This window comes from Aegilops tauschii, chromosome 4, assembly GCF_002575655.3.
Source record: "Aegilops tauschii subsp. strangulata cultivar AL8/78 chromosome 4, Aet v6.0, whole genome shotgun sequence".
Classification (NCBI taxonomy): domain Eukaryota; kingdom Viridiplantae; phylum Streptophyta; class Magnoliopsida; order Poales; family Poaceae; genus Aegilops; species Aegilops tauschii.
Window position 1 is genome coordinate 92,853,895 of NC_053038.3, and position 60,948 is coordinate 92,914,842.

Below are 60,948 nucleotides of genomic sequence, written 5' to 3' on the forward strand. Positions count from 1 at the left end.
GACTTGGAAGGTTCTGGTCGGATTCGATGCAGTCGGATCCGAGTCGAGATAAGGTCTGAGTCGGACAGACCCAACTATGAGACGCATCGATATGTCATCTGTGAGTCTCTAGTACAACATACGTACCTGAGCTGGCACATGTACTCGGTTTGGTGACAGACCTGCTTTGGGCTGACCGAACGCTACTCCATGACTAGGTAGTTACAAAGGTAGGTTTCAGGCTTGTCCAGACCCATGCCGCGAGACATGGCCGAGCAAGATGGGATTTGCCCCTCCGATCAGGAGAGATATACTCTGGGCCCCTCGTGTGATCCGACCAGGATAAGCATGGCCATGCGACAAGGATTATGAGATAATCCGGTTTATGGTCGGCATCACGGGAACGAGAAAGATGTCGAGCTAGCACAAGGATGACAATCTCGCCTTGAGCCCGACAACATATACATGTGGCAAAGGGAACAGAGGTGTGACATGTTGTATAGGTTCGCCTAACCAACTTCCTAGTCTTCTTGGTGTTCGGCATGCCTTGTTAGAGGCCGCTGCCAACCGTGCAGTTCGGAGGTGATTCGGACTACGACCAAGCCGGCTTGAACCTAAGGGGTCGCGCGCTTAAGGGAAGGAACCTACAAGGTCAGATTCGAGGACAGTGGTCGGATTTGATCCGAGTTGTATTCGGATTGTGGCCGAGTAGACTTGTGGGCTTTAGGGTCCGTGCATGGCCCAAGAGTTGAGCCCGCGACGGACGCCTATATAAAGTGGAGTGAGGAACACTCATGTGGTTGATCGCTTCGGCGCTGTCACTAGGGTTTGCATGTGTTGCGAATAGCCACCTCCACTCGCCGCCGACTATGTGATCGGACCTAGCAGTCCGCCACACAGTGTTCCTCCTGCACGCGCGGATACCGTTAGAGGCGGTGCACCTGCGCCGCTCCGGCAAACTTGTACGTGGGATCCGACGACCGGCTGTTCGAGGGAGATCGGACGAGGATGAGACGATCCACGCAGATGCGCTGCCCCAACTCTTCTTCCGCTGCACGACACTATGCGTCTAGTGGTAACGATCTGTGATCCATTCCCGTAGCATGTTCCTGGTTGTTCTACGCGTAGGAAAATTTTAATTTTCAGTCGACGCACCCTACCGTAGAACCCAACAATTAGGACCATATATATATCAAGCCATGGAAGCTTTGTAGATCTACGGATCTTAGTTTTAATGCATAATGCAAACAGTGTGGTTAGGTGTTAGACTGCAATCATATGGGTTATGTCCCTGGTTCACACTAGTTGTGATGAATTCTATGTTATGTTATGATGAAATTATCCTTCGTATGATCATGTGGTGTTGTCTAGCTAATGATTATCCTGTTACGATCCTTATCCTTGTTATGATGCCAAATGATTTTTAGTGGGCTTTTTTCACCGTTAATAAAACCCACCTACCTACCACCCACCCTGGAGTGTAAATAAAAAGCACCCCACCCCACACCAATCCAGTTAGAACCCCTCCCCACATACCCTACCCGCCACACCACCCCACTCGACCCCTAGCCGCCATGGATCCAATTCAAGAAGAAATCGCCGATTAAGAGGAGGAGGCACCAACGCTGACGGTGCCCAGGCTGCCGCCCCGAGGGCAACCAGCGTAGAGGGCATGGGCTAGGAGGGCTCTGACGGCCATAGGCTACACTGTGGAGTACAGGCACCAGCTCGCCAACATGATCTTAGGGTTCTGCAATGAAGGAGAGTATGAGCAGTGCTTCCCCAATCACCATAGTCGCACCTATTACCAGATCATCTAGTGGGCGAGAAGGAACGCAGTATTGCTCCACATGTAGCTAAAAGGTAGCGCTGGATGAATTTTCCTTACTCCTGAAGCTTTGTGTCTGAAATTTTTGACCAAGTGTCTCTGCATTCAGTTATCTCTGAAGCTAATCAATTATGTGTCATGTAGCAGACTATGTTCATCAGTCTAATTTTGTTTGTCAATTATCTAGTGTTAGTCAATTATATTTGATGTAGTAAAACTGATGAAGGGATTTAGTTGAATTTGTCTAGTCAAGTCTTGTGTTGTTAGTCGATTATGTCTGATATACCAGAAATGATGATTGCGTTGTGTACTTGCAATCCAATCTTCTGTTGCACTAGTCGAATCTGTGCATCTTGGTCCAACAACATGATAGAAACTGGAAATTAGCTTGCCGAGTTCCAGTTTCATTTGTTCAAAAACTAAAGAGTGACATCTTGGTCCAATAACATGAATCAAGCATAGAATAACCATAACTGCATAATACAATACAAGTAGGTAACATAGTGCATAACACAACACAAATATAGGTAGCTTGTTACATACCACAAACATAGGTAGCATAGTGCATAAGATTAGTTCACATCAAACAAATAAGCATCGGTCTTAGCAGCCTCACCAGTACTTACACACACACACACAGAGAGAGATAATGTAAAGTAAATATCAACCACTAAGCTCAATGACATCATCCTCTTCACAAATCCCCTTGATCTTCTTCAGCATACCCTTGTGAATTTCACCCACTTTAAGCAGACCAGCAATGGCATACTCCAGCTTCTTATGCTTCTTGATCTCATACCTCTCCTACATCATAGTCTTGAGCTCATCCATAGCAAAAGCTAGCTCTTTTCTTATCCTTTTTCAGGTCATGGATCTCCCTCTTGACCAGATTCAACTCATTCTTGAGCACATCCCTATCCTCTTTCAGCTCATGATTCTCCTTTGTGGTGTTCTTGATCACTTCTCCTTGAACAACATGTCGTGGAATTGTCACGCCAGATGTCCTAGTGTGAGGACTTAGTCGTGGAGCCATCGCAACTAGGTTAGCTTAAAGGGGTTAAACGGGACAAAGGACACAGAGAGTTTATACTGGTTCGGCCCCTTGCGGTGAAGGTAAAGGCCTAATCCAGTTTGAGGTGGTATTGCTTATGTCTCGATTACCAGGGAGCGAATACGCTTGACCTAGCTTTCGACCTATTGTCTCTTGCCCTAAGCCGCCGCCGGGTCGTCCCCTTATATACACTGGTTGATGCCCAGCGGCTTACAGAGTCCTGGCCAGATCATAAACAACGTGTCCGGCCCGGTGACTAATTACACTTGCCTTACAATACAAGTCATACATGTATGGTGGTTTACACCTATGGGCTTTAATAGATCCTTATCTTTGGTCTCCTTGATTTTTGCGCCCATCTATTACCCCTTTCCTTATAAATAGGGTCAGGCATCCTTTTCATTTTCTCCTCTTTCCCTTCTCGTCTTCAACCTCTCTCTTCATGACGCATCTGCATGCCTGAGCACTGCCGCCGCCGAGCTCGTCAGCTTCCTAGACCCTGGCCGCTGCATCGACCTGAACATGACCAGAGAAAACCGCGGCACCTCTCCATTGCTCAGCGGATCCAGTAAGTACCTCTCCTTTCTCTGATGTAGATCTCCACTAGGGTTTCCGAAGTTCTTCGGAGTTCGTCATCGTTCTTGATCACACCTCGGTTTGCTCCTTTTCTTCAATCCAAAAATAACTTTTGAAATATGCGGAAACTGTTTCTGTACCTTCTCTTAATCCCTGAATACACTTCCCAGATACAAAAATCTTGCCAGTATGCTAGTTCCTCCGCTGTTGCGATATTTAAGCTTCGATTTACTTTCTTTTTCCACACAGCGTTAGATCCAAATTAGCTGCTCCAGTCTGCAAAACCTGTTTGTCCAACACTTAGCAGATTTCACTCTTGAGAGATCTTAAATACCCTTATGGTCATGGCGGCTTACATCACCGTTTATAACTATCCATATGTCATTAGGCCCCGTTTAAGCCGCCAATCTGATTATATATATACTGTAGCGTTTACCTCTGGCTTAAAGAATCAACTTAAACCGGCAACTTTTCTTTCTTTTAGGCTTCTTCCCTCACAATGCCGAAGACAGTCACTTCATGTAATTGGGTTCCTTCTATTGTCACCGAAAACACGCTCAAGGACTTTGTTAAAATCGGCTTTTTACCAGCCAAAGACATCTTGCATTGGCGCGTTCCCAAACCAAACAAAGAAAGACCTCACCCAAAGGATGGTAGGTCATTGTTTTTACTGATCACATGAATCGGGACTTCTCACCGCCCGGATCAAAAAATTTCCGAGACGTTCTGCACTTCTTTCAACTCCTTCGTCAAGACATCGGACCCAATTCCGTGTCAAACATCTGCAATTTTCAAGTCTTCTGTGAAGTGTACCTTCAAGAATAACCCAGTGTTGAACTCTTCAGAGAATATTTTTATCTGAACCGGCAAAACGAGTTTACCAACGGACCCAGCTTAGAACTTGGCGGGGTCTCAATTCAACGAAGAAGAGATGTTGTCTTCCCCTATGCTTGCCTACCGAGTCACCCTAAAGATTGCAACCAAACATGGTTCTATTGTAAAGATACTTCTCCGGCTGATGAAAACCCGCTGCCGGGTTATCGTGTCCAACGGCTCGGCCCAAAGCATCATCTTCCTGAAAAGCTCACCACTATTGAATGTGCAAAGCTTGCCCCCACTATTGCAAAGGTCAAGGCCCTGCTGGGAAATGGGTTAACCGGTATTGACTTGGTTCGGTGCTGGGTTTCTTGGTGAATCATACCGTTGAGCCGCCGGTCCGGCTTAATGTGCACTTATACGGGCGGTGCAAAAGATCCACTGCGCCACAGCTCCGTGTGCCTCACTGATGATGCAATCAATGAAATGACAAAGACCCTTCTGAACGAGAGCCTGGAAAGCTGCAGCAAAGTGGGGCTGAACCGTTTTTGCAAACTTAACCCGCCACCAGATGTGAGTCTGTAAATCACTTACTTCACCTTTTCATTCAAATGTCCTATTAACTCAATGTTGACGATTTTCACTGGCTGAATCCGAGTTTTGGAACAAGGAGTATGACCATGAAGCTGCCAAGAAAGCCAGGGCCAAAACGAAAGCCGTCAAGAAAGCCGCCAAGAAGAATAAGAAGAAATTAACTGCTTCCGAGATGCTTGAAATGGACGACAGTTCTGAGTCGGAGGTAGCCCTTGATTCCCTTGGCTCCTTTTTCAACTATCTTATTGACATTGATTATCATCAGGATGACACATGGGACAGTCAAGCGGTCGAAGAAGAGGTAATGATTATTTCCTCCCACTCAGAGCCTTTGCCAAGACAGAAAATTCAACGGGTAACCCGGAAAGTAAGCTTTTCACACCCCTTAGCTCATTTGGATCCTCACTTTCTTTTGAAGCAACAGCTGCACGAGAACCGGCGACAAACTCGGACCAGCGGAGGTGAAGAGTTATCCTCCGGCTTACCAAATACTCCAGCTCCGCGAAAACGTCGAAACGAGATCCTTCCAAATTTAAACTCTTTTTATCCACTGGCGGGTCTCATTCATCAGCCACTTAATTATTCGGATTCAAATTATCAGGAGGCTTCTCACTCTTTTTTCGGCGACTCATCACAGACCCAGCCGCCGGCTTTCAAAACTGCCCCTGGGTAACAACAATTACTTTTTATTCTCTACCTCCTTATGCTCTTATACTTGTACTGACTTATCATAACCTGTGCAGTGGACAAGCAAAACCTAGCAAAAAGTCAAAGGTGATCAAGCCGGCTGAAGACCCCAAAGTCCATGAACCGGAACAGCAAATTCCAGCATCTGACACCTTTGTGCCGCAACCCCAAGAGCCTGTTCATGATGTTCCACCAGAAATTGCTGACCTATCAAGTGACCATACAAATCCCAATCCTCTGAACACTGAGTCATCAAGCCCAGTTAAACCGTCAGAAACACATGCCGATGATATTGTGATCACTGGCACTGGCTGTAAAGAACCGGGACAACCTACTGTCTTGGCCAAGCACTCCGCAAAAGAGGAGTTCGTTGAAAGGCGGAAAGTGAGATTTGATATTGCTAATTATTCTCAGCTAAATATCAGTGAAGTACTCTCAATCAAGTGCATACCAGCCGCGACCTTGAAATTGACATGGTGAAGCAGATGCATCAGAATATGAGGTATGAACTCCGGCTTGATACATTATGCATACCCTGTCAGCCCCGAAGTCTACTGCGTATGATAAGATTGAATATGTTGTAGACTTAGAATAGCCATGATTTATAAGAAACATCTTTGGTAGAATCCTTGAAAGGCCGGCTTTCACCTTCAAAGTCAAACCAGATCTTTAATGATTAACATTGCATCAGTAGCCCCCAAGGGCCGGTTTAATCAGCATGAATGAACCGATACTTATTCATCATTGTTTATAAATCAAAGCCTACTTGTATAGCCCCCATGAGCCGGCTATGGTCGTTTGCAGTACAACCGGGTCATCATAAAGTAGTAATGAAACACGAGCAATATGCATTAGCCCCCAAGTGCCAAGTGCTCTTGCTTGCAAAGCGCTTGGAACTTATTCATATGAGCCGTTGCATGAAGAATTTTTCAGTACACATTAGCCACCAAGTGCCAAGTGTTGTTGCTTGCAAAAGGCTTGGGACTTTTATGACTATCACCCAAATATGAATATGGTTGCAAATCTGTGCATGTATAGGATGCCACTGCTGAACTTCAATCACAATTGGCTGACACAAAAACCCGGCTGGAGCATCAAGAAGCTGAGACCCGGAAGGCCGACTCAAAATTCCAATTTAGTTTGACTGAAACAGAAAAACTGAAGACCAGCTTTGATACTGAAAGAACTGCCTGGGCTGAAGAGAGGACTGCTCTGATACAGCGTGCTGAAAAAGCGGAATCTGATCTTCAAGAGGTGACCACTGAGCTTACCGGTTTAAAACACCATATATCCCAGATGATTTCTGCTATCTTTGGTGAGTAGCTTTTCCAGTGTCAAAATTGAGTCTTTTCTTTCATGTCATAAATCGCCGCTGATCAATCCGCAATTATTACACAGGTCCTAGGAGCAGCAATCTTGGTCAAGACATGCTGGTGAAGCTTAAAGCCGTATACACACTTGTTGAACAGCTATATACCGGAACTCAGCGCACGCTAGCCACGATTTCTCCAACTAACCAGGCCCCCACTCTATTGAATGATGTCTTGAAGAAACTTTCTGTTTTGCCTGCCAGGATTGAAGAGATAAAGCGGTCATCTGCAAGAGCCGGTACCGTGACGTCCTTGAGCCGGGATAAGGCATGGTTACCAGAGCTAGACCCGGCCAAGGTAGCTACTGGATATCCAATCTTGAAAGAAGGTGGCACTCCTTTTGACCAAAAAGACTTTGCTGCCTGTGTGAAGGAAATACGTCCTCTGGCAACTCCGATTGCCGATGAGACAAATCTATCAAAATATCAGCCGGCTTATGATACTGAAAACCAGAAGATGCCTACGCCGGCTTATAAAGTGATGGATCTGATTCCCCCAATCCGTAAGCATACTTTCACCCCTGAAGTTGATCCGTCCGACCTTATAGATGATGAAGCTGAATTCCAAGCCTTGTGTGGCATTGATTGGTCATCACCAAACTTCCAGACAATAGAGGAGGACGAAGAACAAGAGAAGGATGATCCAGAAGCTTCAAGTCGTCAAGGCCAAGAAGATTGATCCGCTGGGCGGTTCAAGTATTTGATCTTCTGAAAAACACTTGATCTTTTTGGCTCACTGAGTCATGTAATAGGCTAGTGAAACTTTGATCTGCCGTGCCATCGTGCACGTTTTGTTTCGCGCAAACTGCTGATCCACTAGTTGAAAAAATGACCACTTTAGGCTTATGATAGCCTTGATTTATGCAGATCAGATTTAGCAATACCCTGCACACAAACAGATCACAAGTGCCCTGGCGGTTTACCGCAGTGCGGGTCATAATACCCTACATAACCACTGGTGACTAAAACAGTTCATAACCAGGGCCGGCTTAATTATAACCATATATAATCAAAAGAAAATATCATACCTGTGATTATACTGCCGGTTTATCATACCGGTGCAGTACGGGTGACAACCCAAAGATTGAACACATAATGCCATGCTTAATTGTCATATACTGCCAGCTTAGCAACACCTTGTACAATAAGGGGTAATATCCCTAGACTTAGAATACAATGTTTCCAAGTAGTTAATATCATCATATACTGGCGACTTATAGCCTGCCATCATGGCGGATTAATAAACTCCGGATATGCTCAAATATGAGCCATAGAGATGAAGGTACATGGGCTGAATTGTCTCAAGCCATATGTTAATACGACGTAAATATATGAATTTGAAAAAATGCTCAGAAAAAGATAACGAATCAAAATCGAGAAAACAAGGCTTTCATAGGCCGCCAAGCCTAAAGCTCCAAGGCTTTCATGGGCCGCCAAGCCACTGAGTTAACCTTTTACACTTTGTGAATCCGACCTCACATGACCGCCGGTTTAACGTTGACAAGTTCAGGGTCTACGTAAGATTGACTGTCAAGAGTTCAGCTTGTCATTCCGGGATTACCCGGGCGGAGTGGCAGATTCTACAAAGCAGGATAACCCGGAAGGTTTTGGTGAATACACCTGGTGTTCCAAGCCAGTTCACGAGGGTAGTAACGCTATGTTCTCTTTGGTGAATACACCTATGTTTGAACAGGAAGCCCCCAAGTGCTTTGTAACCATGGTGTATAAGCCGGACCAAGAGGGATATTCACAGCTATGCTCAATGAGAAGGAAGCCCCCAAGTGGTTTGTGGCATTTTAGCCGAATCAAGAGGGATATTCACAGCTATGCTCAATGAGCAGGAAGACCCCAAGTGATTTGTAAGTGTGGCGTATTAGCCGAATCAAGAGGGATATTCACAGCTATGCTCAATGAGCAGGAAGCCCCCAAGTGACCATCTGTAAGGGTGGCGTATAAGCCGGATCAAGAGGGATATTCACAGCTATGCTCAATCAGCAGGAAGCCCCCAAGTGACCATCTACAATGGTAAAGACTCATTATTATTGGAAACGAAACGACAGAGGCCCTGATTTATCAGGGATGCTGGCTTTATTATGCTTCTTATAATATATACATTGTCAAAATATGTACATCACCAGAACCAATGGCTTCAGGTGTAGTAAGGCCGAAGATGAGCAATATTCCATGGCCGGCGGGTCTCCTCTTCCGACTTGCATGAGTCCTTGTGGTCTCGAATGTCGATAAGGTAGTATGATCCGTTGTTCAGATTTTTGTTGACTGCTACCTCTTGAGCACTGCGTTGGTTTTCCCTTGAAGAGGAAAGGGTGATGCAGCAAAGTAGCGTAAGTATTTCCCTTAGTTTTTGAGAACCAAGGTATCAATCCAGTAGGAGACCACGCACGAGTCCCTCGCACCTACACAAACAAATAAATCCTCGCAACCAACGCAATAAAGGGGTTGTCAATGCCTTCACGGTCACTTACGAGAGTGAGATCTGATAGATATGATAAGATAATATTTTTGGTATTTTTATGATAAAGATGCAAAGTAAAATAAAAGGTAATAAAAATAGCTAAGTGTTGGAAGATTAATATGATGGAAAATAGACCCGGGGGCCATAGGTTTCACTAGAGGCTTCTCTCGAGAGCATAGGTATTACGGTGGGTGAACAAATTACTGTTGACAAATTGACAGAATTGAGCATAGTTATGAGAATATCTAGGTATGATCATGTATATAGGCATCACGTCCGAGACAAGTAGACCGACTCCTGCCTGCATCTACTACTATTACTCCACACATCGACCGCTATCCAGCATGCATCTAGAGTATTAAGTTCATAAGAATAGAGTAACGCTTTAAGTAAGATGACATGATGTAGAGGGATAAACTCATGCAATATGATATAAACCCCATCTTGTTATCCTCGATGGCAACAATACAATACGTGCCTTGCTGCCCCTACTGTCACTGGGAAAGGACACCGCAAGATTGAACCCAAAGCTAAGCACTTCTCCCATTGCAAGAAAGATCAATCTAGTAAGACAAACCAAACTGATAATTCAAAGAGACTTGCAAAGATAACCAATCATACATAAAAGAATTCAGAGAAGATTCAAATATTGTTTATAGATAAACTTGATCATAAACCCACAATTCATCGGTCTCAACAAACACACCGCAAAAGAAGATTACATCGAATAGGTCTCCACAAGAGAGGGGGAGAACATTGTATTGAGATCCAAAAAGAGAGAAGAAGCCATCTAGCTAATAACTATGGACCCGAAGGTCTCAGGTAAACTACTCACACATCATCGAAGAGGCTATGGTGTTGATGTAGAAGCCCTCCGTGATCGATGCCCCCTCCGGCGGAGGTCTAGAAAAGGCCCCAAGATGGGATCTCACGGGTACAGAAGGTTGCGGCGGTGGAATTAGGTTTTTGGCTCCGTATCTGGTAGTTTGGGGGTACGTAGGTATATATAGGAGGAAGAAGTACGTCGGTGGAGCAACATGGGGCCCACGAGGGTGGAGGGTGCGCCTAGGGGGGGGGGGTAGGCGCGCCCCCTACCTCGTGCCCTCCTGGTTGATGTCTTGACGTAGGGTCCAAGTCCTCTGGATCACGTTTGTTCCGAAAATCACGTTCCCGAAGGTTTCATTCCATTTGGACTCCATTTGATATTCCTTTTCCACGAAACTCTGAAATAGGCAAAAAACAACAATTCTGGGCTGGGCCTCCGGTTAATAGGTTAGTCCCAAAAATAATATAAAAGTGTATAATAAAGCCCATTAATGTCCAAAACAGAATATAATATAGCATGGAACAATAAAAAATTATAGATACGTTGGAGACGTATCAAGCATCCCCAAGCTTAATTCCTGCTCGTCCTCGAGTAGGTAAATGATAAAAACAGAATTTTTTATGTGGAATGCTACTTGGCATAATTTCAATGTAATTCTCTTAATTGTGGTATGAATATTCAGATCCGAAAGATTCAAGACAAAAGTTTAATATTGACATAAAAATAATAATACTTCAAGCATACTAACTAAGCAATTATGTCTTCTCAAAATAACATGGCCAAAGAAAGTTATCCCTACAAAATCATATAGTCTGGCTATGCTCTATCTTCACCACACAAAAAATTTAAATCATGCACAACCCCGATGATAAGCCAAGCAATTGTTTCATACTTTTAGTGTTCTCAAACTTTTTCAATCTTCAGGCAATACATGAGCGTGAGCCATGGACATAGCACTATATGTGGAATAGAATGGTGGTTGTGGAGAAGACAAAAAAAGGGAGAAGATAGTCTCACATCAACTAGGCGTATCAATGGGCTATGGAGATGCCCATTAATAGATATCAATGTGAGTGAGTAGGGATTACCATGCAACGGATGCACTTAGAGCTATAAGTATATGCAAGCTCAACAAAAGGAACTAAGTGGGTGTGCATCCAACTTGCTTGCTCAGGAAAACCTAGGGCATTTTGAGGAAGACCATCATTGGAATATACAAGCCAAGTTCTATAATGAAAAATTTCCCACTAGTATATGAAAGTGATATCATAGGAGACTTTCTATCATGAAAATCATGGTGCTACTTTGAAGCACAAGTGTGGTAAAAGGATAGTAACATTGTCCCTTCTCTCTTTTTCTCTCATCATTTTTTTTCTCTTTTTTTGGGCCTTTTTTTATGGCCTCCTTTTTTTTAGTCCGGAGTCTCATCCCGACTTGTGGGGGAATCATAGTCTCCATCATGCTTTCCTCACTTGGGACAATGCTCTAAAAAATGATGATCATCACACTTTTATTTACTTGCAACTCAACAATTACAACTCAATACTTAGAACAAAATATGACTCTATGTGAATGCCTCCGGCGGTGTACCGGGATATGCAATGAATCAAGAGTGACATGTATGAAAGAATTATGAACGGTGTCTTTGCCACAAATACGATGTCAACTACATGATCATGCGAAGCAATATGACAATGATGGAGCGTGTCATAATAAACGAAACGGTGGTAAGTTGCATGGCAATATATCTCGGAATGGCTATGGAAATGCCATGATAGGTAGGTATGGTGGCTGTTTTGAGGAAAGTATATGGTGGGTGTATGATACCGGCGAAAAGTGCACGGTACTAGAGAGGCTAGCAATGGTGGAAGGAAGAAAAGTGCGTATAATCCATGGACTCAACATTAGTCATAAAGAACTCATATACTTATTGCAAAAATCTACAAGTTATCAAAGCAAAGTATTACGCGCATGCTCCTAGGGGGATAGATTGGTAGGAAAAGACCATCGCTCGTCCCCGACCGCCACTCATAAGGAAGGCAATCAATAAATAAATCATGCTCCGACTTCATCACATAACGGTTCACCATACGTGCATGCTACGGGAATCACAAACTTTAACACAAGTATTTCTCAAATTCAAAACTACTCAACTAGCATGACTCTAATATCACCATCTTCATATCTCAAAACAATTATCTAGTATCAAACTTCTCATAATATTCAACACACTCATAAGATTTTTTTTACTAATCTTGAATGCCTATCATTGTCAAAGCAAACTACCATGCTGTTTTGTAGAACTCTCAAAATAATCTAAGTGAAGCATGAGAGAACAATAGTTTCTATAAAACAAAACCACCACCGTGCTCTAAAAGATATAAGTGAAGCACTAGAGCAAAAACTATATAACTCAAAAGATATAAGTGAAGCACATAGAGTATTCTAATAATTTCCGAATCAAGTGTGTCTCTCTCAAAAGGTGTGTACAGCAAATATGATTGTGGTAAACTAAAAAGCAAAGACTCAAATAATACAAGACGCTCCAAGCAAACACATATCATGTGGTGAATAAAAATATAGCTCCAAGTAAAGTTACCGATGGAAGTAGACGAAAGAGGGGATGCCTTCCGGGGCATCCCCAAGCTTTGGCTTTTTGGTGTCCTTAGATTATATTGGGGTGCCATGGGCATCCCCAAGCTTAGGCTCTTGCCACTCCTTGTTCCATAATCCATCAAATCTTTTACCCAAAACTTGAAAACTTCACAACACAAAACTTAACAGAAAATCTCGTGAGCTCCGTTAGCGAAAGAAAACAAAACACCACTTCAAGGTACTGTAATGAACTCATTCTTTATTTATATTGGTGTTAAACCTACTGTATTCCAACTTCTCTATGGTTTATAAACTATTTTACTAGCCATAGATTCACCAAAATAAGCAAACAACACACAAAAACAGAATCTGTCAAAAACAGAACAGTCTGTAGTAATCTGTAACTAACGGAAACTTATGGAACTCCAAATATTCAGACAAAATAGGAAGACCTAGAAAATTTGTTTATTGATCAGAAGCAATTGGAATCAATATTTTATCACGTTCTGGTGATTTTTAACAATTATTTTCTTGAACAGAAAGTTTCTGCAATTTTCAGCAAGATCAAATAACTATCATCCAAGAAGATGCTATAGGTTAAACTTGGCACAAACACTAATTAAAACATAAAAACACATCTAACCAGAGGCTAGATCAAATATTTATTCCTAAATAGAAGCAAAAAGCAAAAAACTAAAAATAAAATTGGGTTGCCTCCCAACAAGCGCTATCGTTTAACGCCCCTAGCTAGGCATAAAAGCAAGGATAGATCTAGGTATTGCCATCTTTGGTAGGCAATTCTTCAATGAGACATCTGTCATCCTTAGGAGTTTCTTTATTTTTATTAATTATCAAACTTGTAGGTACATAGCCGAAAAAATCATTTGTAGCAAATGGTTCCTTAATGATAGCAAAAAGATTGGGATGAATACTTATAGATTTGAGATCCGCAGTTTCCTTACTAGAGGATTCACCCTCATTTTTAGGAACATACATAAACTTGGAAATTTTAGTTGGAGGACTTGGAGTATTCTTTACGGAAGAAAAAGCGGTTCCCAAGTTGGTAATGATACCCTCAAGTTTATCGATTCTAGTGGAATCCTGATTTATTCTTTCATTAACTATGGGTTCCTTCTCCTTAATATTTTTCAAAGTGACACCTACTTTAGATCCATATTGGGTAATTTGGTTGTGGATCTTTTTATCCAAATTTTCAATTAACTCTACGGTAGCAACTTTATTTTCAATAATTTCAAGTCTTTGCATTACATGCTCCAAAGTTAACATAGTTCCATTAACCAAAAGAGGTGGTGAGCCAGATAAATCTATCATAGCATTATAAGAATCAAAAGTATGGCTACCCAAGAAATTCCCTCCGGTAATGGTATCAAGGATATATCTGTACCAAGGAGTAGCTCCTACATAAAAATTGCGGAGAAGAATGGAAGTAGATTGCTTCCTGGTAGATCTATTTTGAGCATTGCAAATTCTATACCAAGCGTCTTTTAGATTTTCTCCCTCCCTTTGCTTAAAATTAAGAACTCCATTCTCGGGAGACAACGGAGAAGATAGGGGACTATCCATAACGACAAGCAAGCGAAAAAAGGCAAACGAAAAAGAGAGGGCGAATAAAACGGCAAGGGTGAAGTGGGGGAGAGGAAAACGAGAGGCAAATGGCAAATAATGTAATGCGGGAGATAAAGGTTTGTGATGGGTACTTGGTATGTTGACTTTTGCATAGACTCCCCGGCAACGGCGCCAGAAATCCTTCTTGCTACCTCTTGAGCACTGTGTTGGTTTTCCCTTGAAGAGGAAAGGGTGATGCAGCAAAGTAGCGTAAGTATTTCCCTCAGTTTTTGAGAACCAAGGTATCAATCCAGTAGGAGACCACGCACGAGTCCCTCGCACCTACACAAACAAATAAATCCTTGCAACCAACGCAATAAAGGGGTTGTCAATGCATTCACGGTCACTTACGAGAGTGAGATCTGATAGATATGATAAGATAATATTTTTGGTATTTTTATGATAAAGATGCAAAGTAAAATAAAAGGTAATAAAATAGCGAAGTGTTGGAAGATTAATATGATGGAAAATAGACCCGGGGGCCATAGGTTTCACTAGAGGCTTCTCTCGAGAGCATAAGTATTACGGTGGGTGAACAAATTACTGTTGAGCAATTGACAGAATTGAGCATAGTTATGAGAATATCTAGGTATGATCATGTATATAGGCATCACGTCCAAGACAAGTAGACCGACTCCTGCCTGCATCTACTACTATTACTCCACACATCGACCGCTATCCAGCATGCATCTAGAATATTAAGTTCATAAGAACAGAGTAACGCTTTAAGTAAGATGACATGATGTAGAGGGATAAACTCATGCAATATGATATAAATCCCATCTTGTTATCCTCGATGGCAACAATACAATGCGTGCCTTGCTGCCCCTACTGTCACTGGGAAAGGACACCACAAGATTGAACCCAAAGCTAAGCACTTCTCCCATTGCAAGAAAGATCAATCTAGTAGGCCAAACCAAACTGATAATTCGAAGAGACTTGCAAAGATAACCAATCATACATAAAAGAATTCAGAGAAGATTCAAATATTGTTCATAGATAAACTTGATCATAAACCCACAATTCATCGGTCTCAACAAACACACCGCAAAAGAAGATTACATCGAATAGATCTCCACAAGAGAGGGGGAGAACATTGTATTGAGATCCAAATAGAGAGAACAAGCCATCTAGCTAATAACTATGGACCCGAAGGTCTCAGGTAAACTACTCACAGATCATCGGAGAGGCTATGGTGTTGATGTAGAAGCCCTCCGTGATCGATGCCCCCTCCGGCGGAGCTCCGGAAAAGGCCCCAAGATGGGATCTCACGGGTACAGAAGGTTGCAGCGATGGAATTAGGTTTTTGGCTCTGTATCTGGTAGTTTGGGGGTACGTAGGTATATATAGGAGGAAGAAGTACGTCGGTGGAGCAACGTGGGGCCCACGAGGGTGGAGGGCGCGCCCCCCTGTCGGTGTCAAAACCGGCGGATCTCGGGTAGGGGTTCCCAAACTGTGCGTCTAAGGCGGATGGTAACAGGAGGCGGGGGACACAATGTTTACCCAGGTTCAGGCCCTCTCGATGGAGGTAATACTCTACTTCCTACTTGATTGATCTTGATGATATGAGTATTACAAGAGTTGATCTACCACGAGATCGTAGAGGCTAAACCCTAGAAGCTAGCCTATGATTATGACTGTTCTTGTCCTACGGACTAAACCCTCCGGTTTATATAGACACCGAAGGGGGCTAGGGTTACACAGAGTCGGTTACAAGGGAGGAGATCTATATATTCGATTCGCCAAGCTTGCCTTCCACACAAAGGAAAGTCCCATCCGGACACGGGACGAAGCCTTCAATCTTGTATCTTCATAGTCCAACAGTCCGACCAAAGTATATAGTCGGGCAGTCCGAGGACCCCCTAATCCAGGACTCCCTCAGTAGCCCCTGAACCAGGCTTCAATGACGATGAGTCCGGCGTGCAGATTGTCTTCGGCATTGCAAGGCGGGTTCCTCCTCCGAATACTCCATAGAAGATTTTGAACATACGGACTATGTCCGGCTCTGCAAAACAATTTCCACATACCACCATAGAGAGTATAATATTCCACAAATCTAATCTGCTGACAACTTTCATAACGTGACACCACGCCACGGCCCGGTCATTATTCGAACCGTTTTTCTCAACCAGCTACTGCACATATTGCGAGGCAGTTATCTCGGCACGTCTTGTCGAAGCAGAGATCATGTCCCCTCATCACGGGATTCTCATCAATACGGGTATGGGTAACCCAACCGCGCCATCAATCACGGAGTTTGGGGAATAAGCGCGTTTACCAGGCAAGTGGTGAGGCGCAGAATCCCTGCTGCCTTTATAAGGGGATAAGGACTCCCTTTCGCACCAACGCCTTCTTCTTCCCGATTCATTCCCCTCCGCTCGAGCTCCAGCGCCCAAGCGTTCGTCTTCTCTGCCCACAAAGGCCTTCCGAAAATGTCCGGATCCGGAGCAGGAGGCAAGTGGATGGCCTCTACCGTCCGGGAGAAGGATATCAAAAAGCTTCGGGAGGCCGGGTACCTAGCCAAGAAAATCAGCCACCGTCTCCCGATGGCGGGACAGATCGTCCCTACTCCGGAACCCCACGAGAGGGTTGTATTCCTCTCTCATTTTGTCCGCGGGCTAGGGTTTCCCCTCCACCCGTTCGTTCGCGGCATCATGTATTATTACGGGATCGATTTTCACGATCTATCCCCCAATTCCTTCCTCAATATCTCGACATTCATCGTCGTGTGCGAGGCTTTTCTCCGCATCTCGCCACACTTCGGCTTATGGCTGAAGATTTTCAATGTGAACCCAAGGTAGTGGGCGGCGAGCACGCCGAGTGTGGGGGCGCTATGGTGAGCAAGATGCCCAACGTCACATGGCCAACATGTACTTTTAATGATTCCGTCAAAGAGTGGCAACAACAGTGGTTCTACATCACTGAGCCGCGCGGCACGGAATGGGCCGTTGCTCCCGAGTTTTGATCCGGAGCGCCTCTGCGGCTTACATCCTGGCCCAAGAAGGGCCTGAACTGGTCTTCGTCCGACGAACTGTCGGTGCTCCAGACGCGTGTTAAGGATATGGAAGACAAGAACATCGAACTTGTCAATGTAGTCCAGGTGATGTTAGTTCGCCGGATCCTGCCTTGTCAACACCGGACTTGCAATCTATGGTAATTCGATCCGTCCAAGCACCAGACTCTGCGAGAGCTCTTTGGCTCCTTGCACAAAGACATTTGAAAGGTGCTTTCAAGTCCGGCAAATTGTGGCCGGTCTCGGCCGAGGACCGCGGGTACCAACTGTCCCGCCCTGCAAGCTCGGTAAGTTATTATATGTTTCATCCGCATAACCCAAGGGAAATGCTTAATGTGTTTTCCTCAACTCCCTTAGGGCCGGACGAAGAAGGCGGGACGAATCCACTGTCCGACCCCGCTGCCCGAAGAACCGGCCGGCTCACTTCTGACGAAGATGCTGGTCCCGACGCGGTACAAGGCACCGAAGAAGAAGGCCGAGAAGGAGGCCAAAAAGACCCGGGGCAGCCTTCGTCGCCGCGGCACTTTGGACACAATATCCGAAGGCTCCAACGCCTGTTCTGCCTCCGAAGAGGGTGAGGAGGAGGAAGAAGACGAATCCCCAGTGGGGGGAGAAAGAAGAGGGCGGCCTCCATACACTTGGAGGCCGAGTCGCCTAAAAGGGGAAATGCTCTTCTTCCGGAAGAGCCCACCGCCGCCGACGACAGCAGCCCGGTGTGGGATTCCAGGGCCCAGCCCCTGGTGAACTCGTGAGTATAAAATCCAAACACATTTATGCGTCCAGTCTCATCATGGCGTCATATTTTGACCCGAGCCATATTTTTTGTAGTCCGGCGAGGTCCCGCACCGAACAATCCTCATCAGAGGACTTGCTGAGCTCGGATGCTATGGAGAGCGGGACGCCCCGGAAGGCCCCTTCCCCGAAACATGTGGATAACACCGAGGCTTCGTCCCAGAAGGACCCCGGCCAAGGAGGGGAGGAAGAGATCGTGAAAGCGGCGCCTGGAGGTCACACTTCAGGGGCCGGCGACATGGGGGAGAAGATTCCCATGGGAGTCATCGGCGGGGGCCATCTTGAATTCGGCTCCCCGCCGGACGCAATTCCGGAGACCAATACATCTCCAGAATCAAGCAGGCGGCCTCCCTCGGCTGGAGGGGGCATGCCTGCTTCACCGGCAATCTCTGTCCAACCAGAGGTGCCGGATGCTTTGTTGACGGCGCTGAAGAGCGCCTCCATCGTCGATGAACACCGTGCCCTTATGGGTGCGGTGATTGAGAATATTCAGTCTGCTGAGAGTGGACTGAATGAAGCCTGCATCAGCCTTATAAGAGGCTTTGGGGTATGTTTTATGAGGTTTCGAAGAATGTCATAGTATGGATAGTAGCCCCTGATACACTGTTCGGTGAAAGAAAGAACCGGACAGAGGATCAAATTGTATGTTCGTAGGAAGACTCATTTGGTGACATCTATCTCCCTTTTATAAGCAGGCGTCTGTCGCGGCTGCTACCTCTCATACTGCTGAGGTCTCCGGACTTAGTCAAAGTCTGGAGCGGACCAAAGAAGAACTTGGCTAGTTGAAAAGGCAGTTGGAAGATAAGCAAGGTATGCGCAAGCCTTGTTCGTGTTTGGTGCGAACGAATTTCCAGTATGATAAAATATGTTCCATGATTTTCTCTAGGGACGATGACCGAAGTCAAGGCTCTTAAGAAGGCTGCGGCCGAGGCCGAGGAAAAGGCAGCCGCCGAGCAGGCTCTTCGTGAGAAGCACGAGGCCAGGGTTATTGAAGCTGAGCAGAAGCTTCACGAGGCCGTTAAGAGATGCGAGACCTTGGAGCAGAGTTTAACGGAGAAAGAATCCGAACTCACCAGGGCTCATCAGGCCGCGCGCGATGCCCAGGGGGAAACCCAAGGTGCCCTGCAGGAGATCGAAGAGGCGAGGAAGATCGCAGCGGGTAGGGCTCTTCTCCATGTAGATCAAATATCTGAGGAGAAATCATTTCTCTAATTTTGAGTTCAGATTTCTCCAGGGGTGTTTACGGAACTGCCCCGCAGCATATCGGATGCCGCCCAATTCTACCGAACCGAAGAAAGGAACACTGCGGATAAGCTCTTCTGGTCGCAGTATTTGGCACCGAATTATCCAGTGCCTTTCGTCGACCAACTGAAACAGCTGATCGAACTGCATAGGGCGGCCGAACTAGCCATGAAGGATTTGATTATCCGGCTATGGCCCACAGAGCCAATTCCAAGCAGCTACTTCGGGCTCGTGAAGCGGCTTGTGAGTGCCTGCCCTCGACTTGACGTCATCAAGCGGTCGGTCTGTATAGAGGGTGCGCGAATGGCCTTCGCCCGCGCAAAGGTGCACTGGGGGAAGATGGATGCTGAAAAGCTGATGACCGAGGGACCGCCAGAGGGGAAGGAGCACCGCAAGCGCGAATTATATTATGAAAGTGTCCTGAAAGGATCCTGCCTTGCGGCGGAGCAATGCAACAAGGACATTATATTTCCATGAATACAATCATGTTGTCCTTTGTAATGTTGAACAAGGTCATTTCAATTATTTATTGCCTATTATATAAAAGTTTATCCTCCTGCGCGGCCGTTTTATATATTAATTATGAGAGTTGGCCAGTCGTCGGCTTCTGCCCCCACGTAGGAAGTACGGGGGTGTTCGGGATAAACCTGATCACTCTTTATCCCAGTTTTGGGTCCTTTGAAGGAGGTGTTCAGCGCAACGAACCAGGTGATCGGACTATAGGGCTTTATCACTCTCACTTAGCCATAGGAGCTTTAGGAAGGTAGGCGCAGCCCCTGGTGTTCGGAGGACCGCACGAGGGGCTCTTATAAGCACCTGATCGGAACAAAAACCGATCCATCGCACGCTGCATTGGTTATGGCATGATGCGGGAGAAATCCTTAAAGATTTTACAACCTCTCGAACAGCTGACCAGCTCTCGCCCTGTCATGACAGTCAGTTTTTGGCTTTCTCTACTGAGGTGCTCGTCCGGGAGAACCGGGACACAATCGCAGTAGTTCTCCCTGTGCCGCCTTAGCCGATATAGCGGAACGTAAGGCAGCAAAACATGGGAGCCGGGCAAACCCAACATTTGACCCAAGACATGATTCGGAGCTGATGTATATAATGCTATAAGTTCGGGGTGCCTAACTTCCATGAAGGTGTTCGGACTTTATTGTCGTATTATGGGTAAAACGAAGCCCCTGGCGTATTTAAGGCATATCGCGATGTACGGATGCCATTTGACAAAGAATTTCAATAAGAAATATTAGCAGATAAGCGTTTTATAAATCCACATATTGTGTTTGAATAGTACGTCGATGCGTATGAATACGGGTAATGTGATAAAAAAGAAATATGACTGTGGAACCTGCTGAGACCAGGGGGGAGAAGGTGTGTGCGGATCCGGATTGTAGTCGGATGGTCATCGCGGGGAATATCTAAGGATTCCCTTGCGCGTTCGAGCTGCTTCCATATCGCCAGTCCTGGTCTACGCAAAGTTGAACCTGCAAGGAAAATGTAAAAAATGTTTGTGTGCCGGAGAGCGGTTGAGCCGCGGTATGCGGTCTGTCATGGCCTTCGCCGAAATGTTTAATTGAGTTCTGGACGAGCCGGGCTATCCTGCCGCGAAGTAGTTCGAAGTCCTTTGGTGGTGTCCGGGAGCCTGGCCGTCGACTCGAGGTTCGATTGAAAGGTGCCACTCGTTGCTTCCGCTGTTAGAATAGCGGTATACTCTTTGGTACCGAGGGGAAGTTCGGCCTTGCCATTAACCGTGATGACGCCGCGTGGACCGGGCATCTTGAGCTTGCGGTAGGCGTAATGTGGTACCGCGTTGAATCGAGCGAACGCGGTTCGTCCGAGCAGTGCCTGATAATCACTCTGAAGGTTGCTTTAGTGGGCTTCTTCGTCGTCCGCTTCGCACCTGGTATAATACCTCTGAACGAATTTCTTCGTCGTCCGCTTCCCACTCAAGATGAACACAGTTCGGCCAAGGGCTTCCTGACAAGGAGAGAGACCTTAATGAATTCAGCACGTCGCCCAGGGGCGAGTGCTGGAAGATATCCGCGGAGGAAAACTCCATGATCGGCGCCCAATCGGATTCGATAGGCACGGACGCAGGCGGTTCGGAGCCCGTGGCCGGGGATGAATCCAAGGATCCGGCGACACAGGTCTCGTAGGAAGTGGAGTTAGTATTCGGCTCTATCGCCGCTGAGTGTGCGGCCTCCGTGGCAGGGTCCATCCACCCGTCCTCGGACGGCGCGATCTGCTCCCGATCAAGGGCCGGAGTTGCCACAGGGGTGATCTCCCGAACACTGTCCGTCGGCAGAGCTAAGTCATGCTCGTCGTGACTGTGCGGCGCACTTGACATAGGCTCGAATCCGTCAAAGATCAAGTCTCCGCGGATGTCGGCAGTATAGTTTAAGTTTCCAAACCTGACCTGACGGCCAGGGGCGTAGCTCTTGATCTGCTCTAGATGGCCAAGCGAGTTGGCCCGCAGTACGAAGCCACCGAATACGAAGATCTGTCCGGGGAGAAAAACCTCACCCTGGATCGCATCGTTGTTAATGATCGAAGGAGCCATCAAGCCTTATGGTGACGGCATAGTGGAACTCTCAATGAAAGCACCAATGTCGGTGTCAAAACCGGCGGATCTCGGGTAGGGGGTCCCAAACTGTGCGTCTAAGGCGGATGGTAACAGGAGGCGGGGGACACAATGTTTACCCAGGTTCGGGCCCTCTCGATGGAGGTAATACCCTACTTCCTGCTTGATTGATCTTGATGATATGAGTATTACAAGAGTTGATCTACCACGAGATCGTAGAGGCTAAACCCTAGAAGCTAGCCTATGATTATGATTGTTCTTGTCCTACGGACTAAACCCTCCGGTTTATATAGACACCGGAGGAGGCTAGGGTTACACAGAGTCGGTTACAAGGGAGGAGATCTATATATCCAATTCGCCAAGCTTGCCTTCCACGCAAAGGAGAGTCCCAGCCGGACACGGGACGAAGCCTTCAATCGTGTATCTTCATAGTCCAACAGTCCGGCCAAAGTATATAGTCCGGCAGTCCGAGGACCCCCTAATCCAGGACTCCCTCACCCCCTACCTCGTGCCCTCCTGGTTGATGTCTTGACGTAGGGTCCAAGTCCTCTGGATCACGTTCGTTCCAAAAATCACGTTCCCGAAGGTTTCATTCCGTTTGGACTCCGTTTGATATTCTTTTTCTGCGAAACTCTGAAATAGGCAAAAAATAGCAATTCTGGGCTGGGCCTCCGGTTAATAGGTTAGTCCCAAAAATAATATAAAAGTGTATAATAAAGCCCATTAATGTCCAAAATAGAATATAATATAGCATGGAACGATCAAAAATTATAGATACGTTGGAGACGTATCACTGACCACAAAGGGTCCTTCCCAAGGTGGGGATAACTTGTGTATATTAGTTTGATCCTGGATAAGCCGGAGGACCAGGTCGCCTTCTTGAAAGGTTCTGGTTTTGACCCGGCGGCTATGATAACAGCGCAGATCTTGCTGGTAAATCGTCGAATGAGCCGCCGCAAGGTCACGCTCCTCATCCAACAAGTCAAGTGCATCCTGACGTGCTCTTTCATTATCAACTTCAACATAAGCCGCCACACGAGGCAAATCGTGACGGATGTCACTGGGGAGAACCGCCTCTGCTCCATAAACCATGAAGAAAGGCGTGTAACCCGTAGATTTGTTGGGGGTGGTATTGATGCTCCATAACATAGAAGGTAACTCCTCCACCCAACAACCCGGCGTCCTCTGCAAAGGAACCATAAGCCGGGGCTTGATGCCTCTCAGGATCTCTTGATCGGCTCTCTCGGCTTGACCATTAGACTGGGGGTGAGCCACTGATGACACATCAAGCCGGATATGCTCACGTTGACAAAATTCTTTCATAGCACCCTTGGATAGATTAGTGCCATTATCAGTTATAATACTGTGGGGAAAGCCAAAACAGAAAATCACCTTTTTGATAAATTGAACCGCCGTCGCCGCCTCACATTTACTGACCGGCTCTGCCTCAACCCACTTTGTAAACTTGTCAACCGCCACCAGGAGATGTGTCTTTTTATCCTTGGACCTTTTGAAAGGCCCAATCATATCAAGCCCCCAGACTGCAAACGGCCAAGTAATTGGAATCATCCTCAATTCTTGAGCCGGCACATGAGCTCGTCATGAAAATTTCTGACAACCATCACATTTACTGACTAGATCCTCAGAATCAGCGTGAGCCGTCAGCCAATAAAACCCATGACGAAAAGCCTTGGCCACAATGGACTTTGAGCCAGCATGATGACCACAATCTACTTCATGAATCTCGCGAAGAATCTCATGGCCCTCCTCAGGGGAAACACAACGTTGAAACACCCCTGTGACACTGCGATGATGCAACTCTCCATTGGCAATAGTCATGGATTTAGACCGCCGGGTTATCTGCCTGGCCAACATTTGATCCTCAGGTAACTCGCCCCGGGTTATATAAGCCAGATATGGAATTGTCCAATCAGGAATCGCATGAAGATCCGCCACCAACTGTGCCTCCGGGTCAGGAATGGCAAGATCCTCCTCTGTGGGCAATTTGACAGAAGGGTTATGCAGAATATCCAAAAAAGTGTTAGGTGGCACCAGCTTACGCTAAGACCCTAACCGGCTTAAAGCATCAGCCGCCTCATTTTTCCTGCGATCAACATGTTCAACTTGATAACCCTTGAAGTGACCCGCAATAGCATCAACCTCTCGACGATAAGCCGCCATGAGTGGATCCTTAGAATCCCAAGTGCCAGAAACTTGCTGAGCCACCAGATCTGAGTCACCGAAACACCTCACCCGGCTTAAGTTCATCTCCTTAGCCATCCGAAGACCATGGAGAAGGGTCTCATACTCAGCTGCATTGTTAGTACAAGGGAACATCAACCGGAGAACATAAGAAAATTTATCACCTCGTGGGGAAGTCAAAACAACTCCAGCCCCTGAGCTTTCCAACTATCTAGACCCATCAAAATGAATAGTCCAATATGTTCTATCCGGCTTCTCCTCAGGCATCTGCAACTATGTCCAATCATTGATAAAATCCACAAGTGCATGAGATTTGATGGTTGTACGAGGCATATAATTTAAACCATGAGGTCCAAGCTCAATGGCCCATTTGGCTATCCGACCTATGGCTTCTCCGTTTTGAATGATGTCCCCTAAAGGGGCAGAACTAACCACAGTGATAGGATGACCCAGAAAATACTGCTTAAGCTTCCGGCTGGCCATGAACACCCCATATACAAGCTTCTGCCAATGTGGATGCCGCTGTTTGGATTCAATAAGTACCTCACTGATATAGTAAACCGGCCGCTGAACCGGATGCTCTTTCCCTGAACCCTTCCTTTCCACCACAATGGCTACACTGACCGCTCGGCTATTGGCAGCCACGTATAACAATAAAGGCTCCTTATCAATAGGAGCAGCAAGAACCAGTGGCTCAGCCAATTTTTTCTTTAAGGCCTCCAATGCCTGATCAGCAGCATCACTCCAGACAAAGTGATCTGTCTTCTTCATCATCTGGTACAGAGGGATAGCTTTCTCACCCAACCGGCTTATGAACCGGCTTAAGGCCGCAATATGACCCGCCAGGCGTTGAACATCATTGATACACTCCGGCTTAGCCATAGAGGTGATAGCCTTTATCTTCTCCGGGTTAGCTTCAATACCCCACTCTGAAACTAGGAAACCCAAAAGCTTACCAGCTGGTACACCAAAAACACAGTTGGCCGGGTTAAGCATCATCTTATAAACCCGGAGATTGTCAAAGGTCTCCTTCAATTCATCGATCAGGGTCTCCTTCTTCCTGGATTTCACCACAATATCATCCACATAGGCATGAACATTGCACCCAATCTGATCATGAAGACAATTTTGCACACACCGCTGATAAGTTGCCTGGGCACTCTTGAGCCCAAAAGGCATAGACACATAACAGAAGGCTCCAAAAGGAGTGATGAAAGCCGTCTTCTCCTGGTCCTTAACTGCCATCTTGATCTGATGATAACCAGAATAAGCATCTAAAAAGCTCAAACGCTCACAGGCCGCCGTAGCAGCAATAATTTGATCAATTCGAGGGAGAGCAAAAGGATCAGCCGGACAAGCCTTGTTTAAGTCCGTGTTGTCCACACACATACGCCAAGTGCCATTTTTCTTAAGTACCAGCACCGGGTTAGCCAACCACTCAGGATGAAAAACTTCAACAATAAACCCAGTCGCCAAGAGCCGGGCCACTTCTTCACCAATGGCCTTACGCCTCTCTTCATTGAAACGATGAAGGAATTGCTTGACCGGCTTAAACTTCAGATCAATATTAAGAGTGTGCTCAGCGAGTTCCCTCGGTACACCTGGCATGTCAGAAGGTTTCCATGCAAAGATGTCCTGGTTCTCACGGATGAACTCGATGAGCGCGCTTTCCTATTTCGGATCCAAATTAGCATTGATGTTGAACTGTTTGGATGAATCACCAGGAACGAAATCAACTAGCTTTGTGTCATCTGCTGATTTAAACTTCAATGCCGGATCATGCTCTGTAGTTGGCTTTTTCAAAGATGTCATATCTGCTAGGTCAACATTGTCCTTGTAGAACTTCAACTCTTCTGTTGCGCAGACAGACTCAGCATAAGCAGCGTCGCCCTCTTCACACTCCAAAGCTATCTTCCGGCTTCCATGCACTGTGATGGTCCCCTTGTGACCCGGCATTTTGAGCTGCAGATAAACATAACAAGGCCGTGCCATGAACTTGGCATAAGCCAGCCGTCCAGATAGAGCGTGATACGGACTCTGAATCTTGACTACTTCAAAGGTTAGCGTCTCAGCCCGGAAGTCATGTTCATCTCCAAAGGCCACTTCCAAAGCAATCTTACCTACCGGATATGCCGACTTACCAGGCACCACTCCATGGAAAACAGTATTGGACGGCTTAAGATTTTTGTCTGTTAATCCCATACGACGGAAAGTATCATAGTAAAGGATATTAATACTGTTGCCTCCATCCATGAGTACCTTAGTGAACTTGTACCCTCCAACCTGAGGTACCACCACCAAAGCCAATTGACCCGGATTATCAACCCAGGGCGGGTGATCCTAACGACTCCACACAGTGGGCTGCTCAAACCATCGCAAGTAACGTGGAACCGCCGGCTCAACGGCGTTCACAGCTCTTTTACAGAGCTTCTGGTCCCGCTAGCATAAACTCATGGTGAAGACGTGGTACTGCCGACTATTCAACTGCTTTGGATTACTTTGATACCCAGACTGTTGCTGCTGATTCCCCTGACCAGACTATTGATGATAACCGCCCTGATTGCCTGGGTGACCCTGGAAGCCGGAATTAGAACTGCCGCCACCATAACCCGGACCATGAGAGTCGGAACCTGAGCCGCCGCCCGGCCCATGATTGTTCTGGAACAAATCGGAATTTTTGAACTCCTTCATAATGTGGCAGTCCTTCCAAAGGTGACCGGACGACCTTTCCCGCGTACCATGCTTTGGGCAAGGCTGATTCTGCATCTGCTCAAGATTTATACCTGACCCTCCTGCCCGAGGAGGTGGCTTTCCCTTACGACGCTGACCATTATTCTGTGGGTTGCTATTGGCCACAAAATCTGAATTATTATCGGCCTTGCACTTACCATTGCCCCTCTGACTCGTCGGTTTATGATGTTGGCCCTTGGTGTTGCCACTCTTCTTTCCCTTTCCCGGCTTTTCATCATCGGACTCGGGGTCCTTGGTACTATTAGAGTCGGCATATTTAATTACAGCCGCCATCAGCTCCCCCATGTCAGTGCAGTGGCGCTTGAGCCACCCCAGCTTCTCTTTAAGAGGCAAAAAACGGCAATTCTTCTCTAACATTAGGACCGCTGAGCCGGCATTGATGTTATCCGATAAGTGCAGGATAGCTTTGACCCGACGCACCCAATGGGTTGTTGACTCGCCCTCTTCTTGGGCACATGCATCCAAATCCACAATCAACATGGGTTGCTTGCACATATCTTTAAATTTCTGGATAAATCGGGCTTTTAACTCGGCCCACAACCCAATGGAATTGGCAGGCAGCCCTTTTAACCAAGTATGGGTCGTCCCATCTAGCATCATGGTGAAGTACTTGGCACACGCAGCATCACTGACCTCCAACAGCTCCATGGCCATCTCGTAACTCTCAATCCACGCCTCAGGGGGTAAGTCGGCTGTATAGTTAGGCACCTTACGAGGTCCTTTGAAATCCTTGGGCAGACGCTCATTATGCAGAGCCGACACTAAACACGGTACGTCCGTGGTTCTAGAGGTCACGCCTGCCACCACCGAAGTCGTTGGATAAGCCGGAGATTGTTGATGGGCCACGTACTGAGCCGCCATCTCAGCCTCCCGATGTGCTCTATCCTGATCCATCAGGGCCTGAGTATTAGCACCACCGCGTGCTGGGTCATGCCCATGAGGCTGATCACGGCGTCTATCACTGCTTGAAACTGCCGGTGAGTCAATGTGCCTGCTATAACTCCGGCTCGAGCGAGGGGTTGAGTGAATCCTCTCACGACTGTAAGAATAAGCCTCCTACTTTACTAGTGTTGTCTGAAAAAGTTCTCTAGCCCTCCGTGTTTCAATCACAGCTGGAGACTCGCCTTCAACTGGGAGAGCCGCCAATCGTGTCGCCGCTGCGATCATATTATCCAACGGGTTAGAATAATGACCCGGTGGTGTCGGCACATGCTGTGGTGGGATATTATCCGGACGAGGCGGATCCGCCGCGTGTGGCTAAGCCGGTGCTCTAGTCCTAGGCATGGCGACCACCCGGTTTACCTCTGCGGGTCACTGGTCCCTGCACCCAGTGTGTTGAAGAGGTTCCTCACCTCGTAAACCGGAGGCAGACAACTTCGGTGCCTTCTCCTCATGACTTCATTTGAAGCGTTCTGATCCAGCGTGAGCCAGAAGGAATCAGCCTGAGCATCCAGGGCAGCTCGCTCCGCAGTCATCCTTGCGTCCTCAGCCGCCAAATCTTCCTTGGCTTGAGCTATTTCATCTCGCAATTTTGTAACTTCCGCGTTATGCTGAGCTTGATTTGCCGGATTAACCTCTGCCGTTAACAATGTTGTCAAAGTGTCCAATAAGACGGACAAGACCTGAGCCGGCGGGCGCACACGGCCTCCTGCCCCGGCCACCGCTGTCGTTGCTGACCCGGAAATCATTGCCGTCGAAGTTGAAGAATTCTGCCCTGGCTGTGTACCGGCCATGAAAATCGCAACCCGGTTCGGCGGCTCATAGGGGTCCGGAATACTATCGCCATCGGAACAACCCCCAAGCCTGCCGTCTTGCAGTTGATACAACGAAGCAGTCTCGCCCGTGGACAACTCACCATCAGAATAGATGGCCGTCTCACCACCAGACACGGATCCTTCCTCAATTCCGCCCCATGGATGAATCCAACAAAGGCGCGCTTCACGGCAGGTTGAATCCGGGCGGGTCGTGCACGCTAAGCCGTCTTGATGATGTCGATGCAGATGTCCGGCTCAGGGCCCGGTTCGCCGATCTTGCCGATGAAGACGTGAATTCCACCAAAGGGGACCCGGTACCCGTACTCGATTGAGCCGGCCTCGGGGCCCCAGCCTGCGTCATCGATGTAGAGCTTGGCGCGACGACTCTTGGTCATCCGGCCCACAGCGTATCCTTTGATCCCTTCAAAGTTGTCCTGTAAGAACTCAAAACCACCATGCGCTGGCCCCACGGTGGGCGCCAACTGTCGTGGAATTGTCACGTTAGATGTCCTAGTGTGAGGACTTAGTCGTGGAGCCATCGCAACTAGGTTAGCTTAAAGGGGTTCAACGGGACAAAGGACATAGAGAGTTTATACTGGTTCAGCCCCTTGCGGTGAAGGTAAAGGCCTAATCCAGTTTGAGGTGGTATTGCTTATGTCTCGATTACTAGGGAGCGAATACGCTTGACCTAGCTTTCGACCTATTGTCTCTTGCCCTAAGCCGCCGCTGGCTCATCCCCTTATATACACTGGTTGACGCCCAGCGGCTTATAGAGTCCCGGCCAGATCATAAACAACGTGTCCGGCCCGGTGACTAATTACACTTGCCTTACAATACAAGTCATACATGTATGGCGGTTTACACCTATGGGCCTTAAGCCGCCTTTGGGCTTTGGGCCCTTTAATAAGTCTGCTTCATGAAGCGCCATCTTCAACATCTTCATGGGCTTTTCTTTGATGAACCACCATTGGGATAACCCGGCCCCTCCTGGGCGGGTCATACCCAATAGTCATATCCCCAACACAACATGAATGGCCTTGAGATTACTGATCACATACTGCTTGTTCTCTAGCTTCTTCTATAGGGCTACGAATTCCTCTGACATCATTTTCTAGTAATCCTGTTGTTACACCTTTTACATTGTCTCACTCAGTAGCTTGTTCACATCACTAACTAGATTTTTGTACTGATTGTCCAACTGCTTAATATTGTCTTTGAGCTTGAGCACTTGATCTGCATGACCAAGCCCTTCCCGAGTTCTAGCACCCGTGTTCTTCATATTTTTCCCAGAGCTTGTGAAGTGTGATACGTCTCCAACGTATCTACTTTTCCTAATGATTTTCCTCTTGTTTTGGACTCTAATTTGCATGATTTGAATGAAACTAACCCCGGACTGACGCTGTTTTCAGCAGAACTACCATGGTGTTGTTTTTGTGCAGAAATAAAAGTTCTCAGAATGGAACGAAACTTCTCGAGGAATTTATATATATATATATATATATATATATATATATATATATATATATATATATATATATATATATATATATAGGGTCGCGCTATTCATCACCCTGGGTGAGGAATAGTTATTCTTCACCCCCTCTCTATTTTGACATCAATGCACCGTATTTTTACATTTTGTAAATTTTGTCTTATTTCATACATAAAAAAAGAACGTAAGAAAATATGTACTCGCCGTAAAAAATATTTTATGTTACATAAAATTACAAATGTAAAAACATATTGTAAAACATACATAAAATGTGATTTTTCTGATCTTATAACTTTTTTAGACCAAATTTTACACATTGAATTAATGTGCATGTAACTATTTATATTCTAAACGTAATTTATTTAGGAAGCGATCGTAAGATTACCTCGGGTGAAGAATAACTTATTCTGCATCCTGGGTGATGAATAGTAACACTATATATATATATATATATATATATATATATATAAGAATTTCTTGAGTGAAGACCTACCGGAGAGGGGCCCCTGGGTGGGCACAACCCACCAGGGCGCGCCCCCCTCTCCTGGCGCACCCAGGTGGGTTGTCCCCACCTGGTGGCCCCGCAGACCCTGAAACCAACGCTATAAAATCCTATTTTTCCAAAAAAAATCAGGGAGAAAGAATTATCGCGATCCACGAGACTGAGCCGCCGTCACCTCATGTTCTTCATCGGGAGGCCAAATCTGGAGTCCGTTTGGGGCTCTAGAGAGGGGGATCTTCGTTCTTCATCATCACCAACCCTTCTCCATCGCCAATTCCATGATGCTCCCCACTGGGAGTGAGTAATTCCTTCGTAGGCTCGCTGGTCGGTGAGGAGTTGGATGAGATTCATCATGTAATTGAGTTAGTTTTGTTAGGGCTTGATCCCTAGTATCCACTATGGTCTTAGATTGATGTTTCTATGACTTTGCTATGCTTAATGCTTGTCACTTTGGGCCCGGGTGCAATGAACCCAGATCTGAACCGTTTATGTTATCATCATTATATCCATGTTTTAGATCGGATCTTGCAAGTTATAGTCACCTACTACGTGTTACGATCCGCCAACCACGGAGTGACAATAACCGGGCCCACTCCCGATGATGACCGTAGTTTGAGGAGTTCATGTATTCACTATGTGTGAATGCTTTGTTCTGGTTCTCTATTAAAAGGAGGCCTTAATATCCCTTAGTTTCCAATATGGACCCCGCTACCACGGGAGGGTAGGACAAAAGATGTCATGCAAGTTCTTTCCATAAGCATGTATGACTATTTACGGAATACATGCCTACATTATATCGATGAACTGGAGCTAGTGCCATATCGCCCTAGATTATAACTGTCTCATGATGAATATCATCCAACAAGTCACCGATCCAATGCGTACGAATTTATCTTATATTGTTTCTTCTAAGTTACTACTGCTATCATCACTGTTACACTTGCTACAAAATTATTGCTATCACTCTTACCGTTACTGCTGCTACTATTATCAAAACTATCATACTACTTTGCTACTGATTACTTGCTGCAGATAATTAATCTCCAGGTGTGGTTGAATTGACAACTCAGCTGCTAATACCTTCAAATATTCTTTGGCTCCCCTTGTGCCGAATCTATAAATTTGGGTTGAATACTCTACCCTTGAAAACTGTTGCGATCCCCTATACTTGTGGGTTATCAAGACCTTTTTCTGGCGCCGTTGCTGGGGAGCATAGCTATATTTGTTGAGTCACTTGGGATTATTATCATATTATCACTATGAAGAATCTAAAGGATGCTAAGACTAAGATTTATCCCTCAAAGACGAGGGGAGGTAAGGAACTGTCATCCAGTTCAGCTTTAGATTCTCCTTGTGTTACGAGTAAACTTGCAACACCACCACATGCAATAAATTCTAATATGTCGCAAGTTATTGATGATGCTACTTCTACTATGAATGATGCTTATGATGATGCTAGTACCTTGCTTGATAATGATGATGTGCCACTTGGTGAATTTCTTGATGAACAAATTGCTAGAGTAATACAACATGATGTTGTTGAATCTGATGATGAGCTTGAAACTGAAACTCCTGAAACGCCTGCTAGAACTAGCCTTCCTAGATATGAGTTGCCTAAGGTACCAGAAGGTTATGTTATGAATGAGGAGACAACTAGAGATCTTGCTTGTAAGGATAGAGATGATCTAGAGAAATTACTATGCAAGTATAAAGAAAAATCTCTGAATGCTAGAATGAAATGTGATCTTAAGTTTGCTACTTCACCTATCTTTATTGATGACAAGGATTATGAATTCTCTGTCGACCCAGAGTTAATTACTTTGGTTGAATGTGATCCTTTCCATGGTTATGAAACTGAAACTGTTGTGGCACATCTTACTAAGTTGAATGATATAGCCACCCTTTTTACCCATGATGAGAAAACTTGCTATTACTTTATTCTCAAATTATTTCCTTTCACACTAAAGGGTGATGCTAAAGCTTGGTACAATACTCTTACTCCTGGTTGTGTGCGTAGTCCCTAGGATATCATTTATTACTTCTCTGAAAAATATTTTCCTGCTCATAAGAAACAAGCTACCTTACATGAAATATTTAACTTTCTGCCAACTAAAGAAGAGAGTCTCCCACAAGCTTGCGGGAGGCTTTGCCTGATCATCCTCTTAAGAAAAATGAAATACTTGATATCTTCTATAATGGACTAACCGATGCTTCTAGGGACTTCCTAGATAGTTGTGCTGGTTGTGTTTTCAGGGAATGAACTTTTGGACAAGCTGAGGAATTATTGAATAACATATTGAAAAATTATGATGATTGGACTCTTCCTGAACCACCGGCTAAACCCACTCCAAAGAAGAGGGGTATATTATATCTCAGTCCCGAAGATGTGCAAGAGGCAAATAAATCTATGAAGGAAAAAGGTATTAAAGCTGAGGATGTTTAAATTTTACCTCCTATTGAAGAAATACATGGGCTTAATACACCACCACCTAAGGTGGTAGAGGTAAATTCTTTAGTGAAATTCAATGATAATGAGAATCTTCACAATATGCATCCTAGCCAATGCCATTATGTGTTTGAAAACTATATTAGAAAACAAGATCACTTCAATGCAAATGTTATGAAACAATTGAAATATAATTCTGATATGATTGCTCGCTCGAATGACTTGTTATTTAGAATCTCAAATGATGTTAGAGGTGTTGGAAAACATGCTTCTATGGTACAAACTCAGTTAGAACAAGCTGCTAAATCTCAAACAGAATTGCTTGATGAAATGAATAATTATATACATGACTTTGCTGTTAGAGTTGCAACTAGAGGAGGTAAAATGACCCAGGAACCACTTTATCCTGAGGGACACCCATAAAGAACTGAACAAGATTCACAAAGAGTTAACACTGATGCACCTAGTCCTTCTAGAAAGAAAAATAAAAATGATAGGACTTTGTATACTTCTAGTGAACCTGAAATAGAAAAACCTACTGATAATGAAAATGAAACTTCTATCTCTGATGCTGAAACTCAATCTGGTAATGAACATCCACCTAGTGATAATGAAAAAGATAATGATGAGGTTCATGAAGACACTCAACCAAACAATGAAAAAGAACCAGATAATGATGTTGAGATAGAACCACCTGTTGATCTTGATAACCCACAACCTAAGAATAAAAGATATCATAAAAGAGACTTTGTTGCTAGAAAACACGGTAAGGAAAGAGAACCGTGGGTTCAAAAACCTATGCCTTTTCCACCCAATCTAGCTAAAAAGAAAGATGACGAAGAATTTGAACGCTTTGCTGAAATGCTGAGGCTAGTCTTTTTGCGTACTCGCTTGACTGACATCTTAAAAATGCATCCTTATGCAAAGTATATGAATGACATCATCACAAATAAGAGAACGGAAGCTGAAATCTCCACTATGCTTGCTAATTATATTTTCAAAGATGGAGTACCTAAAAAACTTGGTGATCCGGGAATACCAACCATACGCTGCTCCATCAAAAAGACTTATGTGAAAACTGCTTTGTGTGATTTAGGAGCTGGTGTTAGTGTTATACCTTTCTCTTTATATAAAAGACTTGACTTGAATAAACTCACACCTACTGAAATATCTTTGCAAATGGCTGACAAATCAACTGCCATGCCTATCGGTATCTGTGAGGATGTGCCCGTTGTTGTTGCTAATGTTACTATTTTGACTCACTTTGTTATGCCCGAGGATGACAACATGTCGATTATCCTTGGTAGACCCTTCTTGAATATTGCAGGGGTTGTTATTGATTGCAATAAAAGCAAGGTCACTTTTCATATCAATGGTAATGAGCATACGGTGCACTTCCCGAAGAAACAATTCCAAGTGAATGGTATTAATGTTATTGAAAAATCTCCGACAATCACTATTGGAAGTTTTCAAATACCTCTACCTACTGTCAAAAAGAAATATGAAATGCTTATTGTTGGGGACATTCATATCCCCATTGAGGTAACTTAGTGATTTACAAAAGTTCTTCGATTTCATGCTAATCGAAAGTGGTTGTTAATAAGACTTGATCAACCTTATTAATGGATCATTTTTGAAAGGTATGAAGTTGATGAATTTAGTAAGCACTACCTTCTGTCCTTACTTTTTGTTTTTTGTTTTTATTAGTTAAATAAAATAAAATGCCATGTTTTGTCTGCTTTCTGAATTTCCCGTGCAATAAAAATGACCCAAAAATAAAAGTTCTCAGAATGCCCTGAAAATTTAATACGATTTTTTCTGAACATTTTTGAATTTCTGGTGCAAATAATATCAGTGGGAGGTGCACCAGGTGGGAATAACCCACCTGGGCACGCCAGGACCCCCAGGCGCGCCCTGGTGGGTTGTGGTCCCCACATGGGCCCCCTCACTTATCCCTTCATCCCACATCATCACCTACCTCCAGAAAAAAAGTCTCCATTGCTCTCTCTTCCATGTTCTTGCTCTCAAACCCGCGGATTTTGTTGGGGAACGTAGTATTTCAAAAAAAAATCCTATGATCATGCAAGATCTATCTAGGAGAAGCATAGCAATGAGCGGGGACAGTGTGTCCACGTACCCTCGTAGACCGAAAGCGGAAGCGTTTAGTAACGCGGTTGATGTAGTCGAACGTCTTCGCGATCCAACCGATCCAAGTACCGAATGCACGGCACCTCCGCGATCTGCACACGTTCAGCTCGGTGACGTCCCTCAAACTCTTGATCCAGTTGAGGCTGAGGGAGAGTTTCGTCAGCACGACGGCGTGGTGACGGTGATGATGAAGTTACCAGCGCAGGGCTTCGCCTAAGCACTACGATGATATGACCAAGGTGTGTTTCTGTGGAGGGGGGCACCGCACACGGCTAAAAGATCAACGTGTGTGTCTATGGGGTGCCCCCCTCCCCCGTATATAAAGGAGGGAGGGAGGAGGCCGGCCGGCCCCTAGAGGCGCGCCCCAAGGAGAGGAGTCCTACTAGGACTTCAAGTCCTAGTAGGATTCCACTTGGTGGAAGGGGGAGAAGGAAGGAGAGGGAGAGGGAGAGGGAAAGAGGGGCCGCGCCCCCTCCCCTAGTCCTATTCGGACTCCCCTTGGGGGCGCACCACCTCCTGGCTGCTGCCCTCTCTCTCCCCTAAGGCCCACTAAGGCCCATTACTTCCCCGGGTGGTTCCGGTAACCCCTCCGGCACTCCGGTTTTATCCGAAACTATCCGGAACACTTCCGGTGTCCGAATAACATGGTCCAATATATCAATCTTTATGTCTCGACCATTTTGAGACTCCTCGTCATGTCCATGATCTCATCCGGGACTCCGAACAACCTTCGGTACATCAAATCACATAAACTCATAATACGAATCGTCATCGAACGTTAAGCGTGCAGACCCTACGGGTTCGAGAACTATGTAGACATGACAGAGACACATCTCCGGTCAATAACCAATAGCGGAACCTGGATGCTCATATTGGCTCCTACATATTCTACGAAGATCTTTATCGGTCAAACCACATAACAACATACGTTGTTCCCTTTGTCATCGGTATGTTACTTGTCCGAGATTCAACCGTCGGTATCACCATACCTAGTTCAATATCGTTACCGGCAAGTCTCTTTACTCGTTCTGTAATGCATCACCCCGCAACTAACTCATTAGTCACATTGCTTGCAAGGCTTATAGTGATGTGCATTACCGAGAGGGCCCAGAGATACCTCTCCGACAATCAGAGTGACAAATCCTAATCTCAATCTATGCCAACTCAACAAACACCATCGGAGACACCTTTAGAGCATCTTTATAATCACCCAGTTACGTTGTGACGTTTGATAGCACACTAAGTGTTCCTCCGGTATTCGGGAGTTGCATAATCTCATGGTCATAGGAACATGTATAAGTCATGAAGAAAGCAATATCAATAAACTAAATGATCATGGTGCTAAGCTAACGGATGGGTCTTGTCCATCACATCATTCTCTAATGATGTGATCCCATTCATCAAATGACAACACATGTCTATGGCTAGGAAACATAACCATCTTTGATAAACGAGCTAGTCAAGTAGAGGCATACTAGGGACACTTTGTTTGTCTATGTATTACACATGTACTAAGTTTCCGGTTAATACAATTCTAGCATGAATAATAAACATTTATCATTATATAAGGAAATATAAATAACAACTTTATTATTGCCTCTAGGGCATATTTCCTTCAGATTTCGATCTCTTTGCTCGAAGCTCCATTTCCGAAACTGTTTCGGGGGATTGTTGCTTGGTATGTGACTCCATCGTTTGTCCAATTTGTTTTTGTTTTAGTTATATTTTGAATAATTAGCTACTCTTGGTGCTGCTGTAGATGAGCTTGCGTGTTGAATTCTTAGAGTTCTAAGTAGTTTGAATGCTTGCTATGGCTTCTATGTATCCCTATGAGTAGTTGGTATCGTTTTTGTGAAGTTTTGTTGAGAAAATTTTGTGGGCTAATAAATTTCAGAATTTTGTTCATAAGAAAACCATGAATATCTTTAGGAAGTTTGGCTCTATGAAGAACTCCAAGGGTGTGATTGGGGAGTCATCTGATAGTGATCTCCATCCTCGGAGGTTGGCGGAAGTATGGCCGTGTGTATGGCCGCACACCCCGTTCCTGGAGGAGGCTGGAATCCTTCAAGAGTTCACCAATATGCTGCTAATGCCGGCCTCACCGAGTTCATCGTAGATGAGTGTGACCAGCATCAAATCCTCACAAATATCTTTGTTCAAAGTTTTACTTTCCTGCCTAGGAATAATCCTCCTGAAGTAAGCTTTGATTTATATGCTGAAAACCATGAGATACTACTTACTGAATTTTGTGACATATGCATGATCCCTTCTAATGGGAGCTTAGCCGAGCCTAGGCCGGCTGGGTTTGAGATCTTTTATCATACTTTGACAGTGGGAGATGAGAGAGGGGTGTCGGCTACCACTACCGTTGTCTTGCATTTTCCTGATGTTCATTACTTTGCACTTTTCATTACAAAATGCTTGCTTGCTAAGGAGAAGGTAGGTGCACTTAGTTCACCAGACCTTGCTATTTTATGTCGCGCACTGGAGGCCGACAACACTTATAGCTTGGGGGCTATTGTGGCTCGCCGCCTCCACCTTAATAAAATCTCAGGGTAAAATACATGGTGGGATTTATGCTACTCGTTTGGCGGCCCACTTCAATGTTGGGATACGCCCTCATGATTATCCTCTGACCAAGGTTTACCTAGACCGTGCAGCCATGGATCACCACCATTTTACTGATATCAAATCTCCTCACATCCCTATTCCATATAACCTGGTTTTTAGTGTGAGGACTCGTGATGTTATTCCATTGTCTGCTCATGCTTTGTTTGATTCTGTTGCCAGGGCGGATATAGGATTATGCCTGAGGACATCACCACCTACCGGAACGCTCAGGCTGCTGCGGAGGCAGCACATGAACTCAGCAGTGGGATGAGTGGATGCCCGCTCCTCAGCACCCCTACTACCATCCAGACTACTGATTGACTACCAAGTTAGGCCAAAAGCCTAAGCTTGGGGGAGTACGTATTCTCACCGACATTACATTCATGTTCACACATATCATTTCATTTGTTGGTGTTCACAGTTTTTCATTGTATCATCCATGCTTAGATTTATTTTCTTGCCTTCTTCTTGTGTGTTTGAAAAACTTTAGAAAAACCAAAAAAGTTGTAGTAGTTTACTTTCTATGCATGCTTCGTAGTATCATTAAAAAGAAAACCCAAAAAGATTTCCTTGTTCCTCTTTTGCTTGTTGGGAGCTTTCCCGTGTAAATAGTTTTTTCTCATTTTTGCTTTTCCCTTTTATTTGCTTGTTCTAGAAAACCAAAAACTCCAAAAATATTTCAGTGTGTTTCTCTGAATTTCTTTTCTTTTTATTCGAGTTGTACCGAGGAGAAGACCACGATGAAAATGTTGAGTGGCTCTCATATGTATAATTGTTAAACTAATAAAGAGCACATTTTACCTTGTCTTCTCCTGTTGAATAAAATGTTTGCAGATTCCAGCTTAGTCCACGGCACTCTTGCACTATTATTATTTTTATATCGCTCGATCGTGCAAGTGAAAGGCAATAATGATGATATTCGATGAACTGGCCGTGGCAGAGAGAAACGGGTATGAACTCGACTTGTCCTTTTTGTGTAAATATGTTTAACCTAGTACCCATGATTCAGCCCATTATGATTAAACATGTTTGCAATGACAATTAGAGATTATAGTTTCTCATGCCATGCATAAGTAGCTAGGAGTGGATAATGATTTATCTTGGATATCAACATTGCGTTAAAATGATTGTGATGTAGTATGATGATATGGTATCCTCCTCTGAATGTTCGAGTGGCTTGACTTGGCACATGTTCATGCATGTAGTTGAATCAAAACCAACATAGCCTCTATAATATTTATGTTCATGGTGTTCATATCCTACTCATGCTAGTGTCCAATGTTACTTATGCATAATGCATGTTTATGACCGTTGTTGCTCTCTAGCTGGCCGCTTCTCAATCTATTTACTAGCCTTCGCCTGTACTAAGTGGGAACTCTGCTTGTACATCAAAAACCTTGAACCCAAAGTTATTCCAGATGAGTCCACCATACCTACCTATATGCGGTATTACCATGCCGTCCTAAGTAAATTTGCATGTGCCACCTCTAAAAACTTCTAAATTATTATCCTTTTTGTGTGCCTCGATCGTTCATGGAACGACAGGAGGTGGTCGGTATCTTCCATGCTAAGCGGGTTATTCTTAGGTCAAGTGTTTATTCACTCGCCATCGCACGAGAAAAGGGCGGTAATAGGGATGCCCAGTCCCAAACTGCAAACATGAAAAAGAGTTAATCTCCTAAATAATCAAACAAAAACTCCCAATGGAGTCAAAACCTTTACTTTTATCGCTTGGGAACCGCCATAGCATGGAAGATATTGATAACTGATGGTCGTGAAGTAAATGATAAGGGTGCATGTCTCAAAATATCATTTATCTCTGTTTTAAAAACTTGAGCTCTGGCACCTCTGCAAATCACTGCTTCCCTCTACGAAGGGACTATCTATTTACTTTTATGTTGTGTCATCACCTTCTAAAACAAGCGCTGGAACCTAAGAGCACAGCTATCATGACTTATGCATTGTGTGTAGCTAATGTTGGGTGCATCATGACTGGATCTTTTCTACCATGAATTACAATGTTTAGTCGCATTTATGTTATTCGGTATCAGAAAGGGCTAGCGTGATACCACTATTGTCATATTATATCATGGTTGTTTTGACAACGTGTTGCTATTTGAGATATCTTATTATTGCTCGCTAGCTGATTATGTCATTGATATGAGTCAATATAATCTTTAAGAGTTATTGTAGGCATGGTTAGTTATAATGTTGGCTGAAAACCTGGGTGCTGTTTAAGCTTATTTATGCAAACAAGAGCAAAAGAGTTTGTAAAAGTTTTTCTTTTTCACTTTCAGTTTATCAACTGAATTGCTTGAGGACAAGCAAAGGATTAAGCTTGGGGGAGTTGATACGTCTCCAACGTATCTACTTTTCCTAACGCTTTTCCTCTTGTTTTGGACTCTAATTTACATGATTTGAATGAAACTAACCCCGGACTAACGCTGTTTTCAGCAGAACTACCATGGTGTTGTTTTTGTGCAGAAATAAAAGTTCTCCGAATGGAACGAAACTTCGCAAGGAATTTTTATATAATATATAAGAATTTCTTGAGCCAAGACCTACCGGAGAGGGGCCCCTGGGTGGGCACAACCCACCAGGGCACGCCCCCCTCTCCTGGCGTGCCCAGGTGGGTTGTCCCCACCTGGTGGCTCCGCAGACCCTGAAACCAATGCTATAAAATCCTATTTTTCCAGAAAAAATCAGGGAGAAAGAATTATCGCGATCCACGAGATGGAGCCGTCGTTACCTCCTGTTCTTCATCGGGAGGCCAGATCTGGAGTCCGTTTGGGGCTCCGGAGAGGGGGATCTTCGTTCTTCATCATCACCAACCCTTCTCCATCGCCAATTCCATGATGCTCCCCACCGGGAGTGAGTAATTCCTTCGTAGGCTCGCTGGTCGGTGAGGAGTTGGATGAGATTCATCATGTAATCGAGTTAGTTTTGTTAGGGCTTGATCCGTAGTATCCACTATGTTCTTAGATTGATGTTGCTATGACTTTGCTATGCTTAATGCTTGTCACTCTGGGCCTGGGTGCCATGAACTCAGATCTGAACCGTTTATGTTATCATCATTATATCTATGTTTTAGATCCGATCTTGCAAGTTATAGTCACCTACTACGTGTTATGATCCAGCAACCCCGGAGTGACAATAACCGGGCCCACTCTGGGTGATGACCGTAGTTTGAGGAGTTCATGTATTCACTATGTGTTAATGCTTTGTTCCGGTTCTCTATTAAAAGGAGGCCTTAATGTCCCTTAGTTTCCAATATGGACCCCGCTGCCATGGGAGGGTAGGACAAAAGATGTCATGCAAGTCCTTTCCATAAGCACGTATGACTATTTACGGAATACATGCCTACATTATATCGATGAACTGGAGCTAGTGCCGTATCGCCCTAGGTTATAACTGTCTCATGATGAATATCATCCAACAAGTCACTGATCCGATGCCAACGAATTTATCTTATATTGTTTCTGCTAAGTTACTACTGCTATAATCACTGTTACACTTGCTACAAAAATATTGCTATCACTGTTATCGTTACTGCTACTACTATTATCAAAACTATCATACTACTTTGCTACTGATTACTTGCTGCAGATAATTAATCTCCAGGTGTGGTTGAATTGACAACTCAGCTGCTAATACCTTCAAATATTCTTTGGCTCCCCTTGTGTCGAATCTAAAAATTTGGGTTGAATACTCTACTCTCGAAAACTGTTGCGATCCCCTATACATGTGGGTTATCAAAGTGCCTTTTTCACGGATTCGGGACACTCCTTGTCAATCCAATGAATAAAACCACAGTTGCCTACCTGCAATAGCAAACAATTGAAAGCATTTTAACAGTCGACCATGAAAAACTAGCAACTACATAACTGAGCTACAATGTTCCACAAACACTACATGGCATAACTGATCTACAATGTCCCACAAACACTACTTAGCAGCCAAAATGCATAACTATAACATGTCCAAATATAGCACAACATAACTGAATTGTTCCACAAAAACTGTGCAACGCATAACTGAAATATATAGTAGGCATTTGCACACAACACTAAGTCCAGCTTATATAGCTTAACTGACAGACAACATCCAAAGATACCACAAGAAAATTAACACACAACACTAGCTCCAACTTATACCAGTCATAGACAACACTAACTGAACAAGCATCTCCAAAACTACACAATTTACAAAAACTGTAAACACATCAAAGATTATTAAAGATGAAAAATAGAAGGATTAAAAGATAGGAAAAATGTGCTTACTTCCTGACCATATCCATAGAACCTTCTTCTAGTGAGGCAACCTTCAACTGCTACCAATTTCTTGGCAATTTTTGGCTAGTAGCAAAGGGCAGGGGCCTCCTCATTCCCCATAGAGCTCTCAAAGTCAGAGTATTCTATGGCGATAGGGGCCTACATGCAGGTCAAAATGAATGAAAATGGTCAAATCAACTGGATTTGGTCCAAATCGCCCCCAATCGAAAGATCCCCAAATCCCACCAAGAATCCTAACCCTAACCGATGAGATCGAGTACATAGGATGCTTACATTTTAGTCACTCCTCCATGGAGTCCTCACTTCTCTCTCCATTATTCCAGAACATCAAGGTGATGGCGGCGTCTCGGAGGTCGCGACGGAGGAATAGAGAAGAGCGCACAAGAGAGCGAGAGCGAGAGGTGTGAGAGAGAGAGAGCACGCGGTTGATTCCCTAAAGGGAAATGTTTCGACCGAGCCGGTATCGACCGACCGTTAACGAATTTCCATCACCTCTGTCGCCACATGGGAGGTTTGCGATGTCAAAATGTGCTCAAAAAATACTCGGCGCTAGTTTCCACTATGAATTCTTTGTGCGATGATTTTTGCCATGAACTATAAAGTAAGTGTCGGCGTTCTGGGAACGGGGGTCCCCGGACTTGCCTGCCTGCGGCCCACGGCGTGGCTAAGTCAGCGGGCCGTACAGCCCATCTTCATCAACAAGACATCCAAGACCCTCGCGAGGCGGACGACGCAAGACCTCCCCAGGAGTGGCCTAGCCAGGCGGGCTCACGAGGAACGGAGATATCAAGGCGGGGCAAACCTCACGAGGCTCTCGTGACGTGAGCCATGACGATTGGCACCAGGCAGGCGCCAGCGCGCGCAGCGCCCTTGTTTCCTCTTTGGTGCTAAGGAGGCAAGCGCAGGCGAGGAGTACCGAGGCATCGGGAAAAGGTTGCCATATCCGTGCAACGAGACCAAGACCAGCAGGATGGCAAGGCAGAGGTCATCGTGGAGCCCAAGACGGCGTCACCACTAGAGCCTTTGGCAGGCGAAGACCACTTTTTTCAAGATAGCTTGTACTAGCTGTCCCCCTTCAAATTTTCCCGCCGTTGTTGGCTCCCTTCCCGCTCAATATTTGGGAAGAGGACCAGGGCCTATATAAGTAGAACCAACCACCATAGTAGAGGGGGAGCTCGACTAAGCCAAAGGCATCTCAACTTGATCTGATCCGATCGAGTCCTCACTCACACAAGTTCGGCAAGCACAAGAACACTTCAACCTCAGGAGGCTGTTCTTCCCCTTGTACTGTTCATCATCAGCCCAAGAGGCAATCCACCACCACACACACTGGAGTAGGGTATTACACCACAACGGTGGCCCGAACCAGTATAAATCTCGTGTCTTTTGTGTGTTGCGAGTTCGTCGAGTTCGTTCGCGAGATCTTAGCGAGCAAGGGCGTGGATCGTTAGGAGGGAAAGACTTCACGCGCACCCCAGAGTTCGAACCTTAAGGGTTTGCCGAAACCCCACATCCGACATTTGGCGCGCCAGGTAGGGGCGCGCTGGAGCTTCTTCTCCGCCGGTCGACTTGCCGATGCTCTGCGGCCATGATGTCCGGCGACCCAAGGGCCGACTCCGACTACTAGGCAGCCTGCCCAGCCCGGGCGGCGCCGCCCGCCCGTGAAGACCTCGACCCCGCGCTCCAGGCGGCACGAGCGCCGTCCAATTCTGCGGGGCGCGGGCGACGCGGCCAGGCGTCGTCCACCCCCACTCCACAGCAAGTACGAGCCGCTGCCAGAGCAGCAAGCCACGCCGCGGCGACGGCGTCGCACTCGCGGCGGGAGCAAGCAAACATGCGGGCACCACTCACAGTAGCGAGGGAGCTGCTGCGGTGCCAACTGTTGGAGAGCGGCCGGGACGCGCTGCTAGAACGCGTTGCCGAGCTGCTGGATGTGGCGGCCTCGGGAGCGCCGCCTTTCTGCTATCGGCTCCCTTCTCAGGCCGTTACGGGGCCTCATGGCGGGCCTCACCGCAACCACGCACCGTCAGGCGCGCATGGGGGCTTCATCAACACCAGCGCGGCCGGCGCCGCCGGGGGCTCCGCCGCCCCCATACCGCCCGCGACAAGCACGGGCACAAGCGTCGCCCCCCATGGTCCCGGCGAGATGCCGCGCTACTATCCTCAGGACGCCACGCTGGGCCGAGCAACATGGAGTGTGGGGCACTACGGCGAGGTGCTCGGGGTAACAGCCCCGGAAGCCTACGTGCCCCTCATGATGGACCAGGAGTACACACCGGAGGACGACCCCGGCTCGTTCGTTGGAGAAGATTGGGAAGAAGGGGCGCTAGGAGCGAAGCCTTCCAGGAGCCGCCGGGGAACCACCACGATCGTGTCGGCAGCCACAACTACAGGGTACCACTAATTTCTCAGGAGCAGGCTTACGCTAATCGTGGGCCACAAGTGAATCAGGTCACGGCGTCGGTCGACGACCCCGGTGTAGTAGCATCCTTTCTGCGGGGGGAAACACGCTGGGGGCTGCGCGGGGGGAGCCAGGAGCAGGCCCCCTCCCCACGCCGCGCGAAGCCGAGTGACGTCCGGAGGTAGGCCCTCTGCCGGGGAGGCCTCGACAACCCTTCCCCCGGCAGAGGACCCGTGGTCGCCGAGGGCGCCGCTGGCGTCCCCTTTCCCTCTTTTGTGTCGTCCTGGTAGCCGGTCGGCTCAAAGGAGGTCAAGGGTGGTGCAAGGCGGGGCCCTCGTCTGGCAATATGAAGCTCGCCGCCCGTGACACTCTCACATAATAATGAGTTGGGGCTGTACACGCCCCACAGTCTCAGGGGTGCTGGCCTCAGGCCTTGGGGCTCCCTCCCACACCTAGTGGCAGCACTTAGCTCCGCGCTGCTGAGAAGACTTGAAGACCAGAAGACTAGACTAGGCGCCGGACGCGGCCTTTCGTTTCGAATCTCTTTTTCTGTAGCCTTGCTTTCTGGATTTGGATTTAAGTTGAAGTCGAGTTTTTATCGATGCGCGCGGGGGTGCCTTTTCTCGTTCGAGCAATTTCTGGCTTTCTGGATCTCGTTTTGCCAGGGACTCATGTCCGTCGTCTTCCCCTCACGAGCTCCTCGCGAGTGGGACTGCACGAAGCGCACGCGCACCAGCGCTGCAACTGGTGCTCACCTCTTGTGGGGCCCCTTCTGACGGGGCAACAAGCTCCCCAGGACTCTCAGAAGCTTGTCGCCTCGCGACCCAGCTCGAAGCCGACGCTGACTAAGGTAAACCACGACGGAAAACTCGCCCCTAGATTCACGAGTTCACGAGGGCACATATTCAATATCGCATAGGGAAGTGAAAGCTGCAACTTGCTTACATGAGGGGCTCCCCCTCTCACAATGTTCTTACAAGTTCTCCAAGGGCCACACCCGAGTTTTGCGTACAGGGTAAAATGACAGGAGAACATGGGATCAGCTAGAAATGTCACTCGCTACATGACCCTCGGACACATCACTCGCGTCGTCATCATCTTCGTCGACACCGTCGCCGCCTTCGGCGACGCCCCCATCGCCGTCGTCAACCACGTCGCCTTCGTCTGCGACGACCACCACCGCATCATCCTCCGAAGTGAAGGCCCTGACCAACGCGTCCACATTGTCCTCAACCCAACGCGCCAGGTCGCCCCGGACGGCCGTGGGTACGGGGGCGATGGCGGCGTCGAAATCAAAGTTGGGGTTGGCATTCAGAAGGTGGCTGAAGACATGGGAGAAAGCGCGCTCAAGCAGGCCACGACCCCTCTCCTCCACAAGCTGGCAAGCTTTGTCAGATCGGGCCTCCAGGCGCGTCACCACCTCAGTGAAGAAGGACAGGTGGCTGGCATAGTCATTCAAGTGAGGGCCGGTGCATCCTCGTCGCAAATATGGCCCAGGGCGGTATTGGCCCTGTTCCGGAGATCCTGAAGCATGGGGGCATGCTCGCGCTCCAGCGTTCGTTGTTGGAGCACTTCCTCCCTGTTTTGCCGTGCGACGGCCTCAGCGTCATCAACCCGCTTGTGAAGAGAAAGCAGCTCGGCGCGGGTGGAGGCCAAGTCCGCCTGCGCCGTAACCAGGGCGGCGGCCGTGGCCTCCGCACGCCTCTCAGCCTCATCCAACCTGGGCCTGAGGGCAGCGGCCCTGCCCGCATCCTCCGTACCCGTGAGCTTCAACTTCAAGTCGTACCTACCCTCCAGGTCTGCGCGAACCTCGGCCACCCGGCGGTCGACTTCCTCCTGGACCCTAGCCTCGCGAGCCCCGACGGCATCTTCTGCTTGAGCAACTTGACGCTCCCTCATCTCCAGTTGTTCGAGCACGAGGCTGCGCTCCACGGCTTCCAGGGCCAGTGCCTCCTCACGCTTCCGGACCTCCTCTTCCTCCGCGGGCGTCCCCCTCAGCGATGCAAGAGCGGCTCTGCGCGCCTCCACCTGCTGCTCAAGGGACACACTCCAAGCCTGGAGCTCCCACGCGCGCTTCTCCGCAGCCTCGCGACGGCGGTCAGCCTCGCGAGCCTCTTCCAAAGCTCGCGAGCGGGCTTCACGGGAAACCTTGAGGGACGCCTCGGCCTTCGCATTCTCAAGGTCACGCTGATAGCGGCCGAGGTTGATAGCCACCCTCAGCTTGCGCCGTTCCTCCACCAGCCGAAGACCCTCAGCCTCAAGACGCGAGTCAACACCCACGAGCTCTTCACCAAGTCGGCTCATTGCGCCCATTGCCTCCTGGAAGAGCTCATGGCGGACTATGCTCTGCCCGCGCTCGAACTCAAACGCACGACCCGCCTCGTCCACCGCCTTGGGGGCTGCGGGCGGGGTATCAAGCGGCGCGCCACCTCTCGGCAGGGGGCTGGGGGCTGGCGCTACACCTAACATCAACCAGTCCTCGCGAGGAGCCCAAGCCAATTGGGGCTCACTGCTTGTACAGGAACCAAAGATCGGAGCCAACTAGCTGCTGTCCAAGACCAAAGGAGGGGATTTGGGCACGCCCGCCAAGCTCCACACTAGACCGTAGGGGATGAGCGACCAAGCCATGGGTTCAGTGCGCCGGGAAGGCAAGAGCGCTCCTTCAAACAACCCTGCTCCAGAGGCTGCAAGCGGACCCGGGGTGCTCAAGGCCGATGGGGGAGTTGAGGAAGGAGGAGGCCGCTTCTCAGAAGGCGTAGCCGCCTCGACGGAAGGAGCCCTGAAGAACTGACGCCAGGAAATGGAAACAGCACACAAGAAGCCATAGCGATACGGTACTTACACGTCGACGGCGATGTACTTCCTTCGTTTCAGTGGCCCAAAGATGTTGTTGCCGCTCGGGGACCCTTTCCTCTTGCGGAGCTCCTCGAAGTCCACGCAAAGCCGACCGAAGCGATGGACATGGCAGCCAGCGCGAGGCGAGGCTAAGGAAGAGCTCGGAGGAACCATTTCAGGGGTGCCCGGCTGCGGCGAACAGTCGGGGGCCATCTCACCACAACCTCGCGAGGCATCCGGGGCCTTGGCCTCGGGAACCGCGTGCTGCGCCACCTCAGCAACCGATGCCTCGTGAGAGCAATCGCGAACTCCCGAAGACGACGCCCCAGGATCACCACACGGCATGTGCTCCTCGGCACTTGGGCCACCCGCCTCCTTCGGAGCTCGCCCCCCTGCACCCTCACTCAGGGCGAGCTCGACACCGGCGGCGAGGAAGGGAGCCACGACGGCAGGATTCTCGCGGGGCCCCACCAGGCCGAGCGGCCGCAGCCCCCACTCATCGAAGGGAGGCATGCTCTCTACAAATTCATTCTTGTTCTTGCAGCGATACAACAGGCAATTCTTCCCAGGCAGTTCGGCCGGCAAAGGGACGCCCGTCAGGACCTTGAGCACTGTTTGCCGCGTCCCGAGAGGGAGCCCAGACTCCTGAAACCTCATGTGGTCCTGACTCTTGAGCAAGGTCCACATCGGGCGGGAGTGGCGCTGAAGCGGAGCAACCCGGTGTTTGACGAATTCCTTCACCACCATAGGCGCAGTCACGCCTCGCTCCTTCAGCTTCCCCAACCTGAACCAGACGGGAGCGAGTCGGGGGCTCATGAGCTTCTGATGGCCCCAGCCGAAGTTTGGAACAACAGGCCCCGCCGGAGCTTGGAGCAGGGGGCTGAGCACGCCGGCGTCAACAAACACCCATCGTGTACGGAACTCACTCATGGATGAAGGAAGCTCGAAGTCAATCCCCGCGCCCGCCGTCGTGGCCACGGCCTGGAAGCTCACGCACCATGAGCTTTGCTGAGGGTCGATCAGATGCAATGAGAAGAAATGGCGGAAGAGGGCCACAGAAGGGGCGACGCCCACCATGGCTTCGCACACGAAGGCGAAGACGGCGAGAAGAGTCACTGATTAAGGGTCAAGATGCAGCATGTGGATCTGATAATGCTCGAGCACCGCATTGAAGAAAGCATAGAAGGGATGAATCAGGCCAGCCCAAAGGGCATCTATGAAGATTGGGATTTCAGTGGCTGCCCGCGCCATGCGAGTGTGAGACGCAGGCCAAGCCACCGTCTCTCCACACTCGTTGAAGCTGGAAGCAAGCATCGGACGCACCTTGTCCATGGCCTCGTTGTTGAGCACTCAGGATCGACCTAGCGCCGGCTCGACGGCCGGAGGAGCGCTTAGCGGAGACAAGGGCTTCTTCCCCTTATCTGCTTGTTTCGGCGACATGGCAACGAAGCGGGCGGAGGACAGGTCAGATTGGAGAAGAGAAACAGAGTCTCGAGGAAGCAGGGAGATTGGGGAAGCGAGGCGCAGATGACGGAGGGATAACTGTGTAAGTTGGGGGGCCGCATAGCCAGGTGGATTCAAAGGCTTCGTGGGGAAGCGGAGATGCCCACGTCCAATCAACCGCCACGTGTCAACTGCGGCCGCAGGCTTTTGGGGCCCGCGGTGCTTCGTACTTGACCCTTGGCTTCGCCGCAAAGCCAAGCCCGAGCGCACCTTGGGCCCGGGGGCTACTGTCAGCGTTCTGGGAATGGGGGTCCCCAGACTTGCCTGCCTGCGGCCCACGGCGTGGCTAAGTCAGTGGGCCGTACAGCCCATCTCCATCAACAAGACATCCAAGACCCTCACGAGGGGCCAAGCCTTGCGAGGCGGACGACGCAAGACCTCCTCGGGAGTGGCCTAGCCAGGCGGGCTCACGAGGAGCAGAGATATCTAGGCGGGGCAAACCTCACGAGGCACTCGTGACGTGAGCCATGATGATCGGCACGAGGCGGGCGCCAGGCGGGCGCCAGCGCATGCAGCGTCCTTGTTTCCTCTTTGGTGCTAAGGAGGCAAGCGCAGGCGAGGAGTACCGAGGCATCGAGCAAAGGTTGCCATATCCGTGCAACGAGACCAAGACCAGCGGGACGGCAAGGCGGAGGTCATCGTGGAGCCCAAGACGGCGTCACCACTAGAGCCTTTGGCAGGCGAAGACCACTTTTGTCAGGATAGCTTGTACTAGTTGGCCCCCTTCAAATTTGCCCGCCGTTGTTGGCTCCCTTCCCGCTCAATATTTGGGAAGAGGACCAAGGCCTATATAAGTAGAACCAGCCACCATAGTAGAGGGGGAGCTCAACTGAGCCAGAGGCATCTCAACTTGATCTGATCCGATCGAGTCCTCACTCACACAAGTTCGGCAAGCACAAGAACACCTCAACCTCAGGAGGCTGTTCTTCCCCTTGTACTGTTCATCATCAGTCCAAGAGGCAATCCACCACCACACACACTGGAGTAGGGTATTACACCACAACGGTGGCCCGAACCAGTATAAATCTCGTGTCTTTTGTGTGTTGCGAGTTCATCGAGTTCGTCCGCGAGATCTTAGCGAGCTAGGGCATGGATCGGTAGGAGGGAAAGACTTCGCGCGCACCCCAAAGTTCGAACCTTAAGGGTTTGCCAGAACCCCACATCCGACAGTAAGGGTTTTGTGCTAATGGGGCAACTACTGTGCTTTTTCTGTTTGCATTTCACTCTGGTTTATGACGATGATTGATATTTTCTAGTCTCTATCTTTTTTTAAAATGAAGGCACAAGAAGTTTCCAACTTTAAATTAATAAAGCCAACAAATCAGGCAACATCCAACACAAACCAACACAGACAAGTTTGAGATTCTAGTCTCTATCTCTCTCTATCCCTCTCTAATATTAATATTTTTCTTCCTTTTTTCTCGTCCCATCCTCCACGACCCTATCCATCAGCTCATTCTTGTTTCCGTCTTCCCACAATCGCAACTAAACAACCGCCCCATGGCCCCACCTATCCAGACCTTCTTGGCACCTTCAGTTCTCTCTCCTACCGCCTCATGTCCTCTTATCGTCTTCACGCTGCCTTCCATTGCTAGATGTTGTTGCCCTCCCCCTCCTCTTCCTACAATGGCTTCCATACACATGATCTCATCCCTCTCCAACCCAAGCAGTGTAGCACTGGTCTCGCACAATCCCTCTACCTCCACGCCGCCTTCCGTTGTTCGATCAATGGGTGCCGCCATGACAATCACATATCCCACCTCTATGTCTTAGGTTTGGCGGTTGACGATGAGTTAAGGAAGGCGTGTGCAGGAGCGGCTAAGAGGGGCACGAAGTGGCAGAATCTGGGGAGCCGTTCAAGGGGACAAGGAGGAACTCATGAATTCCTGGCTCAGTCTGCCTGACCAGCTCGTTGCCACACTCGCAAAATGTGGAACCATGGGTGTGCGATGCGCTAGGGTGTCCGCCAAAGTCCTCCTAGCTTGATCCACTTGCACCCAAAGCTTACGCATGAGGAGTAGGACAAGGGGTATAGCGAGGTAGAATCGTAATTGAAAAGTCCCTGGTGTGTCTGACAAGAACTCCTCGTTTTTTCCTATCATACTAGCTGGAGGATGGATGATCTTTATGAAACGAAAACTACTTTATCTTTTGATCAAGGTTGTAATCAGGCCATCCCGATCTCTCGAAACACAAATGATGCCTCTCCTGATCCTGACAAACACAAAAGGCAGGTTTTGCTTGCCGTTACTTCATGTTGGTCCGCATGTTGTTGTTGTTAATTAGGTCAACTCCAATGCGCCAACGCAAATGAGAGCATATTTTGTCCGCTTTTTGTCCATTTGGGTTGGTTTATTAAGCGACATCCGCCCCATCCGTGTTTGGGTGGTCAGTGTGCCCAACGTGACGATGCATTTTCGTCTGTGCGGTTAGTATGCGGCCATATTTTTGCACCTTTTTTGCAGACATATCAAAAACATTGCTCGCATAATTCATAACCAAATAAAAATATCATAGTTTTATAACCAAATAAAAATATCATAGTTTACAATGGTTGCCAAGGTGAGCCCACATATGCTCAACCAAATCATCCTGTAGTTGAATGTGAGTTGCCTAATCACACATTTCATGTTCAAATTGGTAAACTTTGCAAATGTTGTCGATCCTCTATGCTTAGGCACAACATTTTCACCCTAAAATTATACGCCTGGTCAACGATTTCATCATCCCGCTCATCCTCTATGATCATGTTGTGCATGATCACACAAGCAGTCATCACCTCCCACAACTTCTTGGTGCTCCAAGTTCTAGCAGGATACTGAATGATGCCTCATCGAGATTGAAGAATACCAAAAGCACGCTCCACATCCCTAGCACTCTCTTGTGCTTGAGCAAATCTCTGCCTCTTCTCTCCTATCGGGTTGGGGATTGTCTTCACAAGGGTAGTCCACTGAGGATAGATACCATTAGCTAGGCAGTATCCTTTGCTGTAGTGGTAGCCGTTGGTCTCAACATTGACCTCTAGGCAGTTGCCTTCTGCAAGCCTTTTGAACACTGGAGAACGCTGAAAGCACATTGATATCATTGTGAGAGCCGGCCATGCTGAAAAAAGAGTGTCAAATCCAGAGATCTTGTGAAGCCATGGCCTCAAATAATGCAATACAAACTTTCACATGCCCCTATACTACCCTTGCCAAGCAGATGAACAGTTCTTCCACTTCCAATGCATACAATTTATGCTACCAAGCATCCCCAGAAAGCCCCTATCTGCATTGATCACCAACAATCGGGTTGTATCTGCAGCAGTTGGCTCTCCCAAGTACGTCGGGCCAAACACTGCTACCACAGCCTTGCAGAACCCGTACATGAATTCTAGGCATGTGGACTCACTCATGCGTACATAGTCACCAATAAGATCACCGAGTATTCTGTATGCAAGCTTCCGAATAGCTGTAGTGCATTTCTGATAAGAGGAGAAGCCAACCTTTCCCAAGTCATCCTCCTTGCGCACGAAATAATCATCGTATGCCACCACCCCTTCCCGAATACGATTGAACACATGTCTAGGCATCCAGAAGCGCCATCGGAACAACTTGTGTTTGAAGAGTCGGGAAAAGGACGTGAAGTAGTCTTCCCAGAGTAGTTAGTGGCCTCTCTCTCTCTCTCTCTCTCTCTCTCTCTCTCTCTCTGTTGCGACTCAACGCTGCAGCATGCCCTGGGATCGAGCCGCAACACATTGGTTGTTGCCTAGCAATGTGTTCATGGATGACCAAAGTAGCAACCACAAACTCCTCATCGTCCAAATCGAAAATGAAGTTGTTGAAAAAGTACTCAGCGCCACTATCCATTTGTACCTTGCGGGCAGAACATCGAACACCTTACGGGCATGGTGGAAGAAGCCAACCGGTGAAGAGCCCTCTCCCAGACCAGGCAGCAGGCCTGTCGGCATGAAGCCGACCGTGGCGACGACCGTCGAGCAAGGATGGCGGGCTTGGAGCATTGCCGGTGGCGATGAGAGTGGTGTGGTCATGGGGGTGCTACAATGACGGCGAAAATAGGCCACTAATGCCGGCAAGAGCAGATGTCGGGTGCAGCATGTTGCTGGGGGAGGTATGTGGGTGCGGGGGTGGCCTGGCAGCGTCCAACCGGAATGAACTGTGTGATGGCGGCGAGGGTGAGGTGGCTGCGTGGCTAGGTTGTGGATGGAAGAGGGGGAGAATGGTCAATTTTCCACTGAATAGTGGGCCAGGTGGAGAACATGGGCGGGCGTCGCGCGAGTCCACGCCGACGCAAACTCGGCCCAAATTTGAGCCTGAAATGGGTCGCACGTGGACAAAAAGCGAACGATCGTCCATTTGAGTCGGCGTGTTGGGCCGTGATTTGTCTCTATTTCGAGTTTCGACCCAAACGGATGCGCGCAGATAGAATGCGTCAGCGCGTTGGAGTTGCCTTACTCCGGGTTTGTTGATAATGTTATTTCTTCATGTTCAACTTTTAATTTTCAGTATGAAGTAATTATAAGAGGTTACATATCTTCACCTAGATCAATTGACTTGGGATCATGTCAACTGTCCCAGACTAGCGTCCAAGCAACTCTCTACTTAATCGATCCATCGTTTTTGTCATCGTGCCACATGTCCCGTGGCCCAGTTCCTCAACCCGAGCCAAGCCTAATTGGTTGCAACGAGAGGTTCCTCCTTAGCGAAGCACAGACGTTGCCAACGAAGTTTTGAGCCTGAAATGGGTCGCACGCGGACAAAAAGCAAACGCTCGTCCATTTTAGTCGGCGCGTTGGACCGATTTGTCTCCGTTTCGACCCAAACGGACGCGCGCAGACAGAATGCGTCGGCGTGTTGGAGTTTCCCTTACTCCGGGTTTGTTGATAATGTTATTTCTTCATGTTCAACTTCTAATTTTCACTATGAAGTAATTATAACAGGTTAGATGTTCATATCTCACCTACTCCCTCCTTCCATTTATATAGGGTCTAATGTGTTTTTCAAAACCGTCTTTGACTATTGACAAGATTAATAGTACATGAGATGTATAATGTGAAAATTATGTCATTGGAAGCTCCTTTCACATATGAATTTGACCGTATGCTTTGTGTAAGTTGCATGTCATATATTATTACTCTGCAGGATGGCTTCGTGTAAGACGCATTAGTCACATAGGACTGAAGAGTACTTCTACTTTGCAGGATGGCTTCCGCTCCCGCTCCCGCTCCCCCTCCTCCCTCCTCGCCGGCCTCCGGCCAAGCTCCAGCCACCAAAAACCCTCCGGCCGTCCCTCCGCCTGACCTAGCTCTAGCCACCAACCCTTTCGACGCGCTCCTCCCCTCTGTTGCACCACCACCCTCGCCATTCTTCGACCCGCCCTATGTCAAAGCCGGCCAGGTTGCGCTCCGCTGCTTCCTGGGCTGCAGTAATGCCATGGGACTGGAGTTCAAAGATGATTGCTGCTACTACCTCCGCCTCGACATCACCACCCCAGCCATGCACCTCGCCTCGCCGCTCTACATCGTCTTCGACTACTGCAACCACCACCTTGATGCCATAGCTGTCGCCGCTCTGCTTCAAGCCGCCCTTGGTGGCTCTGCTACTGACTTCTTCGTCGCCAAATGCTCTCCCCTGATCTTCCGCTTCCATGTTGCCTCTGCGCGTGTTGCAGAGCTCATCCTCGCCCAATCCACAATCCGTCACCGCAACTACTCATTCTCTTTCGCTAGAACCCTGCCCCCCCTCCCACCTCCATCCCACTCTGTTGCGACTTGTATGTCGATTGCACAACTGCTCCAAATCCTGGAGGATCTGGGCCTCGACTTCGAAGGCGTGGCTTGGGCACAATGTCGATCGTCAGTCTCCATTCATCCACCAAACCAGCCACACGGATTCCGCATGTACGCGCACGTCATACAGTTTCCTTTCGCCCTTGATACCATTACCTTGGGCCTCATCCTCGCTAGCCTCTTCGGCGGCGTCCACCACCAATTCAACGTCACGGATAACGGAGACTCCTACTTCTCCTTCACTGTTGCCTCGACTGACGTTGCCACGCGCATCGCCTCCATGGGCGACTTCCGCAAGCTGGGCATGCTGATCCGCTTCCCTTGGCCACTGCCTATGGGGGGTGCCCGTCGCTCGCCTTCTGGGGTCGCCTTGCCGTCGTCGTTTGGTGCCACACCTCCTTCACCGTCGGCGGTCGACCCTACAATCCTGCCATCTGCGTCAACAACTCTTGATCTGCCAAAGGAGCGTCGTCAACGGCCGGGTATTAGCTCCTTTTATCGTATGCTTAATGTTAATCGCTTTAGCCAGCTTACCCCACACGTGCAATACACTCACCACAAGCACCTATTCTGGATTACTTTTCTGCCAATTACTGTTAGGCCTAGTGAACTGCTAGTTGAGTCTGCCCTAAACCACAGTTTTTCGGTCAAACAAGATTTTCTTGCAGTCAAAGTTCATGAGCATATTTTCAAGTCTAGCATCTTCTCCCGCTCAATCAAAATTCAAATCCTCAAGCATGGGTCCCTTGATTTTGAAGGGTCTCGGCTCTTTCTCTTTGACCAGCTAGAACCGGCCATTGATCACTGTAGTCGCTTCATTCATAATTATAACAAGTTCGCATACCCTACCCTGCCCCCTCGATCGGATTCCATCCTTGGCCCGTTTGATCACCAGCACTTGCATGTCTTCGCGCCTCAGCAACCCCCTGTGGTCGCACGCTTGCTGCACGGCCGGCCTGCCCCGCATGCACCTATGGCCCACTGCATGCATAATGATGGCTGTGTGGCGCCCCAAGACACACCAAATCTTGCAAAAGATCCGTACGTGGTGTCTGATTCGGCGCATGCGGGCGGAGATGGCGCGCGGCCCTAGGACCCCCTCCCTGTCTCTCTGTCTGTGCCATATTTGGACGACCCGCTTGCCCGCCCCGCGTCTAATCCAGGCTCCGCCGCGCCGCTCCCTGTCTCCCCACGCGCGGCCCCGGCAACCTCATCAAAAGAGAATCTTACGTTGGGAACCGACGAGGCGGAGAGATCATGCGCTCGCCCGTCGCTGCAGCTCCCCCACGCTGCCTCTGATCAGCATCTAGACCTCATCATCACTCCTAATCACCCCCTACAGCCTACTCCGGCCGTTCGATCACCACGCCACAACCCGCTGTCCCCTCGCCCACTGACACACGCAACGGGTCAACCCACCCTGACGACGGATATGTCACCTATACGGACCAACAACAACACGACGATTTCATACATAGATGCTCTCCTCTCCTCCCCCCTCCCTCCCGCCCCCAGCCATCCACAGCCTCACCCCCCCTATATAACACATCGACGCCTCCTTCCTCCTCATCTATGCTCTCGCACTCCTCCATCCACCCAAAGGAAGAGATGCTGCTACTGGTGCCTTGCCCTAGATCACTGTGTAGAGACCTGCCGCGACCCCGTCCGCTGCGCTCGCTGTTGGTGGAGCGGCCACCGTAGCCGTGACTGCGGGTACAGGAGAATCTGGCCCTTCTTTCCTCCTCTTCCAGATGCATTCTCTTCTATACCTAATCCATCATTTTGCACTCGCAGCATGGACTCCGCCGGCTCCTATTCGGCGGCGACTCGCGCTTCGCGTACGCTCAGGATCGGCAACGTCCCCATCATCCTCTTTGAGCCGTTCCCCGCGCTCTGCGTCCCCTCCCCCTTCATCCTCCAAGGCGTTCCTGTCAACACCAACGGGGCTCCCCTTCCCCCCTCCTCGCCGCCACGCACCTCTGCGCCTCCACCCACACCCACCTCCCCCCTCCCAGCTACCACTCACACGCACACTTCTCTGTTCGACACCCAGGAGCTGCGAGATCGTCTCTCCGACGTCTTCCTCGCCTCCCAATACACTAGAACCACCTCTCACGTCTCGGAAACTGACTCCGATGATGAACTTCCCCGCCCGGTTCATGAGGCTGGGCTGCTGCCTCCGTATGGAGATATGCCTCTAGTCGCAGCTCCACCATGCCTAGTTCACTGCCCGCGCCGCTTCGCCTTCGTTCACCTACAGAACCCAGACCCCAACCCCACCCCCTCATCCACCAAGCCATTTAGCACACTTGCGGCAACCCCGCCTTTATCATGGGCGGATCATGGCGGGGGATTGCCTGCCTCACCTTCCACACGCCTGCTGCACGCAATGACGTGATCAGTCACAGCCCAATAGAGTTTGAAGGGAACGTAGTCACGATAGAGCCCGTCGAGCACGTTGACCGCTCCATTGCTGTGTTCACTGACCTCGCGGAAGTTGAGGTCTCCGAGTTCCCGCATGAGCTCTGGCACAACGACGGCATACGCTTCGCCCTGGCTTTCCTTGGCGACGTCTGTGCCGTTGATGACTTCTGTCTCCATGGCATCGACTACACCTTGGTCCGCGCCCTCGTGCTTCTCCAATCAGGCAAACCAGCTCCTCCTGGCATTGTCATCCAACTCCGACCCATCAGTGAGATCAAAATAGCCAAAGTAGTTAGGTTTCTCGCTAGCACCACGGTGATGCCGCCAACCCATTCGGTGGTAACTCCTCCGACGGAGACTTTGCGCCTCTCTCTCTCAGCGTGCCTCACCACGCCCGCTCTCCCCTGACCACCTCGACCCTATCGTCTCCGCGGTCCGTGCGGGGTGGCGCGCTGACCCAACCTACGGTGGCACTAGGCCGGTTGCTCCCCGTGCACCTGTCGCATATCCTGACACTGACACATGCAAATCTGCTCTGGCCTCACCTTTGCCACCCCATGGCACCATGCGTCAGCCACTCATCATTTCCGACGATGACTCGGCTGCTTCGGAGGACATGCACGCCCCGCTCCTGCAAGGCATAGCATTAGATTCGCTGGACGCGGCGCATGCACCACCCACTATCGTAGATGCCCCACCGGTCATCTGCCCGGCTGCTCAAGTGGGCTTCGTGATGCCACCTAGCCTGATCACTGGATTGCCAGCCGCTCCACTGCTTGCAGGCCCGCTGGTGCCTTCCAACGCATCCGCGTTCGCCGCGTTCATGCCCCCTGTAGATGCCTCTGCTGCCCCCTGAAGGAAATATGCCCTAGAGGCAATAATAAAGTTGTTATTCATATTTCCTTATATCATGATAAATGTTTATTATTCATGCTAGAATTGTATTAATCGGAAACTTAGTACATGTGTGAATACATAGACAAAACAAAGTGTCCCTAGTATGCCTCTATTTGACTAGCTCGTTTATCAAAGATGGTTATGTTTCCTAACCATAGACATGTGTTGTCATTTGATGAACGGGATCACATCATTAAGAGAATGATGTGATGGACAAGACCCATTCGTTAGCTTAGCATTATGATCATTACAGTTTCATTGCTACTGCTTTCTTCATGACTTATACATGTTCCTTAGACTATGAAATTATGCAACTCCCAAATACTGGAGGAACACCTTGTGTGCTATCAAACGTCACAATGTAACTGGGTGATTATAAAGATGCTCTACAGGTGTCTCCGATGGTGTTTGTTGAGTTGGCATAGATCGAGATTAGGATTTGTCACTCCGTGTATCGGAGAGGTATCTTTGGGCCCTCTCGGTAATGCACATCACTATAAGCCTTGCAAGCAATGTAACTAATGAGTTAGTTGCGGGATGATGCATTACGGAATGAGTAAACAGACTTGCCGGTAACGAGATTGAACTAGGTATTGAGATACCGACGATCGAATCTCGGGCAAGTAACATACCGATGACAAAGGGAACAACGTATGTTGTTATGCGGTTTGACCGATAAAGATCTTCGTAGAATATGTAGGAACCAATATGAGCATCTAGGTTCCGCTATTGGTTATTGACCGGAGATGAGTCTCGGTCATGTCTACATAGTTCTCGAACCCGTAGGGTCCGCACGCTTAACGTTCTGTGACGATTTGTATTATGAGTTACGTGATTTGATGACCGAAGTTTGTTCGGAGTCCCGGATGAGACCGGGGACATGACGAGGAGTCTCGAAATGGTCGAGATGTAAAGATCGATATATTGGAAGGCTATATTCAGACATCGGAAAGGTTCTGAGTGGTTCGGGTATTTATCGGAGTACCGGAGAGTTACCGGAATTCGCCGGGGAGTATATGGGCCTTATTGGGCTTTAGGGGAGAGAGAGGGGGGCTGCCTAGGGCAGGCCCCCCCACACCAAGGCCTAGTCCGAATTGGACTAGGGGGAGGGGCGGCACCCCCTCCTTCCTTCTCTTCTCTCTTCCCCTTCCTTCTCTCCTACTCCTACTACTTGGAAGGGGGGAATCCTACTCCCGGTGGGAGTAGGACTCCCCAGGGCGCACCATAGTAGAGGGCCGGCCATCCCCCTCCTCCACTCCTTTATATACGGGGGAGGGGGGCACCCCATAGACACATAAGTTGATCATTGATCTTTTAGCCGTGTGCGGTGCCCCCCTCCACCATAATCCACCTCGGTCATATTGTAGCGGTGCTTAGGGGAAGCCCTGCGTCGGTAGAATCATCATCACCGTCATCACGCCGTCGTGCTGACGGAACTCTCCCTCGAAGCTCTGCTGGATCGTGACTTCGTGGGACCTCACCGAGCTGAACGTGTGCTGAACTCGGAGGTGCCGTGTGTTCGGTACTTGGACCGGTCGGATCGGGAAGACGTACGACTACATCAACCGCGTTGTCATAACGCTTCTGCTTATGGTCTACGAGCGTACGTAGACAACACTCTCCCCTCTCGTTGCTATGCATCACCATGATCTTGTGTGTGCATAGGATTTTTTTTTTGAAATTACTGCGTTCCCCAACAGTGGCATCCGAGCCAGGTTTATGCGTAGATGTTATATGCATGAGTAGAACACAAGTGAGTTGTGAGCGACAATAGTCATACTGCTTACCAGCATGCCATACTTTGATTCGGTGGTATTATTGGATAAAGCGGCCCAGACCGACATTACGCGTACGCTTACGCGAGATTGGTTCTACCGACGTGCTTCGCACACAGGCGGCTGGCGGGTATCAGTTTCTCCAACTTTAGTTGAATCGAGTGTGGCTACGCCTGGTCCTTGTTGAAGGTTAAAACAGCACATACTTGACAAAAAATCATTGTGGTTTTGATGCGTAGGTAAGAACTGTTCTTGCTCAGCCCGTAGCAGCCACGTAAAACTTGCAACAACAAAGTAGAGGACGTCTAACTTGTTTTTGCAGGGCATGTTGTGATATGATATGGTCAAGACGTGATGAGATATAAATTGTTGTATGAGATGATCATGTTTTTGAAATTATCGGCAACTGGCAGGAGCCTTATAGTTGTCTCTTTATTGCATAAGATGCAAGTGCCATGTAATTGCTTTACTTTATCGCTATGCGATAGCAATAGTTGCAAAAGCAATAGCTGGTGAGACGACCATGTGACGACACGTTGATAAAAGAACAAGATGATGGAGATCATAGTGTCATGCCGGTAACAATGGAGATCATGACAGTACTTTGGAGATGGAGATCAAAAGCACAAGATGATGATGGCCATATCATGTCACATATTTTGATTGCATGTGATGTTTATCTTTTATACATCTTATTTTGCTTAGTTCGGCGGTAGCTTTATAAGATGATCCCTTACTAAAATTTCAAGGTATAAGTGTTCTCCCTGAGTATGCACCGTTGCGACAGTTCTTCGTGCTGAGACACCACATGATGATCAGGTGTGATAAGCTCTACGTTCACATACAACGGGTGCAAGCCAGTTTTGCACATGCAGAATACTCGGGTTAAACTTGACGAGCCTAGCATATGCAGATATGGCCTCGGAACACTGGAGACCGAAAGGTCGAACGTGAATCATATAGTAGATATGATCAACATAGTGATGTTCACCATTGAAAACTACTCCATCTCACGTGATGATCGGACATGGTTTAGTTGATATGGATCACGTGATCATTTAGATAACTCAAGGGATG

General features: G+C 48.0%; 2 protein-coding genes across 2 annotated transcripts; one reads left to right on the forward strand and one right to left on the reverse strand.

Annotated features, from left to right (window-relative positions):
• Positions 1 to 51,817: 51,817 nt before the first annotated feature.
• LOC109739697 (uncharacterized) lies at positions 51,818 to 52,558 on the reverse strand. The gene is made up of 2 exons (XM_020298767.1): positions 52,219 to 52,558; positions 51,818 to 52,041 (listed from the first exon to the last, which is right to left on the reverse strand). The coding sequence occupies exons 1-2, from the start codon at positions 52,556 to 52,558 to the stop codon at positions 51,818 to 51,820; spliced, it is 564 nt and encodes a 187-aa protein (XP_020154356.1).
• A 1,630-nt stretch (positions 52,559 to 54,188) lies between these two features.
• On the forward strand, positions 54,189 to 55,392 carry LOC109739688 (uncharacterized). The gene is made up of 2 exons (XM_040387876.1): positions 54,189 to 55,275; positions 55,376 to 55,392. The coding sequence occupies exons 1-2, from the start codon at positions 54,189 to 54,191 to the stop codon at positions 55,390 to 55,392; spliced, it is 1,104 nt and encodes a 367-aa protein (XP_040243810.1).
• The last annotated feature ends 5,556 nt before the right edge of the window (positions 55,393 to 60,948 follow it).

What these genes read in the sequence shown, in the direction of transcription:
- LOC109739697 (XM_020298767.1), bottom strand. Translation starts at nt 52,558, where the DNA reads ATGCCTAGACATGTGTTCAATCGTATTCGGGAAGGGGTGGTGGCATAC. An exon ending in GATGCTTGGTAGCATAAATT is followed by an intron (nt 52,042 to 52,218) that starts GTATGCATTGGA and finishes AGCGTTCTCCAG; the next exon opens with TGTTCAAAAGGCTTGCAGAA.
- LOC109739688 (XM_040387876.1), top strand. Translation starts at nt 54,189, where the DNA reads ATGGCTTCCGCTCCCGCTCCCGCTCCCCCTCCTCCCTCCTCGCCGGCC.